We start from the raw sequence: 72,089 nt of genomic DNA on the forward strand, positions 1-72,089 counted from the left end.
TTGTTGACACGGGCAGTTTGGTTAACATTATTTTTAAGAAGGCTTACGAGCAATTATAAACAGATAAGAGTGAGCTTCAGCCCAGGTCACTCCCTCGTACAAATTTACTAGTAATGAATTTTAACCGCTCGGACAGATCAAGCTAGCTATATCCTTGGGGAGGAGCCCCTGATGAGGACGCGTCGATCGACCTTCATTGTGGTGGACACACCCTCAACTTATAGTGTGATCTTAGGTTGACCAGCCCGAGATGAGTTCCGAGCAGTCGTCTCGTCATTTTTCTAGAAAATTAAATTTTCCATGGACAATCTGGTCAAGAAAGTCAAAGGAAACTAGTTGATAGCCCGTAAATGTTATGTTAATGTCGTAAAGACTGAAGTCCCAAGCGGCGCTGAAGATCCAGCGGACAGGTTGAATGCTATACATGAAGTGCCCCCAACTCTAATCTATGAAGAAAAAGAGGATGTTTAGATCTAACCCGGTCGACCAGAGGTTGTCGCTCAGATAGCGGACGATCTAACGCCTAAGCTCAAGTTCGACCTAGAGAAGTGTCTCACGCAAAAAAGTGTTGTGTTCACATGGGTGCCTAAAGAAGTTAAGGGCATCTCACTAGAGGTCAGAAACATATGCTCCATGTCCTCCCGAACACCCAACCAATCAAGTAGAAGAAGAAAGACTTCAGTGTCGAACAAAATCAGATCATCCGAGCGGAGGTGGAGAAATTGCTCAAGGTAGGGCATATCTGGGAAGTCCAATTTCTGAGTTGGTTAGCCAACATGGTGTTGGTGTCTAAACCGAGGAACAAGTGGCGAGTTTACATAGACTTCGGAGATTTGAACAAAACATGCCCAAAAGACTACTAGTCCTTACCGTGCATCGATCAAGTGGTAGACTCGACGGTTGGCTGTGAATTAATATGCATGTTGGATGCATACTAGGGCTACCCCAAGTTCCATTAGCCCGAGAGGACTAGGAGAAGGATAGCTTCATCACTGTTGAAGGGACTTATTGTTATAATGTATGTCATTCGAACTAAAGAATACATGTGCTACTTGTTAGATTTTGAGAGATGCTCTAAGATAATCGTCTTACGATTTTTACTAAATATTGATTCATTATTTGAGTGCATATTATATGTTTGATTGTTTTAAACTCATTTACTAAATATTTGCAATATAATTTATAGCATGAGAGAAATTGTGATTACATCACAACCAGTGATTATCTCTGCATGTGCAATTATGAACGTATTAGAATTTTCACAATCGTCGAATTGATGATGTTCGTGAATTGATACATTCGAACATTATCAATTCTGTAAGACTAGCATGAGTTATACTCCTTGGTTCGCCAAACAGCTATTTTCTCACTGGTTGGAAACATTGGGATGTCGAGAGTTAAACATGAATGCTAGTTATGATAACTAATGCATTAGAGTGACTCGCTGTAAGACTTCATATGGTTATCTATATATATGGATATGTTTGTGAAGCTCTTACTGTAGTTTGAGTGTAAGTTTCCTTCGACTTGAGATATACAAGTCATCTTGGTCATAGAGACTTATACTTTGACACCTTAAGCAAGCACCTCATTGAGGTGTGGACTCGAGATGATTGGGTATAAGTTGAAATGTCTGAAGATGTTTGGATAGCTTACAGAGGATTCACCACTCCTTGCGATGAGACGTATATCTTATGTCTAATTGTTAAAATTATTACTCAAAGTCTTTGGCCAAAACATCACATGTTAAGAGTACGAGACTCTTAGACACATGTATGAGTCATTTAAATCCATAGAAAGCGGAAGTATTACTTGGGCTAGGTGTGACGTAATCAATCTAGTGGAGACAGACACATAAACCATATCCTGAACCAAGTGGGTGTAAGACGAGTGAAAGGAATAATGTATGACTCACTGTAGTTATTGAAGGGTTTAGAATGAGTTCTAAGATCAACTATAATTTTTTGACTAATTAGGGATCATGATGTACTACTAGGTATCACTCATGATCGTTCTATAATTAAGTAGTTAATTATGGACGACCAAGATAAATCGGAAACTTATTGGATCACACGCACTAACGAGTCTCTAAAAGACGTAAAACAAGTTAAAGAATAGGATTCTTAGATCAAGAGATAAATGTTTGGTTGGACCATACATAAGACACATATAGAAATATTTATCATAATGGAATTGCGGATATACTACATCTCTTATGATAGAGTTGAACCTGTTGGTGCAGTGAGCACCAGATGATCGAACCTGAGTTTTGATTATGGCAAAGGGCTCAAAGTTAAGTGGTGGTGTTATCTAACAAAGTTCATGGAGCTTACAGGAAAGTCCTAAGTGATACTTAGGCAAAAGTCCTAGCTGCGGTTAGGCAGGTAAAAATCCTAGGGGGTGGTAACCCTAGGTCATAGGGGGTGGTAACCCTATGCGGAAAGTCTTGGCAGGTCGATGGCTTCAGGCAAAAGTCCTAGGGGGTGGTAACCCTAGGTGAAAAGTCCTGGTGTCGCGAACTAGGTGAAAGTCTGGACTAGCCGGGAAGCAGATGTCCAGCAGAAAGTCCGGAAGCGTCAAATGCCGAGCAAAAGTCCAGTCGATCTGGAGGATCGTATTGGCAACAGGTAAATCTCCTGAGTGGAGTAGGTGAGGATGCGTTCCCCGTAGAGGGAACAGTAGGCGTCGGGTCGACCTAGGGTTTCCGGTTGGAAACCTGAAGTAAGACTCGGACAGTCCGGAGACTGTTAATACTTCATTTATAATATCTGTTGTATTATGTGCTAACTTTGTGATGCAGGGTAGTGTTTGGGACTAACGTATCTTGCAGGTGCAAAGGAGCAACTTAAAGCCTCGGATGAACAGTGTCCAAGGCGCCTCCATGGAGCTTGGAGGCGCCTCGGATGCAAGGCTGGAGCTGCTCAAGGCGCCTTGATGAACAGTGGAAGGCGCCTTGAACAGATGATGGTGAACAATGGAAGGCGCCTGAGTCTGCGATAAGATTCGACCAGTTCGCTCCTCATCTCCCCGGCGACTGCTTCAAGGCGCCTTGGTGAACAGAAGGCGCCTTGAACACCCTTTGTAAGGGTTTCACCAAGCTCCTAACAAGAACCAAGCAATCTTTCTGCTACAAGCTGCTCACGAGACGATCCCGAAGTGCTGCTACGAGACACCGACGACCCGGAGCTCCGAAATCTTCAGATTACGATATTGTCGTCGGTATAACTGTACTTTTTCATTATACTTAACTGTAATACTTGTACTCTTGTCGAACTTATAGTTGTTGCCCACGGAAAGCGATCAAGGATCGCGGGCCTTCGAGTAGGAGTCGTCACAGGCTCCGAACGAAGTAAATTCTCTTGTCTTTCTGTGTGGTTGTTTACTTTCCGTTGCGTTACTTCTCCGATAGATTTTACGATTCCGATAATTGAACGATTTTAGCCACGAGCGCTATTCACCCCCCCTCTAGCGCGTCTCGATCCAACAGAACCATATTTGGTTTAATCATGAATTAGTCATGAACCAACTTGGTTTGGTTGTGAACCAAACCAAGGGTTAATAGGCTAATTTTTGGTTAAGAGATAATGTGTTGGATTTAGGCTTTCTAATCCAACTCATTAAAGAGAATTATATATAAATGTAATTGGGAAAAAATTAGATACAAGTTTTATTATTTCGTTAATTAGCTTTTAGAAACTCAATCCTCCTCTTCCTCTCCTCTCTCCCGCCGCCAACAAGAGGGTGCTCCCTCTTGTTGTCGCGACCACCACAAGGGAGGAAAACTCTCCCTTGTGTGTTTCTCTTCTTCTTTCTCTTGATCCCTCTTCTTCGCTCATGGCTAGTAACTCTGATAGAGAGGCTTGTACTCAAGGAGTTATCTTGAGGAGCTCAGCGTGGATACGAATCGAGGCGAGGTTTGACAACGTTGCTATGATTGATGCTCTTCTCATTACAGGTCATTCGTAAGGTAAACCTAGCGTAAATTTACTTCTCGTAAAATTTTAATTATGTAATCATGTTTAGAATATTGTATCATTGTATGCATGTGGTGTGTGTAATGTAATAATTAGGAATTATTATTATTTTATTTTCTGCTGTGCATGTTTATGAAACGTGTTCTAGCATGCACCCGCATCGGGCATATCCCAACACTACTTATCAATGGCTCATGAACAAAGTGTTCTGAAGGTAGATCAGCCAAAACATAGAGGTGTATGTGGATGACATCCTAATTAAGTCTCTCAGATCGAAGGACATCTGTGTTGATATTGACGAGACATGTCAAACACTGAGAAAGTATGAACTCAAGCTTAACCTTCTTAAGTGCCAGTTCAGAGCCAAAAGTGGGTGGTTCCTTGGCTACATAGTGAGAGATTGAAGCCAACCTGAGTAAAGTGTAAGCTCTCCAAAACATGGCTCCACCGCGCAACATGAAGGAAGCTCAACGGCTGACCGATTGGGTCACGACACTGTCGCAGTTCATCTCAACATTGTCTGATCGAAGTTTACCCTTTTTCAAGATACTTCATCGAGCTATCAAGTTTCAATGGGATGTCGAATGTGATAAGACATTTGAGCAGTTGAAAAATTACCTATCCACCCTGCCTGTGCTCGTCAAACCCATAATCAGTGAACCTTTGTGGGTGTATCTGTCGACTACCGATAATGTTGTGGGATCAGTTTTAGTGCAACGGGAGGGAAATGAGCAACAACCTATATAGTTTTTAAGTCACTTATTGAAAGACCTCGAGTGTCGTTACACCGTACTTGAGAAGTTAGTGTATGGACTTGTCTTAGCTTCTCGGAGGTTATGCCCTTACTTTCTTGCTCATCCGATCATAGTCTTAACTAACAGTGCATTGGACCGAGTGCTCATTAACACAAAGGCCTTAAGGAGATTGACCAAATGGACCATAGAGTTGAGTGAGTATGACATATAGTACCAGCCTTGTACGACCATCAAAGCTCAAGTCTTATCTGATTTTGTGACTGAGATACAGAGCCCAGAGCCAGAAAAAACTTGAAAATTTTACTTGGATGGGTTGATCACTCAGCAAGGTAGCGAGATCAGAATACTTATGATATCATCTTGAGAAGACAAAATGCAACTATCCATGCGGTTTAACTATTGAGGCACTAACAATCAAGCTAAGTATGAAGTTTTGATAGTTGATCTGCAGGTTGCAAAGCATGTGGGAGTCACCCGGGTCTTGATCTACTCAGACTCTCAGTTAACGGATCAGGTAATTTTAAAATTAACAATGAACAACTCAACCTATATGTAGAAGCATTCGAGAAGTTGAAGCCAGAGTTTCACGAAGTGATCATACAAAAGATTCCCCAATCGGAGAACTAAAGGGCAGATGAGTTAGCCAAGTTGGTCGGTTCTTTAATCCCATGGACTTTGGATAAGCATGTGGAACAAATACTATTGATAGCTCAAATTGAGAGACAAGCTGAGTCAGAATTACAAAGCGACTGGAGGACACTTTTAATCTTGTTCCTCCAGCAATGAATTTTGTTCGTTGATCGGGAGCAAGCATGCATGATTAAGACGAGGTCAGTCGGTTTACAATGATAGGGGATAACTTGTACAAGAGAGCTTTCTCTCAACCCCTTCTCAAGTTCATCGGGTTGGAAGACGTGCAGTATATCTTACAAGAAGTTTATCAGGGTTCCTGCGGAAGCCACTCAAGCGGTTGGTCGCTCACTCGGAAGAATTTGTTGGCTAAGTATTTTTGGCCCACTCTACAAACTGACTCAACTCGGCTGGTAGCCTCCTATTTATCATGTCAAAAGTGTTGGGACCTTGACGTCCGCTAGAGCGGGTGAATAGCGTCTCACCCGAATCGATCGCTTCCTATAATGTTAGTGCACGGCAGAAATACAAAAATAAATATAACAAATAGAATGCTAAACCTAGAGGTAATAACCAAGACAATCAAACCTCTAATACGTTTATGTAATGTGGTTTGGAGATCACTTACTCCTACTTCACGGTTGTTCGTAAGGTGGACGATCCTGATCCGCCGATAGATGACTCCCTGAAAAACCTCCGACTAGCTCAAGCTTCTTATCGGTGGAGAAACCTCGCCACAAACACTTGAATACAAGCACATAGATCACACGAGGGCTTGGGAGACTCTAATAGGCTTTAACCAAGTCTATTTCGTCAACCTTGACCAAGCTTCCAATGCTTGATTATATAGGTCACGAGTTGAAAACCCCCGCCTAGCAATCGACTATCCTCTATGGAGATTCGACTATTATAAACCAACGGCTCAATGCCAGTCAATTGATACTTCTATCAGTCGACTGCTCCATACTAACTGAACGAACAGAAGCATTCTGTTTGCTCCTAGTCGACTGCCTGGTCGACCGCACCAGTCAATTGCTACAGTACTGCTATAGTAACACTATAATACTGCTACAACAATACTACATTACTGTTATAGTAACACTATAGTACTGCTACAGTAATGCTACAGTGAAACCCCTAATCCTAGGATTTAACCCCCGAGTACATTCACTCAACACTCGTCCTCGCCTGACCAACCTAGACCTAGCCTTTTAACCTCCTCCATCAACCTTGCGTCCCTCAGATGCCTCCTCATCCTTCACGTCTTGCCTTCTGGAGCTTCCATCGGCTTTGTCATTGTTGTCGGGTCTTCCTTTGCCAAGAGGTCGCGCCTCCGGGACTTCATACATTGCGAAGTCACACTTGGACTTACGTTGCCAAGACTACATGCTTAGACTTACACAGCCAAAACTCATTCTTGGACTTTCCTCCTTTGCCAATATCACCCTTGGATTTTCGTTGTTGTACTTGTATCCTGCACAATCACAATGCATATCAAATACAACAATAAACCTAACTTAAAACTTTGTCCAAACATCAAAACCTAGAGTACTTAGATTGCTCCAACAAAAAGTACCAGAACATCCTGCACCACCCTATAGAATTGTTAAAGACTTCAATTGTCTCTTGTTCGTTCGATCAACGAAGGATATATATTGTAGGATCTTTTCCAATGACACCCAATCAGAAATAAAATAGTAGTCATTGATTATTTCTCCAAATAGGTGGAAGTAGAGGCTCTTGCAAAAATAATCGAACAGATGGTCATCAAGTTCTTGTAGCAAAACATAGTATGCCAGTTTGGAATTCCTTGTAAGCCCGTCTCGGACAATGTCATCAAAGAGTGGTGCTCGAGCTATGTCATTTTGCAGACTTTCACTTCTGTGGCGTATCCTCAAAGGAACGGTTAGACAAAAATCACCAACAGGAAAATTATCAGAGGACTCATAACTAATTTGGATCATGTTGGGGGAAGTTGGGTAAATGAGTTATCTAGTGTGCTATGAGCCTATTGCACTATATCTCAGGAAGTCACAGATATAACTTCTTTCTAGCTTGTTTATGGAAGAGAAGCAGTCGTATCAATGGAAGTCGGCATAGAGCCTGATTGGAGGCAGTTGTATGATAAAGGCAATGTCAATCGACGTTTGATGGAGCTCGATCTGATAAAAGAGATTAGAGATAAGGTGATCGCTCGACTAATGGCATATCGTCAATGAATGACGCAAAACTACAATCGAAGAGTCATCCCAAGTTTTTTTTCAGATAGGGGACTTGGTCTGGAAACATATCGAGTCGGTTAGAGATGTCAGCAAGCTAAAGCCACAGTGGGGTAGACCATACAAGGTGGTGCAAAGGCTTGCCTCGGGCTCCTATTATCTCTAAGATGCTTGAGGGAAGAACTTGGGTGACCGTGGAATGCAAACCATTTGCAGCCTTATAGAACATAAGGGTACGTTTGTATTGCTTGAATATGTATCTTGCTGGATGTAGGCAAATTCCACTCGAAAAACATGATTATCTCAGACTCTCATGTCATTCGACCGATTTATAAGTGAGCTTTCTCTCACGCTTATATCTCAGACTCCCATATTATTTAGCCGAGTTATAAGTAAGCATGCTCTCATGCCTAAGTCTTAGATGTTGGACCAGGTGGGCCGGCAAGAGAGGCCGAATTGCCTGTTGAATAAAAAGCGAACTTTTCTTGACTTTCAACTAAAATTAGTAGCAATAATATTATTATGACAAGTAAATTAAACAACTACAAAATGAAAGAAGAGGCAAAGAAATTTACTTGGTTACAACCTAAGTGGTTGTTAATCCAAGACAAATAAAAAGCACTAAAAGTCTCCTTTAATGAAGGTGGAGAAACCTCTTGCACTCGTTGAATGCTCAGACAGTTGCTAGGAGATGAATACAAGAGTTGATTTCTAATTCTTAACTCCAGGGGTATTTTTATTGCCCCTGGAAAATCTTATTCAAAATTGGAAGATATCTTTAATAGGGTGGAAGGCGCCTCTAGCGTGGCAAATCCTATTCATGCGAAGATAAAGTTTATCTTCGCAATGGTCACTGTTTGAAGGCGTCTTCAAGGGGTTGAAGGCGCCTTCCATAGAGGCTCGAAGGCGCCTTCCTCCCGAAAGGCACGAGAGCGCCTTCAATACCATTGAAGGCACCTTCAACAGCTACTATCAAGCTCCAAACTTCTCTTTTGGCTCTTCCACTGCTCCACTCGCTTGGGTGATTTCGGCCATTCGGAATAGGGCTCACCCAAACCCATTTTTCAGTCATCTCCTCGAGCAGGCTTCCTCCCCAGCTTCTCATCCCTCGAACATTGTGCATGTTCTTCTTGTTCACCGGTGTACTCTTCTGCAGCACCGAGCCCATCGGCTCTCTCTCGTGCCGTCATTCTCGCTAGTTGTGTCTTCTGCTCGACTTCTTGTGTTCCTAAGATCCTGCACACTTAGACACAATGATCAAATATACAAGACCTAACTTTAACTTGGTTAACCACAATAAAACTACCATGGGTACTAACACCAGACTCTCATGTTGTTCAGCCGAGTTATAAGTGAACATGTTCTCATGCTTAAATCCTAGACTGTCGCACCTTTCGATTAAGTTATAAGTGAGCATGTTCTCATGCCTAAGTCCCAAACTCTCGAGCCGCTCGTCCGAGTTATAAGTGAGCATGCTCTCACACCTAAATCCCAGACTTTCATGTCGTTCAATCGAGTTATAAGTGAGCATGCTATCACGCCTAAGTCAAAGACTCTCGAGTTGGTCAACCAACTTATAAGTGAGCATTCTCTCATGCATAAATCTCAGACTCTCACGTTGTTCGGCCGAGTTATAAGTGAGTATGCTCTTATGTCTAAATCTCAGACTCTTGCATCGTTCGACCGAGTTATAAGTGAACATGCTCTCATGCCTAAGTCTCAGACTTTCGGACTGCTTAGCCAAGTTATAAGTGAGCATGTTTTCATGCCTAAATCCCAGACTTTTACGCAGTTCAATTGAGTTATAAGTGAACATGCTCTCACGTCTAAGTCTCTGACTCTCAAACCGCTCGACCGAGTTATAAGTGAACTTGTTATCATGCCTAAGTCCCAGACAATTGTGTTGCCTTCGAAAAAAGCTCCAAAGGTATAAAGAGAGAGAGAGAGAGAGAGAGTCAAAATAGCAAAAGTTCTTAAGTTTTAGCAATAACAGGGGATGAAACCCCAAAGAAGATCCTTAAACATTAGGTGAAGTCTGGGAAGGCGTCATCTGGGATGCCCTCCAAAACTTCTGACGCCGAATGAAATTTCTAGGGATATCTACAGTCAAGTAACCCGCTTCCCTAAGTTGTCTTAGGCTCCCCAGCCTTAAGTTTATTAGCTCGGCCTTTGAAGCTTCTAGCTTGGCCTTCAATGCCTCTAGCTCAACATCCTGCGCATCTATCGTTTGTTGTTTCTCTTCGAGCTGGAGGTCCTTGATCGACAATTTGGCTTTTTTTCCAACCAGCTCCAAAGTAAAGATGACCTCTGATTCTTCTAATTTCTTAGCGAGGTCCCGAGCTTCCTTATTTTTTAGATCCAAGTCTTCTATAGCTCAAAGTTTTCGAGTGGTCTCCGATTGAAGGCAAGCCTCAGAATTATTCAGTTGTTTCTTGAGTCTCTTGATTTGGACCTCTTAGTCATGCCCTTTATTTTTTTTTCTACTATAAGAGCTTGTTCAGCTCTTAACAGTAGTTCTAATTGGCTCTCGAGCTCTGCCTTCAATTAGACTACTTCAGATTGTAGTAGCTCGGTCGAGCCCTGCGAAGTGCTAGCTTCCCCGGATGAACTTTGTAGAGTCTAGTAATCGTGATTGAGCTTCACCATTTTCTGGCACATGGTTACTCCATTCACCCATAACTAATGAAGTAAAGAGAAGTTAAAATACTATAGACCGAGTAGATGAATAAGAAGACAATGGAAATGTTTACCCTTGTGATATCTTGGCAAAATCAGTTGATTAGCTCCTCGGGAGAGTACTCGGACTCATATGTCCAGGAGTCCACCCAAATCTAAGCTAGCGGACCGTGTCTCTTTATCAAATGTTCTAGAGTCGGTGGCTCAGAGGGGTTAGTGCAAAGCTACTTTTGTGAAGGCAGCCTAAGTGTAGCATGGACCCTTCTTGTTTTCCTGAGTCTGCTCAGTTTAGTTGAGTTGGACTTGGTCATAGATTTAGATCGAGGAGTGGAATGTATTTTGAAGTCAGGCTATAGTGATTCCGTCGAAGTGGGCAGCAAGAAGGAGACAAGCCGTATGGGAATCACCTTGGTCGGCTGCTCATGGATGGACGACGCCCGCTTGGACGAAGCTAGGGTGGGAAGGTCATAATAGAGTGTCTGAGGAAGGGAGGAAGAGCTCTCACCCCACTCGGACGATGGACACGGGCCTGAGATTCTAGTAGAGATTTGTGGTGTAGGTGCAACAATCCGACGTCTTTTATGTCGTTGGCGGTGAATCAATGGTTTCTTAGAGTCGTAGAACTTGGAGGAGGTTCGCTAGTAGTAGAGAGAGTCGGGGAGGGGACAGTTTATCATTGTTTGCGGCTGCATCACTCCCCATAACTTGGTTGGGGCCCTTGGTGCCAGCCGGCTCCTCAGCCGAGCCAATCAGCAGCAACCCCTCTTCAGTTAGGCCAATCGACAGTAGTCCATGGCTCTCCAGGTCAACCTCACCCCGAGCATCCATCTCCCCATCATCTAGCTTGGTAGAGTCTCCGAGGCATGCTTTCGACATTTTTTTTACTATAAGATAGAAAAAGAAATCAGTTAGATATAATAGTAAAATGATATTAAATTTCTCACAGAAACTGTCGGATGGTTGGATTCGAATGGGACTCAACTCAAAAATATACAAAAATGCCCTCCAACATCAACTTATAAATATTGAACTTCAAACTGGCTAGCTGATTGGAGGCGTTGAGGTAGACCGGCTCTCATCGAAACACGCCTAACTCAAGAACCAAAGGTAATTCCATTTGTCACCTAGCCAGGAAGGTCACTGGGGGACCGGTCGGAGATAGAAATAATGTGACTTCCAACCCTTGTTAGAAGTATGCATTTTGTCAAAGAAAACAACGCCCACTCGGGCTTGGAAAATAAAAACGCATGACTCGAATTTTTTCAGATAATAAAAATAATGGAACACTGGGAGGTGTAGTGGGACTCTATACAACGGAGCAAGATAATGACTTTGCACAATAACCTAATGGAGTTAGGGGCTATGTGTTAAAGGGGAATGTGGAAATAGTTATAAACTATAGTGAAAAAGGGGTGCAAAGGGAAATGAAGACCGGTTAAAAATTGATCCTTAAAAAAAGTTAGTTAGCCAATCGAGGGGAGGTTTGAACGATTATGGCCAGTCAGAATAACGATGTGATGATCACATGGAATATGGTAAGTGAGATGCATTTGGTCCACTTCACCGCTATTAAAGTCAGAGGCAAGGGATGTGTACTAGAACTCGTGGATAGCAACAGGAGGAGCGGAGGCTATGAAAAAAGTGTAGGATCGAAAAGAATTTAGATATCTCCACGATGACATGATATTGTCCACTTTGGGCCTAAGCCCTCATGGTTTTGCTCTTGGGCTCTCCCCAAAAGGCCTCAAGCCAATGGAGATATCTTTTCTCTTATAAACCCATGATCTTTCCCATGTGTTTCCAATATGGGACTATGTTTGCAACCTTGCAACCCCAACAATCCCCCCCTCAAACAAAGGACCATAGGCTTCCCACGTCCGATCCTCGACCCACCAGGTCTTCCTGCCCCTCGGTCTACCCGACCTACTAGGACTTCCTGCCCCTCGGTCAACCCGACCTACTAGGACTTCCTGCCCCTCGGTCCACCCGACCTACTAGGACTTCCTTGCCTAGCCGCAACTAGGACTTCCTGCCTGGTGTCTGGTCCTCTTGATCCGAACATAGGAGCCCCCACTTTCTTTATTCGAGGTCAATATTGTACTTACATGGTTAAATCAGACCATAGCTCTTTTGCATAGTCGGTGGTTAAACCTTCTAGCAGTCCGGGCTCTGATACCAATTGTAGGATCGAAAAGAATTTAGATATCTCCACGATGACATGATATTGTCCACTTTGGGCCTAAGCCCTCATGGTTTTGCTCTTGGGCTCTCCCCAAAAGGCCTCAAGCCAATGGAGATATCTTTTCTCTTATAAACCCATGATCTTTCCCATGTGTTTCCAATATGGGACTATGTTTGCAACCTTGCAACCCCAACAAAAAGAAGGAAGTTGAATGAAGAAAGGGAAGAAAATGAACTTATAATGGAAAACAGAAGATTGAAACAATCATCGATAATAGCGAGAAGAGAGAATGGAGAAGGCGAAGAAGAAGATGAATGTGGAAGTGATGAAGTTGGGTCAAAAGGTAAACCTTAAAAACCCTATTAATGGCTTCTAAGAGTCATTCGACTATTGAAACTCGTAGCTTCTATACATTGTAGAAATTACCCAATAATTTTTACAATAGTGCTGAGTCAAGAGATATTTTTGAAATAAAATTATAAGGAAAATATCCATTTATTTTTTAAAAAAATTAGAGATTTGTTTTTGATGATTTATAAAATTTAGAGCTTCCTTTTAATTTTTAATTGGATTACTTTAAAATAATGTTGAAGTCTTCCCTAGTCAAGGGTTCGTTCGATCCTGTCTATATGGGCACTATCCTCTTTTACTTTTTGATCATCGATTATCAACTTTTTAGGATCTAGGATTTAATGTTTTAGGTAGTTTATGTTTTTTTTAATTACCAATTACCAACTTTAAAAAAAACATATTAGAGTTGAGTGTTTAGGGTTTATATTTTTTTTTTTTAAAAAAAATAATAATTGGTATTAAAAAAACATAAACCCTAACCCTAAAATCCTAAACCCAAAATTCTAAATCCTAAACTCTATCCTAGACCCTAAAAAATTAAAAATAGATGATCAAATAGTGGGAAGGGGCAACTCTAGTCAAGAGTGTAGGATCGAAAAGAATTTAGATATCTCCACAATTGCATGATATTGTCCACTTTGGGCCTAAGCCCTCATGGTTTTGCTCTTGGGCTCTACCCAAAAGGCCTCATACCAATGGAGATATCTTTCTCTTATAAACCCATGATCTTTTCCATGTGTTTTCAATATGGGACTATGTTTGCAACCTTGCAACCCCAACAATCCCCCCCTCAAACAAAGGACCATGGGCTTCCCACGTCCGATCCTTGACCCACCAGGTCTTCCTGCCCCTCGGTCTACCCGACCTACTAGGACTTCCTGCCCCTCGGTCCACCCGACCTACTAGGACTTCCTGCCTGGTGTCTGATCCTCTTGATCCGAACATAGGAGCCCCCACTTTCTTTGTTCAAGGTCAATATTGTACTCACATAGTTCAATCAGACCATAGCTCTTGTGCACAGTCGGCGGTTAAACCTTCTGGCAGTCCGGGCTCTGATACCAATTGTAGGATCGAAAAGAATTTAGATATCTCCACAATTGCATGATATTGTCCACTTTGGGCCTAAGCCCTCATGGTTTTGCTCTTGGGCTCTACCCAAAAGGCCTCATACCAATGGAGATATCTTTCTCTTATAAACCCATGATCTTTTCCATGTGTTTTCAATATGGGACTATGTTTGCAACCTTGCAACCCCAACAAAGAGTGCATGAGCTACAAGGTAAAATCTAGATATGGGAAAAAATATTAAAATTTTGATATACCGCATATATCATTCAAAAATATATCAAAATTTGTGTGAGGAACTTACCATGAATCCACTGATTTCTGCCGCTTCCGTTATTGCTGCTGGATTGGCCGTGGGGCTTGCTTCTATTGGACCTGGAGTTGGTCAAGGTACTGCTGCAGGCCAAGCTGTAGAAGGTATTGCGAGACAACCGGAAGCAGAGGGTAAAATACGAGGTACTTTATTGCTTAGTCTAGCTTTTATGGAAGCTTTAACAATTTACGGACTGGTTGTGGCATTAGCACTTTTATTTGCGAATCCTTTTGTTTAATCCTCAAAATATAAAAAAAGTCTCTAATATATCAAAAATTTTAGTATAGTATATAATATCTTACTAAAATTTTTGATATCACTATTGGTATAATATTTATATCAAAATTTTTAATATATCCATATTAAAATTTTAGATTAAATGATATAGAATTTAACTATATCGAAAATTTGATATATTCAAGTTTTGATTCAGTATAATATCAATAAGATTTTTATGTATACCAAATATTTTCATATGGTATATAATATAGAATTTTTTTAAAAAAAAATCGATATACCACATACTAGGTTATTGTATAGTATTATAACGTGGCCGTGAAATACAATGCGATTATATGAAAGCTAGGTTATTGTATAATATTATAACATGGCCGTGAAATACAATGCGATTATATGAAAGGAAAGCGACGTGACAACAAAGACAATTGTTATGGTAAAACCTATTCGAATTTAAGATTTATTTATTTTTAGTAAAAATAATATGATATTTATTTTTTATTTATCATTAAAATAATATTCTATTCCATCCCAATCCGTTTCATTCGGATATCTTTATTTTTTAAAATATTATAAAAGTACTTCAACTCTAATCAACATTATTATAAAAACACTTCTGATCCATATAATATAATTTTATATTATAGTAGTTATAAATTATAATCTATATAATATGGACACTTTATTAATAGTCAATATGATATTTATATTTAAATATTTGTTATATTATAACAATTACAAATTGTAACTACTATAACAACATCAAAAAATATATTTTAAAAAAAAATAAAACCGAATGAAATATTATTTTTGTTGATAAATAAAAATAAAATTATTTTTTGACTATTTTAATAAAATAGGTCTTTTGAGTTTTGCTTTCCTGTTTATCTTAATGTGATGCAAAAATGATAACGGCTCATCTAGGCGTCCCTTCATGGCCTCTCCATGGGTATGTGAAAGGAGGATAAATCATGATACTAAACGGCTCTCATATGGGAGGAACTTTTTCCCATCTTAATGCAATTACATGACAATGACAAACACACTAATCTAATTGATATGCACAAGAAAGCTCAACGCCAAACCATTGCTTGCATACTTTGTTCAACGATTTCATCACCCAACCTCATGTCCTTGTAGGGACAAGATTTGGCCAAAGGTTATACATCCCATAATTATTTAGAGAGAGGTAAATTATAAAATTGAACAAAACGCCACATGAAAGGATATTTTTTTAAGCTTCATCGAGAATCGACTCCTATTTAATTTGATAATTCTATCATATGGTTACCAACCAACTCAGTCAAGCCCTGAGGCCCTTGTGGGGACAAGAGCCCACATGCACAGTAGTTGTCCTGGAGACATCAAATTTCCAAGCCCTTGCTCTTTCTTTCCATTGCAGGTCTTCTTTAGGACCCCAAAACTGTAAGAATACTACCCTACTAGAATGATATGCCTCTTTTGAAGGTGTTTGAAGAAAGAAAGTGGCTTCTCTCTGTTCTTGAGCTAATCAACTAAAGCTAAAGACAGCCTTTGGTACAGAAAGAAGATGCCCTAAACTAAAGTAGGCATACACCATATATACTACACTGGTCTGTCATCATGCCCTAAACAACTTTACAGCTGCCGCTAAAGATTGCATGAAAATGCTTGGAACAACTAGATTCAAGCTTAAGAAACTGTGTAGGGTGGTTATAGCAAGAGTGAATAAGATGCCAAAGAAATAGGTAACTGCCACAGAAGGGCCCTTATGCATTACAGTTGCCAAACACAAAACCTCTTCCATGTAGACAGAGAGCATAAGTCCAATTGTAAACAATCATATGACAGACAAAATGTACACAATTTAATTTAAATTTACATGATATCAAAAGTAGTAGTACCTATCTTCACAAAAATGAATAACATGAATCCACTGGCACCAGACAAACTACTCAGAAGATGAACTAAAAATAGGGTAAACAGGTAGACTCAAACATGTGATCAGCATTAGATGTGTGATTTCAAAGCATTCATTTTAGGGTGGTCCTTGAATTGGAATCAGTAGAGGCTCTTGATCTTGTACCTGTAGAGGAGTTTTTTCTTTCTGGAGGTGGAGTTGTCCAGTGTGAGAACCACTTTGCCAGCTTCTCCAATCTTGAAACTATCCTTCACCACTGGCTCATCAGTGGAGATCAACTTCCATGACTTGTGAACTATCACGGTGTATCCGTCGTCTGCATTTGGCACGAATTCAGCTCCGTAAGTGACGTCCGAACCGAGAACTCGAAGCTCCCAAACAAGGAAGTGAGGCTGCAAAGAAGTACCAGTTAGTATCACATTGGTCTATCTTTTCACTGAGATGAAGCCAAATTGGTAAAATCCACTTGCCTCAATTACTGGAATTTCAATGACATGTTTGGTTGATGGCTTAATGGTGACCTCTGTAACAGCATCAGCAATACTGAAATCTGGGTCGTTCTCCTTGCTCAGGCCTCCAAATTGAACAGGAATTTGCTCAGGAGCAATGTATCTGTATGATCCAATTGTATGTCCAAGGGAAATTATCGAATTGAACTTCGAATTTTGGTTGGTTAATAATAAGCTGAAGAAATGTAGATGAATGACTACTAACTTGATGAGAGTCTTAGCTGATTTAGATGGCCCTGCAAAAACAAACTTGCTCTTTGTTCTTTGTGTAAAGAATGGGCTAATCATCCTGTTGAACGCCAGATACCACCATGGCACATTGATGAACACCTACGGAAGCAACTCATCAAGCCACAGATGTTTGTTTTAAAGATTGATGTTGCGATCAAAATGAAATTTTGAGGGGGGAAAATGGCAGGAATTGGAGTTACCTGTTTAGCTGCGAACTCGGGATAGTTGTCTTGGAGCAAGTCGAGAGCTTGGCGGAGCTCCTTCTTCGCGAGGCCGATCGAGTTCTTGAGATCAGTGACCTGCACCATGGTGGAAACCCCTTCCGGATTGAAGTCGAGTGAGTTTCTTATACCCTTCTCCAGGTACTGGATTCGCCACCTCAAGAACCTCTTCCTCTTCTTCTCGTCGGCGAAGGCGGCGGCGTAAAGATCCTTGTTTTGGAACTCGCCGTAGACGTTGTAGCAGACGGGATGGCCCTCTTTGTCGACGCCGTGCATAAACACGACCTTCTCCAACTCGGGGACGCCGAGGTCCTCTTCGAGGAGTGCCTCGATGTCGAACTCCTTGCGCCAGAGCACGGCGTTCTTAAGCATGGCCATGGCTTCCTTCACCTTGAAGTCGCGGGCGCGAAGGAACTTGAGGAGGACGGTGTCGCTCCTCTCGTCGCCTAGGAGCGGCACGCCCCAAATGGCGACTTTCTCCGGCGCTGGCGCAGTCGATGCGGTGGGAGGAGTTGCAGCTTTTTCCTCTTCCTTCTCCGCCTTCGGCGCTTCCGCCGCCGGCGTCTCGGTTTCCGCGAGAGGTGGAGCAGCAACGGGCACGACGGTTTCCTCTATGGCTTCCAGGGTTTTGGCACCATCCTCATCCGTCAGAACCGCCTTCTCTTCCGCAGCAGGAGGCGTCAGCTTCTCGGCCTCTTCTTCCTCGGACGGTGCGGTCGGGTCCTCTACCACCACGGCATTCAGGGGCTCTTCCGCCTTAGCCTCCTCTGTTACCACAGCCTCTTCTGCTGGCACGTTTGCAGATTCGCCTCCATCTTTGGTCTCCTCCGCCTCCACGACCTTCAGGGCCTCCTCCTCAGTATCTCCTTCAACTTTGCCCTCCTTCGACGCCACAGTATTCGGCGGATCCTCCTCTGGTACAGGAGCAGCTTCACCTTCCGCCTTACCAGTCGGAGGAACAGAGACGACAGGAGGCGGAGGACTAAACTCGTTATTATCTAGCGCCGCTTGGACGAGCAGCTTGAGCTCCTCCAGCGCCTTCTTCTCAGGATCTTCAATCTCCGAAACAACGTTACCCTCCTCCTTAAAGGAGGCATCTTGGGGGTCGCCGGCGGCCGCCTTCTTCTCCTCCGCCTCGGCCGCGGCCTCAGCGGCGAGCGCGACCTCCAAAGCTGAGTTCTTCACCGGTTTCATCCCCTCATCGACGGGCTCAGCGACCGGCGGCGGTTCTTCACCAACCACCTCCTTCTCCAGAGCCGCAACCTCCGGGACGACGACCTCGGCGGAGGCGGCGGGGGCCTCCGTCGAGTCGGATTTGGTCTCCTCGGCCATGGATCGGCGCTCCGAACTCGGAAGCGGACAGTGGAGAGATGGACAGAAGGCGTGGAGGGAGTGGGAAGAGTGGGGAAGATGGCGGAGAGGGAGAGACTGTTATATACACGCGTAAAGCAGCGAACCAGACTGTAAGGTGTCCGTTGGGCAGCTTTGACGAGCGGTTCCGTGGTGGCTATTTTTGGAAGAAAAAAAATAAATAGGAAGAAAAAAAAAATCGTAACGGTTACGACGACTTCGAGGGAATCTTATGCGTCCAATGTAAATTTTCGTATTGCACCTTAAATTTTAAGTCAGTGTATCAAAGGCCCATCCGACAAAACAATCGGATGCACGATTGCAAAAAGAACCTTTCAATTTAATAAAATTATAATTATTCCCTTTTTTAAGTAAAAGTAGGCATTGTATAAGAACATTGGAGGGATTTAACTTCACTGTTTTTTTATCTTAAATGATCATTTTTAAAAAAAAATAAATAAAAAGAGAAGTAAATTTTCAAAGAAACTGACATTCCACGGTGCTCATCTGGACCTCAATTCATCAATACGATTTTGTTTTTGAGTTATTTATATGCACAAGAACAAAATGAGAGTTTAGAAGGCATTCAGTAGACTAAAAAATGGGGTGAGAATCTCGGAGGCAGGGATGGTGACAAATAAATTTTGATCCGAAGAGAATCCAATGAACTAAAAAAAACAAGTTTATACTTCTTTTGAGGAAGAAATTATATCTCTCTTTTTCTTTTACTTTTCCATCTTGCTCTATTTCCTCCCCAGCTAGTGTCTTCTTCCCCAACATGTCCCTTCCCCACTACAATCCACTCCACTCCACTCCACTCATTAATATCCCATTCTTTTCTTAGAAATAAGAACAAAAGGTACAGATTATATTATATACATTTTAATCAAGTTCATAAAAAAATAACATATTTTTAATAAGTTAAATCAAATTATTTTAATGACAGAGCTAGAGCTATAATAAAAATACTTTAGGATGAAAAATATACTGAGGTAATATTTTAACGGAAGGTAAGAGATGCCCTTTTAAACTTCATCCAGGCAAGAGGAAGAAAGCACAAGGAAAAGTAAAGTAATTGTCTCGGAATAGTAGATGAGGAAGTGAATACTTGTGAGGCTGCAAGTTGGTCCGATAAATTCATGTGTGAATTTGCCTTTGAAAAACTTGTGACGGCCAGGCAAAGCAAAGACATAAATCATGACTCCAGATGTTATGCCTTAAACAAAGCTACGGGAAAGGAAAGAAAGCATATTTAAGCATACAATCAAGGTTGTAAAGTCTGAGGCACAGTGGCATCTGGTGATGATGAGCAATGATGTTATTGCTGACAAACTCTTTTTCGATAATGCTATTATATAAATCTAAAGCTAGTAAATCGAATTGTCATATAAAAATAAAAAATAAATGGAAAAGCATATATGTTAGTCATCCCTACCCACATGACTGAGTAGCATCGAACTTACCAGTTTTTTGTGCGTGGATGCATTCCATAATTATGTGGAAGTTGGTGAGGCAGCGGGGATCGATTAATTTTGTTGCTTTTCTAAAATATTTCACCAAACCAATATATCTCAGCATTGAATTCCTTTCAGGCTTGTTACTTTTAATTCTGGTTGGCAAAACAAGCTGTAGCAATCTGTTTGAAGTAACTGGCAGAAAAGTTCTCGGGGTGCTGATGATGGAGTCAACTCTTCAGTAGAAAAGTAATAAAGTGAAAGACACTTACACATAGTTAAAAAGGTATAAAGTTGGATATCTGAGAAATTTATGAACAACTTGCATATAAGGATGTATAGACCAAACTAAGAATTCATGTTCTTTCAAAATGAAATTCTTGAATGATATAAATAAAGTTAAATCTGCAGCATGTCATGCATTATGCTTCATTAGCATCTTCTACGCAGCAATGTGACCAATGAATAGAGACAGTAAACTCGCAGGAAATAATTATTCCTATACCATATCAGTGAAAAATCACTAGAACCTATTATACTCTTGTGTGTCAGATGCCATCCTCGTTACTGTAGTTCACCGACTGGTGCTTCACTGAGCCACAGGAAATGAATGAAGTCGTACAGCTTCGCGCTGACACTGACCTGCTCAGTCATCCGATGGTTAATAGTCATAAACTTAATTAATATTCATAGAGAACGATCACAACACTAACCTTGTATGGTGTAGGATTCAACCTCCGCATATGATCAGATCTCATTTGTTCAAGCTGTTGCATGCAGCGTTCTCTGACCTTCTTTAGCGATGGTAGTTCTTCTCTGGGTTTATCTGCATACGATCCAGGCATTCAAATTTAGAGCATAACTTTAAAAGCTCACAAAATAAAAACCACGATGGTATCGTATGCATCAGCGGAAATTACAAAAACAAGCTGATATTGCTAAAAACTATCTGAACCTTGAAGCTCAACAAACAAATTTCAGTAGAGTCCTGGGCTCGAGGTAGGAAGTATCCCAACAAATTAGTAGTGACTTAGGAAGGTGCAATGATCGATCACTCAGGATTCAGGAAAACATCAGATGGCCTTTCAGTTAAATAATATGGTAACAGAAGGTAAATTTATTAGATGTAAATACCATCATATAAAATCAATGTATAAAGCCGAAGTATAGACACTGATTTCCCTATGAACCAACTTCTCAGAAGCTCTCGTGAGATGCACTTTTTTGTTTGATAAAGGACAAAAGAAAATCTCTTATAACCTTATTTGTACAAAAAGGAACACAAAGTTCTATTCAATCACTTAATGATTTACTTTCCAGTCCATTATTCTTAATGTTCTATTATCTGTAATACAAAATTTAAGTGAAAAAAAAAAGAATGAAATTATCATAACAAGTCAACTGATAATAAGCTTACTTAACAGCAACAAGTAAACAAAGGATCATACTTGAACTCCCAGGCCAGTAGCATTTCAAAAGCTCCTCCACGCATTGTGGCACAACATATGCTCTCTTTGATTCATTAAATGGATGGCGGCAAAGAAGGCGTTGTCCTACCTGGAGAATGCAAGTCTTCTATTTACTAGACAGAACTCTGTTCCACGTATGTTCATGCTTATGAAGTAAATTTAGAAAAATCTAACTACTCTCCTTAACATATAACCCACATAATAGCATAAAATGATAATTGACAATAGAACTTTGTGTTATATGATCACATTAACGATAACATTTGGGAAGAAAAAGAAGGAAAGTTGATTACTTACTTTTGGAGGAGTTTCATCCTCCCCAGTCATGATATCAACCAAGGCATAACCTTCTTTTCCATACAATCTGAAACATCGCTTTTTACAAGGTATTGAAACCTAGAGGAGATGACCAATAAAATTTGAGGAAAGAGAAAAGGCATGTTAATTAAGTCAAGGTCTGTAATGCTACCAGACCTTTGTGACATCTTCAGAGAGCTTAATGCGAGGTTGATCTTTAATTTCAACAAGTTTAAATACACAACCAAGAGCTGCTTGGGTATAGCATGTAACAAGATATGTGCCAATCCCAAAAGCATCAATTTCATGTCCCTGAGAAAAGATATCAATCAAATAAGAAACTCTTAAAGAATTAAACTAAATCTGACATACTAAAAACTAGTTGAAGTTTTGTTGAAACTAGCACACAGCCAAGACGTTGGCCTAGGGTTCCTTGTTTCTACCGGTTCCTATGCTTATCTACCCTTTTAGGACAACAACTGAGATATTCAAAGATTTGTTTAAGCTCTCCTGCATAGATTGCTGCCTCCAGTTGCCATGTGGTTTGGATGGTGTATTGAGGGAATATCATGTTCAAACCTTATGTTTTCCTCCTAATGATGGTTATTGCATGTTTTTTCCCCTTCTGAAACAATTAAACATTTTGAATGGCTGTCTACATCTTGTTTAAGATCCTCACCTACCCTTCCCATTTTTATAAGTTTGAAGATACTTGTGACCTTCCTCATCTTAAACATAACAAGAATTATTAACTGTCAAATGATTAGGTTGCTGGATAACCAACCATAGTTCATTTGAAGTGAATGATTAATCCTACACCTACATTGTATGATTCATTATCAGAACTAAGTTGGTGGCAGTTGGCTAGAGGGTGGCAGATTTGTTACAATGGGTCAGGGATCAATTCCCGACAAGCACATGCCCTAAGGGAAAAACTCCTCCCACCCCCTAGCCATTTGGCGGTCAGCTATAAGCTGACCCATGATTTAACTCCCTTCACATAATCTGGGGATGGATTGTGAGGGACACCTGCGGTGAGTGTAATTACCTTTGCTATAATTATCAAAACTAAGTTTGGTTGATGATTTCAACATATCTAACATCTTAGGAATTTTACATGAAAAAGATTTCATGATCTCCGTTCTTTGTATACACTTTCTTGCCCTGAACTACTATTTTAATAAAAAAAACTTCACTGTTGTCCTAGATGATGGAAATTAGGTAACATCTGGAAAAAAAATTGCAATGAAAGGACCTTATCTCTTCATTTCAATGAAAGGAACATAACTGATAAAAAAGCATATCTTGAGAATTTTTTACTACCAACCTTAACAAAAGTAAATATTGGTGCTAGAACTTCAAGTTCACGAGTCATGAAAAAGTGAGTGTTCAACTTTCAAGCCGTTCAGGATTATGCTTTGTTTGATTTCAACTAGTTATAATTTTAACTGAACATGAGCAATTGGAATAACTATTTCCCAGATGCAGCAGTTTCAATCATCCTACGTTACACCACTTTGATTCTATAATGCAGGATCCAAGGATCACAAAATCCATTTTCTAATTGCATAGGTAGAAAGATACAGTTTCAATAGAAATAGAAAATTCTCACGCGAAAAGCTTAAGAAATTGGTTATCCAAATCACATACTCGAATTTAGCTGATCAAACTACTGAAAAAATTACTAATGGCCCATCAGATATTTGTCATACCATTGTTAAACAAGAAAAAGAAAGTTACCTGCTTGTTTAAAGCATCGAGAGTTTCCTCATTCAGATCATTGCTAGCTGTAACAGCCATTTTCCCAAAGCCAGATTTGTTAAATTCCTTCTCTACTGAGAGAAAAAAATTTCGAGCTTCAGAAGATAAATAAGCTAAATCACCAGAATCCAACCTAATCCCAGATGCTGTATACCTGCATTACAATATAGGTAATAGCATACTTCAAGTTAGATAGTAAACTAGGATAGTGTTCTTCACGTCGAGGTTAATCAGCATTATTTAAGGTTGAGATATCTGCATTTAGCTCATGGTTTTACAGGCTTAGCTGCTCTAAGAAGGGCATTACAAAGTAATACTTTTTAGAAGAGGCTTCCAAAAATTCACATGTATAATGGTTCCGAACTTCTGATATTTAATCAAATATTAGTTGAATTGTCTTTTCACAAATGTACAATTACAGCTTACTAAACACACAAAAACTGCAACCCATCCATAGTAAATCTGCTAAACGAAGGAAAGAATCAACTGCATGACTATTTGACTCGTCTTAGTTAGTTTTTTTTAGAAATATATATATATATATAGCAACCACATCCTCCAGACTTTACAATTGTTCTATCTTGCACCTTCAACTAGCCTTAGCTAGTTGATTAATTTTACAGTTTTTTGAACTTACAGCATTAAGAATGATAATGCATATTCTAATTTGTCCAAATTTCTTGAAACATGTTAATAGTCACTAGAATAATTTAAGTCATCTCGATCCAAATTTCTTGAAACATGTTAATAGTCACTAGAATAATTTAAGTCATCTCGATCCATAAATCAGACTGCTAAACATGGAAAAGAAACTGGGAATTCTCAAAATGCAACTTAACAAGATCGACAACTTACCCCAAATCATTAAGTGCTAAAGCTACCGCACAAAAGTTGGGAATTCCACTCCTCATAACCTGATTAGAGTCATTGAGACATTCTATGTGAGAACTACATCATAATAATTGTTAAAGCTCAGAAGAACACAGTCCAAGTTTCTATGTGTAGGATTACGTTTACATAGAAATAAAAATTAAAAAGGCAAAAATCAGTGCCAAGATCTACCATCAAGTAGTGTGGGGATAAATAGATCAAAATACTTGGGAATTTTGCCAATGTCATTACCAAGAAAAAGGAATCTAAATTGCCAAATTGATCATATACTAAAAATTGAACAGACAAATTGTGCCAGTCTAGGAGTTGAGTAGAATTAAGTGACATAGCGTAGGTTTCCCTTTTGTCAATTTTTATATTGACAAGCCAACAGTTAAACTTATGATGCTAAACTTAAATGCTGCCTGATTTTAATTGTACAAAACCCATGTTGAATCTACCAGTTATTTTAATAGAAAGCAAAGCCATCTGAGCTTCACGTGCAGAAGTTAGTGCACAGTTAGCTATATCCTGCAAGCCAAGTTATAATATCTCCAACAAGAATAATTTACAAAATGAAGTCATTCATAATAGAATGTCAATGAAACAGATTAACATACAGCTGAAAAATCAAAGATTGCAGTCAGATTTATGGGCACTAAATCTAACACATACAAGTGAAGAAACAAATGAGAGATACTTAAAACATTTCACTTACATCGTATGTATCTACTAGGGCAAGGAAGTTATTCGGAAAAGCCAAAGCATATGAGGTGAATGCAGCTAGTTCACTTTGATTTGTCTCACCAAAAACACCACGGAAAGATTCTGATGACTAGCATGCACACACATGAGAAAATTAGGTTAGAAAATTGATCTCACTTCTTTGCACCTGGGCAAGTGAAGAAAATCCTTAGAACAAACAAAAATTGTCAGCAACCAAGAAAACAACACCCTGAAATAATTTTCAGATTTATTAAAAGAAAAGAACAATTTTCATTGCATCTATGCATCAGCAAGAAACAAATATCTTAGCATCTTAGAAGTCATATTTCTTGTGTTCCTAACTTGGAATAATGAGTGCATTAGTAAAGTAGGTTTAAGAAGTCTATCATTAAGACATTACAATAACATCTGCTATCTCAAATTGATCTGACATATGGGGACAAGGGAATAAAAAACAGTATGATTATAGATCTCCCAAATGCAAAGATGAAACTGAGAGACAGACTCAAGTAAGGTCTTCCTTTAGTTAGTCTGTACAAAGTGGTAGATTTGTTAACTCTCAGAGATTAATTTGTCTCACAGACTTGATTTTATGGCCATGAAAATAACGTACAAGTTGAAATGTTAAGCATCTCTTCCAATTTCATGTATTGCATTATCATCTCTATCAAAAGGATTATGAATGTGGTAACTTAAGCATAGAAGAAAGTCCATGATCCATCCAGAAGGCTGTAGAGGTTGTACTCAGAGATGTACTCAGTGATCAAGAATTCTTTGAGATAATCTGAAAATATTTCTTAAAGAATTCCTTCCCTTCGAGGATTCAGTGAAGTACTGTTTCTTCATCTAGGAGAAGCTTCCTCTCTCAAAACCCCTCCCCTACCAAGTTTAGCAGCTATAAGACAGCTCTAACAAAAGCTTAAAGATGGCTTGTAGACTGATTGAAAAACAGGTCTAAAGTGACAGTTGAAGAGTGTGTGCATAGTTCCATCACTGTGCATATGTGCTAGATGAAAAAGATTTATGGTAGGTCCTAGTACATTGACATAATTACAACTACATTCTCAAAATATAAATATATTCAACATATCTCCACAGATCATTGGAACAAAAAAAGGATGATCTCCATAGATTGTATCCTTTCTCTGATAAAATGATAGCATTTCTGTGTTTTATTCTCTCATGACAAGGTAGGTTGAAGGCAATGTGCATGGTGGTTTGGATTACCTCATTACTCATCCATTAATTCGGCAAGATTAGTATCTAGCTCTGTCAATAATTGTTTAAGCTGAATAAACTCAAATGAGGCAATGACCTTAGCCCTATAAATAGAATTGAAAATAAACCAAAATATAAGTTTGATTCAATTAAATCAAATTAATACTCAAGCATCATAATTTCTTAGTCCATATTGAGTTGTAATTTCATATTAAAAGTACAACAACAACCAAGCCTTATTTCATTGGATGAGGTCGGCTATATGGATCCTTCTATATCATTGGACTCTATCCCTTATTATATCGTCATTTATATTTAAATAAATTTTATCTTATTTTATTGTTGCTAACCAAGTCTTTTTTTATCGTCCACTTCCTCATTTGATATGCACATTTGTCATAGTTTCACATCGCCTAGCATATTTATTGGTCATTTAAGTATATGGTCGTACCATCTTAACGTGTCTCTGGAGTTTTCCCTCAATAAGTGCAACCCCGACATTCTCTTTCATTTCATATCCTATTCATCCTTGTATATCCGCACATCCACCTTAACATCCTATCTCTGCAACTCTGATTTTTTGTTCATGTGCTCGAATCATGGACCGACACTCAGCTCCATATAGCATAGTGGATCTAACCGCCGTTTTATAAAATTTTCCTTTAAGTCTTAAAGGTATTTTATGATCACAAAGAAGAGGTATTTTACAATCTCAAAGAACACCTGGCGTTCTCCTCCATTTCAACCATTCCACTTATATTATATGTAAGATATCTCTCTCAATCTCTCCATCCTTTTGCAAAAATAATCATAAATACTTAAAACTCTCAGTTACCTAACTCGTATCTCCTATCTTAACAATTGTCTCATTACGTCTAATATTGCTAAACTTAAAATTTCATATATTTTATCTTTACTCTACTAAACCTAAAACTTTTCAATTTTAATGTTTCCAGCCAAGATTCAAGTTTAGCATTTACTCTTTCATGTATTTCATCTACCAAAATATTATCATCTGCAAATAACATACGATAAGTTCATCCATGATTAATATAAAAAGATAGGAACTTAGACCACCTCTCTTTATAAAACACTTCGATTAATCTTTAAAATAAAGAACTTTTATTATCAAATTACAACTCAATGTGGACTAAGAATGGGAAAAAATAATTTAATTTTGATATTGTGAATTCTTAAAATGCACTTCATAATACCAAAAAAAAATCTCAATTTGATTCACAATTAAACAAATGGCAATTGAATGCAATGCTTGTTTGGAATCAATCAACACAAACTGAGACACACTGATTTAGCAGAAATGAAACAAAACAAAATATGTCCATTTGGTTCAGTTAGATTTTTTGGTTTTAAGCTAATAATCAACAGCCACAGGAGAATTGATTAAAGCAAACAAAGACTCTCATATATTAGCTTCATGTATGCATTCCATAAATGTGATTTTTTTTATTAATCATTGTGAAATAAAAATTGAAATAGTAACATTATAAATACTTATTGTGTACTAAAATAGCATCTCTTTCACACAAAATATAGAAAAGCAATCTCCCAATCATATCCATAGAACCAACTTTTAGAGTCAATTTTTTTGCTAAATGGAAACATAGAAAATATGAAGGAAACATAGTAAATATGAAAATAAATTAGCACACGAATTCCACATTCATTAAGACAAAGCGTAACCTAATTTCAGAGAGGATATCACTAGAAAAACCTGTTTACCAACTTCTAAAAATCGTACAATATAACACTCAGGAACAAATTGTTTGAGATACATACATACAAAATGACAATCAAATAAAGTTGAAATTAAATTAGTTATGAGCAATGGATATCTAGTTCAGACTAAAGAAAGGGCAAGGGAACTGAACAAAATATAACATCCAAGCTAAAGAATTACTCACCTGAAGTTTACTGAGCCATGTCCTGACTAGAGTCAGGAAATCCATACAAGTACTTGAACCATCATGACTGCGAAGTGATTTGACTACAATCTCATCAGGGCTCTACAAAAGTGTCAGTTGGGTATAAGAATGTCTCAAGTTATATAAGAAATATTGGATAGATTTAATTATGAAGGTGGTAGAAGTTCACAAGTCTTTAAATTTACAACAAAATTGATTCCAAAAGAACACATCTGAATGTGTTTAGTTATTTATGACTGAACATACACACCATATATGAGCTAACAAATGCATGTGAATGAGTTCCTCGAAGGGGTATGCCAAACAAGTTTCCAGCAGCCACATTGCTGCCCATAGGAAAACCAACTATTAATGTACAAAACAATGAATATCAATCTTAAAAAGGAATAGAGAGAGATTATATATTTCTTACTCTACTCTATACGCTGCAAAAAAAAAACTCAATCTTAAATTGTCACAAAAATGTCAGACTAACCTTGAGCATCATGAAATGTTCAGCTAAGTTTAAGTCATAGAACAGAGTTACAGGTTGGGGTGCAATTATATCAATAAATGAACATGTAAAAATGCATATCCATCATGAATTTAATAACGAGATAAGGAAAAAAAAAAAAGGCTCAATCAATGGTTGAGTTAATTTTAGATTGTTGATCAATTGAATAGTTAGTGACGGAAAATATAACTTGGTCAAACAATATCACTTTGTCCAAATATGAGAAATGTCACAACATTGATACTAGTACCAAGAATGACATTATCAGCATCAAAACAAATGGGAACATCAGCACAAGTGTTACCATATTTCAAAATAAGTCACCTCGTTGCATCAAATCCTCCAATGTAGCAGTATTTTGACGCACTTATTCCACCATCGGGGCCCTAGGAATCAAGGAAAAGAAATTTCGAATGATATGTACTACAAACTTAGAGGCTATTGAAAAAGAGGAATAGGTGTGGGAGCTCACTTGTGCTCGTCTAAGTCCAAATTCCATTAACATTTTATCCTTTCCAGCAACAAACCGGTGCCGTGCAGCATTTGTAGCTACCAATGATGCATAATTCACAAGATTAACAAATGGAGTTTCAAGGAGTTGGACCACCTGCAAACGGACCACATAAATATTGAAGACTACATCAACAAGATACATGCAATATATATATATATATATATATATATATAAACTCAAAAGATAAAAGAGAACCAGTGCCAAAATAACTATGAATATACATTACACAAATATAAAATGAAACCATAAAAATAAAATTAGAAAAGTTGGTACAAGGACAACATTTGAATTACTCACCGCTACTGGTCCTTCAATCCTGATCAAGGGAACCTTTGGGAAAACAACAGAACCCTCAGGAATTGCATAAACTTCAACATCAGAGCAGTCAATTTTCGTGAGATATTCAAAGAATTCATCCTAGAGAAGGGAAAGAACATCAGAATTAAAGAGAACAAGTAACTGATGATTTAGCTAGCTGACTTTAATTGCCGAGTCAACATTTAATCATAACATGTATTCTTAATATTTTTTACATTTATTCCATTTCCTGCTCTTGCTTGCATACTTTGACATTTCAGGGTCCATCTAAGTAAGTTATGTGGACAACACAAAGTTCATGGTGCAAAACTCTTTTGATTCATTCTATTGTTTCAGCTCATGTGAAATGGATATAACCTTTTCCAATTTTAGAATATACATGGAGTATTTTTTTTTGGTGATCCATAATATGAATTAAAGTCTGGTGTGGTTACTTTCTTTCATCTAGAACAGGGTGCAAAAGTTTCCTCGCTTGAATGAAATATGGAATCGTATCATAATAAGCAAACATTAGTTTCTTATTCCTATTCCATCCATATCTTTTCAACTTAAACAGCATAGAACATTTAACAGAAAATACAGCAACACAAGAGGAAAGTAACCCATTGTTATCATTCTCTAACTAATTGGCTTGTCTATTAAAATACTGAATTATCAAAATAATAATAGCCCGAACAACAATAAGATACACAAATTTTGAAAGCTGATGAAGTATATAAACTTTAGTAAAAAGAGATTTTTTTTTTTTTACCAAAAACTCAAGAATGAACTATGCTTTATCAACAAAATGATCAACAAATTTAGAAGTTGGTAAATTAAATAAACTTGAGTTACAATAAACTTTTATCAAAAACTCATTTTTCTGTGTACGTGAATGATCTGGAAGTGGAAAAAAAAAACTTTCATCGAGAAAGAAGGATTCATTCAGAAGACCTTGTCAATAAGTTATTCCTCAAGGTAGATGTCTTGCCATGGAGTTAGTTAGCAACTTTTGGGTAATGACAACTACAAATATGGCAGGAGATTATGCACAGAACAATAAAGGATCTTTCTCATGCTTATTGATGTTAAAATGACTCAGTTCTAGCAACGCTGAACTGCTGAAGATAATAAGTTAAGACTTGTGACCGAGGAATATTATACTAAGGTCTTCATAAAAATTACCATCTGACATTGACAATAAAGAATTCGAGTTAAATTTTGTTTAGCCATATAACAAAATCAAATTGATGAAGATAGCCCTTTGGAATGCTATTCTAGGATATTGACTTACTATTGGTTGCTTGTATTATCTCCTTTGTAACTTTCACAAGCTTTTTTGGATGGTCTTAGATTGGTTAAGGATCTGAGAATTATTGCTTCTATGTGATACATGAATATGTTCAGTATATCACAATTATGAATCAAGGCTTACTCGTGTTGTGATGCAATTTCAGTTACCAAATTAAGTAGAACCATAAGATTGTGATGTAAAGCCTTACTTGAAAGTAGGGAAAAATACAAATGTGAATTATGAAATAAGTTATTGGAGTCTGAAGGATCTATAATGTATAACTAGTAAAGTAAGAATATATTATTAAAAAAACAATTGAACAGGAAAAATGACAAGTAAATCCAATTTATATGTTAATGAAGAAGGATTTTTTTTTTTGTTTTTTCCATAATGATTCCTATTTAACAATAGCACTACCCCAAAATTTTCTTAAGGAAAAAGGTTCCTGTAAGAGAGGAAAGATATATAATTTGGTGAAAGAAGTGATTGCATAAAAAAGTGATTCCCAATAAACAGAATACTCCTAGAGTATGTTAGACAACACTGAGACTTTGATGGGACTTTCAAGCATATAGTGGCATGATGATATTTATTGTCCTGGATAAGTTCATCCACTATTTAACAAAAAATTTCCATAGTATGCTCTTAAATTTTGTTAGTTATTCACTGTGATTGCTAGTTCCATCTTACTCGTCTCTACTACATCAGAACTTAACATCTTAAGTACAAAATTTCTTAATCAACCATTAGAATTGTTCCATAATATTGTATAAACATTTGCAAAAGGATACTCCAAAGCTTACAAATATTAGCACATCTCACCTTAATACTTAATAGTCCATAAAGAACATTCAATATATATTCCAGTTGACTGGATTAGTCTTAGGATGACAAGGTACATAGTCACATTTGCTTTTAAGCCTCAAAAACCAACATATTCTCATTAGAAAAAGGAAAATTCATGAGGCATGCAGATCACCTAGTGTAGACATACAGGCCTGAGTCAATATGCCAGCTCTACCTTTAACATATATCCTAGTCATTTTTGTTGATAATTCTGATCAGAGAAGTTGCTTGTTCTAAGGCATGACCAAATCATTGCCTTTATGTAACTACTCAAAAACAATTCAAAAGAAACTGAAACTTAAGAAAGTATTCTTCAAGCAACTAATGGCATGTTGTACCTCGCAATTGGGCATAACTGAACGCATGAAAGAGATATCATCCTTCTTAAAATGAAAGTTAGCAATGAGACGAATGCATTCTTCTAGACCAGCAAAGACTGTGTATTCGCCACCAAAGGGATTTTTACGAAAATATAGATCAAATCTGCAACAAATTAAATTCACGAAAAAAGATATAACAGTTTAAAAATAACCAGTAAGTTTTATAACCCAAAATAACAGTAAAACTCCCATATTTGAGCACAAGAATAACAAATTAGAATATTTCCAAGTATGCATTATATACTTCATGAATATAACATGATGAACTAAAGGGCCAACAATAAAGATGAAGAAAAGGTAAAGTAATTGCACTCAAGGCTATACTCAGTAAAAGAGTTACTTCAAGTTAGTAATTGAGATTATATTATCTAAAATATGCAAACAATCTTTCAGCTCAAGTTTAGCAGTAACAAAAGGCTGCAATATCTGGCCTATCATGGGAAAGTTCTCATTTATCAACACATTTTTCCAATAAAAAATAGTAAGTTCTTAGTTGAATTATTAAAACATCACAAAAATTACTTTCTGACTCATACTGTATACTTTCAAATAAACATTTTTTGGCATACAAAGGAATATTGTTTATCATAATACCCTAAAGATTATGGATGGCAAACATGTTGCAATGATTGATTTTGCTCCCCATAGATAATCGGAAGACATTCTCTATACCTTTTTTTTAATCAGGAAGGCATTCTCTATGGTTGAAAATAGCATGATGTTGCTATGAAAGTGAGAATATTCCAAATCATATTCTATTATAGGGAGCAACCACCTAGAAAATTTCATCCTTTATGTGGTATTATGGACTACAGCTTCTTTGGCAAAATGTACGCTAAAATCGATTAAGAGGCAGTAGATAACCAGAACCTGACAATATTTTATCTCAATTTAACAATGACTTCTTCTTTTTAATGTGTATTGAAAACCAATACAAGAAGTACTATTAAATGCTGTCACTAATGTCTTTCAAGTAAGACAATCACATAGAAACGCTTACAAGGAGCTAACATATTTTGATTTAAATAGTTATCTTCGTCGCCGTGGAGTTGAATTTATATAAAATAATGCAGACTGACATAAACAAGATAACAAGGGAGACTATTTCAAAGCAGAATTGATGAGAGGTACAAAAACAACGCATATAGAGTTTATTTAACTACATTTCAGTGATAGATTCAAATTTGCGTCTTGAAATGAATCGAAAAACAATCTCAAACGATCTGATTTAGCAATCCAAACGCCCAAACAACTAAATCATCGAGATATATCATGTTAAACAAAAGCATGAAATTAAATCTCCCTCTGATTTCCAACATGGCAATCAAAACCAGCTACTGAGTATCGACGAACTCTCTGAGGGACCAGATGTTCAAAGAAACGACACAGCAACGAAAACCACGACCGTAATCACCAACCAACTCAGCTAAAGCGCCAGTTCGTGTGAATTCTTTCCGACGAAGAAAAAAAAAACTAACGCCGGAGCGGTACTACCCGTCCGAAAGTTGAGATTACAATAACAATCCGATATGACAGGGCAAGGGAGTTGGAGCAACTCACACGGCGCGCTCGAGGTGCTTCCCAGCCTTCCAGTAGGCATAAGCCATGGTAAACTGGTACAGGTCGGTGAGCAGCGGCGTGACCATCGGGTTCGTCGCCGCGCGGATCGGCGTCGCCGCCGTCGTCGATCCGTTCTCCTTCGGGATCGTCTCCATGGATCTGCCCGTCCACTAGGGTTTTCGGTTTGCCGGAGCGCAGAGACAAAGGAAGATTCAAACTCGTAACTACTTTCGGTATCGAATGGGAGGAGGTGCCCTGGGTATTTATACTTGCATTTTGTTTAATGTATATTTATGAAAAAGGAAGGCAGACGGAACGAGGACAGCGGAAGATTCATTGGAAGATGGCGAACGCCAGGGATGGAAAGAATTGGGTGAAGACTGAAGAGCAACGGACCGGACGGGGCGGGTGGAAGGATTCTGTACGTTTTCCGGGTCAGGATACTGCCACGAAAGGAGCCTTTAGGATCGTGACGTGTGTCTTGGTTCGGGCGTAAAGTCATGAACGTGATGGGTCCGGCGGACAACGTACCCACGAGCTATCTAATTCTGAAAATGATCAATTTAATACCATAAAAAAATTTCACTTGTCATAATTTCGGACGTGCAAATAATTAGCCACCATAGTCCCATTTTAGAATTATTAAAGGTTGCATGTATTTTCTAAAATACCTACTCAATTTATTTCAACGGGTCAATTCTTATCTAAGTCACCGATTGAATTGAATAATCAACTCAAATTGTTCAATTCAATAGTCAATTAAAAATAAATTCTCGTCAACTAGATATAATTTCAATTGTGGTTAAACATAGTTTCATAAAATGTCCTAGAGGATAACATATTTATAATTTACAGCTGGCATATATCTTTGAGAAAAAAAAATCTTTCCACCTCCTATATTGATTATAAATTGACCTCGTAAAAACAAATGGAACGAGTATAATAATTTTTTACTATAATTATAATTAAACAATTTTAACCATCCATATATAAAGGACTCGGAATAAAGAAAAATTAAAAATGATCATACTTAATATAATCTTGAAAATACAATCATCCCACATGACGTAGCGTAGATGATGGACGCATGACATCTTTAACGTAATAGTCAAAGATTGATTTTCAAAAACTGACGACCTAAGATTTACCGCACTATGCATCTAACATTTATGTACTTACATTTACTTCCCTTCATATATGTTGGGTCGGCACTAAAGGAATCGCTAATATAGCATATCTACATTTGAAAATGTAATCATCTTAAATTCAGGGTAATGTATCTGTAGTAGGCAGGGTTCAAGTCTTAGGAAATGCATCATTTGTGTTCGTCCTACCATGCACTTAACACATGTGCTCTTGATAAATCTCCTTCTACCGACGTTGGATTTTTACGTGGGAGGTCGTTAATGTGACAGTTCCATAAAAGAAAAGGCAATCATTTAAATTTAATTTGAATTTAAGCTATTTGGATGACCTCTATTAGTATTTTTCAATTTATTTTAATGGTCGATGAAAAATTTTCACGGTTAAACCAATCATCTCCCAAATTAATTGGTTTAAAAAACTAAATATTTAGATTACCAAAAATAAATAAATAAATAAATAACTCAAATCAAGAAAAATAAAAAATTGGCATACTTAATACAATATACAACCATCTCAATCTAATTTGAATTTAGAAACAAATTTTTTTTTATTAAAAAGGCTTAAAAAGTTGAGAGCTTGTCAAACATTTTGTTTTTTTTTTATTAAAGTGTCATTGGATTATAACTAATCCATTGCAATAATAATAGGTCGCATTTCATTGATTGAGCAATCTACTAGAAGTCATTAAATCAAATCTTACTGTGGTTGATTAATATTTTCTTGTGTCCTTATTTAGAAAGATCGTGCAGTTAAAATTAAATAAGTTTTTTTCTGAATATGTTGGACTGTTAAGATGACAATTTTATTTTATTTTATTTTATTTTTATCATAAGACTAAAAGTCATCAAACACCTTAGTAAACAAAATATTTAGGTCTCTATAATGTGAAAATTGAGTGAAATGAACATTAGACATAATACAATGATGTTTTATGTTTAGAAGATATGTTCGAGTGAAATGAACATTAGACATAATACAATGATGCTTTATGTTTAGAAGATATGTTCGAAGCGGTGCGATAGTTGAAATATAAAGTGTTATTATATGAGATATTGGGATCGAAATTCAGACTGTCTTGGCATATCCTCTCTATGTCTTAACTTCCATATTGGCCTAGAAATGGGTTAGCAGACAGACAAGATCCTCTGATTTGTACTTTACGGACTAAAAATGCTAGGGTGAGTAAATCATCTTTTGTCACATGCTATAATGATGCTCATTTGGTAGAAATTTAAAGCCTTAGTATTATATTTGTCAACAAATAATAACAATATGCATGAATAGAGAAACATATTGTTAAAAGCTTGCCGATCACTTGGGCCAATAGAGAAACATTTTCTTTTGAGATAGAAACAATATGCATGAATAGAGAAACTCTAGAAGTATAACAATGTCCATTTGTCACAAACATGAAGTCTCTGTTGGGACCTTGACGTCACTAGAAGGGGGGTGAATAGCGTCTCACTCAAATCGTCAATTCCTACACTTGTTAATACGCAGCGGAAAACAAAATACAAACTAACAAGAAGAAAGCTAAATCCTATAAACAATAAGGAACGGAAATAAATCAAACCAAACTGTAACACAAGGCATTTACATGGTTCGGAGATTAGGGCTCCTACTCCACCGCTGTCCGTAAATTGGACGATCTTGATCCGTCTGTGGATGACTCCCCGGAAACCTCCGGCTAGTTCAAACCTCATTCTCGGTGGAGAAACATCACCACAACCTTGATTCAAACACTCTTAGATCACAAGAAGAGCTTAGAGCTTTGGAAGACTACTAATAGGGGTTAACCACCTCTATTTTGTCAATCATACATAAGCACCCCAAGCTGTTTTCCCGCTATCAGTCGACTAATAAAACCACCAATCGACTGGTCTTAAGTGAAATTCGATCGTTACGAGCCAACGGTCGGCTACCAGTCGACTGCTACAGTAACGCTGCAGTGCTGCTACAGTACACACTGTGATTTTACCCCGAGTACATTCACTCAACACTCATCCTCATCTGACCAACCTAGATCTAGTCTTTTAGGCTCCTCCATCAACCTTGCGTCCCTCGGATGTCTCCCTATCTTTCACGTCTTGCCTTCTGGAGCTTCCATTAGCCTTGTCATTATTGTCGCGTCTTCCTTTACCAAGAGGTCGCGCCTCCGGGACTTCATCCATTGTCAAGTCACACTTGGACTTACGTTGCCAAGTCTACATGGTTGGACTTACACCGCCAAGACTCATCTTTGGACTTTCCTCCTTTGCCAAAATTGCACTTGGACTTTCCTTGTTGTACTTGTATCATGCACACTCACAATGCATATCAAATACAACAATAAACCTAACTTAAACCTTTGCTCAAACATCAAAATCTAGGGTCACTAGATTGCTCTAATAATCTCCCCTTTTTTGATGTTTGGCAACCCGTTTAAGTTAGGGAAACAATATAACAATAATAATGCAAATAAACATGCAATCTACACATGCATAAATCATGGATCCTAATCCTCGCAAAGGTAAACTTCTCCCCCTTTGCAAATAAATGAGCAATCGCTCCTCTTTCACCTAAGCTCTCCCTTGAGCTAGGATTTCTTAAAAATGTGTGTAGGTTTCCCACTTAAACCTAAACTTCTCCCCCTTTGCCATATATTAAAAAGAACTCCAATAATATCCCAATTATTAGACTCTTTGACCTTTAATGACCATAAACATCATGTATTAATCCCCTCATAAGATTACATACATGTTCACTACTTTTTTGGTCATTTTCTAATGCTGAAAAATATTTTCAGATTGTATCAGTCGACTGTCATAAGTACCAGTCGACTGGCATCATCAAAATGAGCTTACAGACACATTCTGTGCTCAAAAACATTGTTACTAGTCGACTGGTAACTGTACTAGTCGACTGGTACTCTTTTTGGCAAAAATCAACTTTTTTTACCCACTTTCAGAAATGCGTCAAAAATTTCACAGACCTCCAAAAATTCTCAAATTTTGTAGAGAGATCTATTTTAACATTGTCTACTTGGTATATATATATATATATATATATATATATATATATATATATATATATATATATATATATATATATATATATATTTATTACAGATTCCAAGATTGACATAAAATTTAAAACTATCTAAATGATTCAATTGAACCTTGACCTAAAGTCCTAATTTTAGCTTCCTCTTGATGTATTTGCCCATACTAAACCATAATGCATCCCTAGCATTAATTTATATGGCATATATACATCAAAAAAGTAATTTTCATGTAATATGAACCCAATTCATATTTTCATGCATGAAACACATCCTAATTGTGTAAGCCAACTAGGTTAGAGACTTAAGTCCGTCTCATAACCACTTGGCACATTTGATAATCCATCTACTATAGGTCCCAAAGGCTCTTCCTAACCTTAGGAATCTTAACCTTAGTCACCTCCATTGGTGACTCATTCACTATGGCTAGGCTACTTCGGTGCAACTCGGGTGACACTTGGCCTACTAAACTCACCTTTTTAACCTTAGACACCTTGTTTTTGGTTAATTTCTTCTTGTCCTTAATCTTGGACACCTCATGCTTGCTATAATTATATGCCACCCTAGCATATTCCTTTTTATTGGCCTTTGATGACTTTTCCTTGTCCTTGGTCACTCCTCCCTTACCAATGTCATGTGCCACCTTAGCACTTGACCTCCTTTTGATCTTGGAGGGACCCAATTTGACATTTTTGGATCTTTGACCACTCAAATACATGTCAAGTCCTTTAGGTCCAATAATGAACCTCTCTAGGACTTTCTCCATTTCCTCAATCTTTGCCTTCAAGGCTTGATTTTCTAATTATAGGGTTCTGAGCCTAGAATCAACATGTCCATCACGTGCATTCCTAGACCTATCCTTCCTAGGCATGTGTTTCCCCTTCTTGGGATTAATGCTTAGGTTTTCACTCACTTTCCTTCCCTTAGGTAAAGTGGTTTGGGTCTTATTAGGTCTATCCTTAGTGTATGATTTCTACCATGTTAACCCTATTTCTATCATTATACCTAAATCCATGATTATGCTTAGGTAAATAATCTACATTATTTCTAACAAGCATATAAGAATTGGAGCTTGGATTAAACTTCAAAATAGGGATTACCTTCCCTTTTACCTTTGAAGCTCCCCCTTGACTTATGTTTCTCTTCTTTTCACATTTCTTCAAGTGCTTCAATTTCTTGTGCTCTCCTCTCCTTGGGCACTTTGTGTGGTAGCGACCCCACTCACCACATGTAAAGCACCTAATATGTTTCTTATTCTTTTTCTTCTTACAACTCACATTAGTTTCTAAATTAACTTTAGTGAGTTTAGGGTTTACCTCCTTTACCTTCTTGAGCGAAGGACACCTACTCTTGTAGTGCCCCATCTTACCACACTCAAAGTATTTGATGTGGTCCTTTGTGCTCTTCTTGGTAGTTGAGGTAGAGGGTTGAGCTTCCAAAATCTCCTCTTCCTTGGATTGCTCTTCTTCCTCTTCACTTGAAGATGTGGATGGTTCCACTTCTTCCTCCCTTGAAGATGTGGATGATACCTCCTCATCTTCCTTCTCCTCCTCGAATGTTGAGCTTGTGTCAACATTCGATTGGTCCTTCTCTTCTTGGACCAATGAGTCATTCTCCTTGGGTTCCTCCTCTTCTTGGATTTGTGTAGCACTCTCATGAAGTGCAATTACCTTTTTTCAAAGGTCGCTTGTGTTCTCGTACTCACCTACATTTAATACAGCATTAGGAGGTAGTAAATTGATCAAAATTCTAGTTACCTCCTTATCCGTCTCCGATTGCTTCCTTTGCTCCTCGGTCCAATACCGAGACCGGAGGCACTTTCCCTTCTTATCCGTTGGAGTTTCAAACGGTTCCTCCAACACAATCCATTGGTTTCAATCCATTTGGAACCAAGTCTCTAACCGATTCCTCCAATACTCGAAATTATCTCGATCATATGGAGGTAGGATCCGGATATCCCATCCAAGCGAACCTTCCGACTCCATCTCGTCTACCTCTAACGGTTGCTCCTTTGGCGATTAATCCAACGAAGAGTTCACCTTGCTCTAATACCACTTGTTAGGACCTTGACGTCGCTAGAGGGGGGTGAATAACGTCTCACCCAAATCATCACTTCCTACACTTGTTAGTACGCAGTGGAAAACAAAATACAAACTAACAAAAAGAAAGATAAACCCTATAAACAATAAGGAAGGAAAATAAACCAAACCAAACCGTAACACAAGGCGTTTACATGGTTCGAAGATTAAGGCTTCTATTCTACAGCTGTCCGTAAGGTGGACGATCCCGATCCGTCGGTGGATAACTCCCAGAAAACCTCCGACTAGCTCAAACCTCTTTCTGGGTGGAGAAATCTCACCACAACCTTGATCCAAACACTCTTAGATCACAAGAAGAGCTTGGAACTTTGGAAGACTACTAATAGGGGTTAACCACCTCTATTTCATCAACCATACATAAGCACCCCAAGCTCTATTAAATAGTGCTTGGGAGGAAAACACCAAGCTGTTTTCCCGCTACCAGTCGACTGATAAAACCACAGTCGACTGGTCCTAAGTAAAATTCGATCATTACGAGTTAACTGTCGGCTACCAGTCGACTGATGAAAACACCAGTCGACTGCTACAATATCGTTACAGTACTGCTACAGTAACACTACAATATTACTACAGTACACACTGCAATTTTATCGCAAGTACATTCACTCAGCACTCATCCTCGTCCGACCAACCTAGACCTAGTCTTTTAGGCTCCTCCATCAGTCTTGCGTCCCTCGGATGCCTCCCCATCCTTCACATCTTGTCTTCTGGAGCTTCCATCAGTCTTGTCATTATTGTCGAGTCTTTCTTTGCTAAGAGGTCGTGCCTCCAGGTCTTCATCCATTGTCAAGTCACACTTGGACTTACGTTGCCAAGACTACATGCTTGGATTTACACCGCCAAGACTCATCTTTGGACTTTCCTCCTTTGCCAAGATTACACTTGGACTTTCCTTGTTATACATGTATCCTGCACACTCACAATGCATATCAAATACAACAATAAACATAACTTAAACCTTTGCCCAAACATCAAAACCTAGGGTCACTAAATTGCTCCAACAGCCTCTAATCAAACACCTCTAGGGTTATCAAACACTATTGGTCATGTGTCTTTGATGGCCCTACATATCTCAAAATTTGAACACACAAGCTTGCGTAGACTTGAGGAACCTTAATAATGCAACAATTAATGTTAATTTTGCACAAGATTGAGGTCTTTATGATTGTCAAACACTTTTAGATTGTTTAAAGTCGACTGGATTCATTAATGATTCAATTCTTATTAATGAATCCAATTGACTAGCTAGATTTACTTTCATTCTATCAATCATACTCAAAGTATACATAAATGAATATGAACAAACTTAGGAGAATTTTAAGAGTGCAGAAATATTCATTTAACACAATATGACAAAAAAGTATTTAACAACTCTATAAAACTGTTATGTCGTGGACCGTCTACTATGGATTCATGCATAACTTGAGGCATCTCTAATATATTGTAGGCACCCTCTTAATTTTTGTTGAGGTGCCTATGCATGTTTTTTTAGGTACGTTTTTTTGTTTAATTTTTTTAATTCCAAGGTTAAACTAATTAGATTTTATTTTTAGAGTTTAAGGGTTGAGTTATAATATTCAAGTTACAACAAATTTTAAACTAAAAAAATATTAGGTGCTTACGAGGTATATATTTAGGGTGTCTAATAATATTTTATTTATTTATTTATTTTAGTTCCGAGGTTAAGCCAATTATATTTTACTTTTAGGGTTTAGGGATTGGATTATAGTGTTCAAGAAAAAAATTAAAACTAAAAATAATTAGGTTCTCACGGAACATAATATATATATTTAGGGTTTAAGATTTAGGAAACCATGGGCGTTACAAAGCAACATCAAATTATAGTGTTTGTGTGTTGGGGGCACCGTCAATGAGTATGAAGTGGACTACTATGGGGTGTTGGAAGAAATTATGGAATTGAAATATTATGGTCTTAAGGATGCTATTGTATTGATTAAGTGTCATTGGTATGATACATCAGATAAAGGGATGAAAATAGATAGGTTGGGTCTTGTAAAAATTAATCATAAATCAAAGTTAAACACAAATGACCCTTTCATATTAGTTGCTTAAGCCCAACAAATATATTATATCGGATCTCCTACCATCAAACAAGAGAGGAATGATTGGGTCATAGCATGCAAAGTGAAAGCTAGAGGAAAATTTGACATACCATTCATTGAAGAGCAAGATGAAAATATTTCACCTATTGTTGAAGTTGCTTATCAAGAAGAGGAGATACCCCGTCCACACCTTATTCTCATAGATACAAATATTGATGATGCTAACATTATTTGTGATGTTGATGAAGAGGAACTAAATTCAATGGAAATTGAGGAGCTTCGTCGTGTTATGAATGGCAAGCAAGTTATTCTAGATCATGAAGAGTTGGAGGAAGAATTTGAAGATTTTGAATCAAACGAAGAAACAAAAGATGAAATAGATCACGACTCTAATAATAGTGCTAGTGAAATGAAAAATTATAATTAAATATATTTGCTATTTTTGTTTAGCAATCTTTTCAATTTTATTGTGTTGATTTTGATCTTCATTTCGAACAAAGTGTAATAAGATGACTTGGTTCATAGTATACTATTGTTTTTGGCAATTTTTTGCAGAGAGTTAAAATTGATTCTGTTTTTGATGTTAGAGGTAAATTGATTTAATTTTTGGCTTTATACCTTTTACTATTGTTTACTGCCTTTAGTAGTGAATATAGATTTTTTTCTATCGTCAGTTTTTATTGTACTATTGTTCACAAATGATGTTAGTAGTGAATAAGATTACTGTTGTCAGTTTTTGTAATATGTACTGTTGTTTACTGCCATTACAGTAAACAACAGTAGATTTGTTACTGTTATTGTCTTTGCTGAATTATGTAGAAATTGTGTTTATTGCTATTGTTACTGCAGAAATTGTGTTTACATTCTGTTACTGTTGTTTGTATTATTGCTAGTGTTTACTGCTAGTATGTTGCATATTGTAATCAGTACTGCATAGTGTTGTGCATGGCAGAAATTTGTTCTTCACTGTTGTTGTCTTTGCTCAATTCTACAGAAATTGTGTTTACTAAATTTTATTTGTTTTTTACTGCAAATAAATAATACCTGTGGAAATTTGTCATGTTTGCTATTATTTACTAAATTTTACTGTCGTTATTTTTTACTGAATTTTATTTTGTTTACAGAAATTTATCAAGTTTATTATTTTCTGTAGAAATTTTATTTGCATAGAGTAATCTGTACTGCATAATGTTGTTCACTGCAGAAATTTATTGTTCACTCTTGTTGTCTTAGCTAAATTCTGCAGAAATTTTATTTACTGAATTTTATTTGTTGTTTACTGCAAATAAACAATATTTGTAATAATTTGTTGTGTTTGTTGTTGTTTATTGAATTTTAATGTTGTTGTTGTTTATTAAATTTTATTTTGTTTACAGAAATTTGTCACATTTGCCGTTTTCTACAAAAATTTTATTTCCATAGTGTAATCTGTACTGCATAGTATTTATTGCTCTTCACTTCAGAAATTTGTTGTTCACTTCAGAAAATTGTTGTTTACTGTGGAAATTTTGTATACCGAATTTTATTTGTTGTTTACTACAATTATCTTTTGCTTATTTTTTTTTTGTATTCTCTTTTGTTGAATTTTTTATTTATGTGATGCAGGATGTCAAATAGAGGGGCAAAAGATATTGGTTCCAGCAAAGGAAGATCAAGGGGGAGAGGACGACGTAGATGACAATCTCTTACAATACAAGATGAGTATGCAATGTATATATTTTTTTATTAATGGTATACAAATTTGAATAAAACATTGAGTTACATAATATTTACTTTAATAATGATGTATGTAGGCAATATGATACAATGTCTGAACTTGACAATATACCAAATGAAGTACAGGTGCATAAATTTTATCTTGATAATGTATTTATTAAATTACATATATTATATGTATTTATTTGTCCTAGGATGAGGTGGAAATACAAATCTCAGGAAATGATGTGATCAATGATGCTCGAATGATGCTCGATATGAAGAAGGTAGTTCATCAGTAGTTTGATGAAGAGGACCTAATCAAGGGTTTCAGATTCCATCAAATATTGATGAATAAACTAAAATAAACGTGCCTATGAATAAGTAAGTCATATGACTTTTAAATTTAATATGTTTTCTGTCTATTTTGTAATAAATTATTTTTCTTGTTATAATATTATTAATTTTGTTGTATTTAGATTTGTTGAAATTGATGTTCCTCTTGAAATTACAAATGATATCAAAGGAATGATTAAATAAACGTGATCAATGTGGAAAAAGATGTCTAATGATATTAATGATTTGCTTTGGAAAAATTTTAAGGTAAGCAATATATTTTAAACTCTAAAAAAAATAATATCATTTTATATGAATTAATTCACCATTGATATTATTTATAACCATTGAATTTGAGGCAATTGAGATATAAATGGGATAATTTTAAAGACAGAGAAATGAAAAAGGTATGGAATGAAAATACATGTGAGAGGTATACAACAATAATTCATTTGGCTAAGAAAGCAGCATTATCATCCGCACAAGAAGATTTAGGAAGGGAACCAAACATATTAGATATGATAGGTAGGAGACCTGAATGGATGGAGGCTAATATCTGGAATGATCTAGTTAAAAATCATTGGAATACAGAATATCACAAGATCAAATGTGATATTGCACGTAAAAATAAAATGATAATGAAGGATGAGACTATTACCAAACATATAGGGGGTTCAATTTCTTTTGGAGCACACCGCGAGAGGATGGTAAATCTGTTTTCTATATGTTTATTTCAAGAATTCATACATCTCATTTATTAAATTTAATATTTAAATTTAAATTAAATGTATCTCATATGATCTGGTATATATTGATATATGTTATATATGATTGTAGAAAAAAGATTTGGGACGAGAAGTAGATGAATTTAAGGTTTTTGAACGAATACATAAAAAGAAACAAAGTATTGGAGAGTTTGTGGATAACAAATCAGCCCGAGTTAGTGTAAGTTAACATAATTAATTATTCATTAATATCATATTGACATCTCATTTGTTTGTTTTATATTTATTAAACTAATATAAATTATTATAATATGGACGGAACAATATAGAGAGCGACTAAATATTGATGATCACTTTACTCATCCTTCATTTAATCTCAAATCATGATGTAATGTGGTGGGTGGCCAATATGAGGGAAGGGTGTATGGATTTGGACACAATCAACACTTTGGAAGATCATACAATAGAAATTCCAATGAAATGTGCTCCAATTAGAAAAACAAAGAACTATCACAAGAAATTGAAGACATATATGCTACTAGTAAGAGGATGAAGAAAGAAATTATTGAAAGCAAAAACAAATTGAAACTCGTTATCACAGAAAATAGGAAAAGAGAAGATAAACTTATCGAGAAAAGTAGACAAAGGGAAGAGAAACTTATGGAGGAAGATAGACAAAGAGAAGGAAATCTCAAGGAGATGGTTCGTAAGATGATTCAAGAGGTGTGAGATACAAATCATTTGTATCTAGGAGGATCTGGTCCCCGTGAGCATCGTGATAAACGAAATAAAGATTAGATTTAGTTAGATAATATGAATTTTGGATGATGTGGTATTTTTGGATTAAAAATTAATTATTTCAAATATTTTTAATTTATTTGAAATGTGTGATTATTTCTGCTAAAATAATATGTAGATGAGAAAAATAAAAATATAATATAATAACAAATTATGATAAATTTAAATATGAATTTTGTAAATAGTTTTATAAACAAATCAAAATTATTTTTGATATGTTATTTGAGACAGATTAATAATAGATTTAAAATAAAATTAGAGACGAAATTTATATACGAATTTATAAATATGATTGTAAGCAGATTAAAATCGGCCGAGTAATCATGTTGATTGTTTCACTTGGGTAAATTTTTAATGCAGAATCCGTCTATTTGGTTTTATTCTACTTTGCCGATCCGTCCTCTGCTTGGTCGATCCGCCCTCTGTTCGGTCGATCCGCCCACTCGGCCGATCCGACCTGCTCGCTCGATAGATCCGACCTCTCAGTCGATCCTCCCTCTCGGCAATTCTTCGACTCGAAGCATAAACCAACTCCTGTTGGTAGCTTGAGATTATCCGCTTAGATCATCTTAACTAAGAGTAATTTAAATTCAAATAATACCTTGTATATTTTCGATATCATATTGTTTGTACTCCAACACTTAAAAGGTCATGCGTGATTAAATTTTGTGAATATTATTTTTTAAAATAAAAAAGTTTGAATGAAAATAAAAATTAGAAAGGATAATTTTATTCTTTAAAAATTAGGTGCTCCCCACAAGTCTATAGACTATAGGCCACTTGTGAACCCATAAAGTCCACCCATTCACTATCCAATCCACTCCTAGTAAATTGATTTATAAATATGCAAAAGCACCAGAGAAAAAAAAAAGGGAAAAAAATCATCCCCTCCCTCTCTATACCATCCAGATAAATTTCACCTTTTAATATTTTTATAAATGGGATGAATATTTTAGAAATAAATTTTTGAATGGGTATAAATTATGATCTAAATTTACTCATAGCTCAATCAGAGAAAAACCATCTACTTTTGGTAAAATTCGAACACCTAAATTATTATTTTTTTTAAAAAAAAATCATCTTTTAATATTTTCTAACCCTCCACACAAGTTAAAGAAAAATAGGGAATTTAAAATGGTACATTATTTTCTTCAAAGGTAAAAAAATTAAATGTCACTACGTTTATTTAGGAGACTTTGATATGCTGCCTATTTTATCTTGTGCATATTTATATATATATTAACAGGATTTAAGGTTTAAAATTTACGGTACAAAATTTAGGGTCTAGAAAGTTAAAAAAAATGCATTAAATATGCACGGATTGTTCATGAAAAATATATATTTTTAAATTTCAATTTCAAGAGGATATTCTTGGTGTTTTTTGAAAATCATTTTTACTAAGTTTTTTTTTTCTTTTCACAATATAAAGTAAAGTGAGTGATATTGTTTAAAAATAAATATTTATTACACTATTCGTATCCAACAAATTAAAGGAGGTTAAAAAAAAATAGTTAAATATTTATTTTATTTTATTATAAAAATAAAAAAATGATTTAATCTAAAGATTTTCATGAGTTCATCACGTAAAACGGTCGCGGCAGTCCAGTCTGAGTCAAAAATAGTGGAAAAGATCGAGCTTGAGGGCGAAAGCTGAGGCAGAGAGATGGCGAGAAGGGCGGATGAGGAATACGACTATTTGTTCAAGGTCGTCCTGATCGGCGACTCCGGCGTCGGCAAAACTAATCTACTCTCCCGTTTCACCCGCAACGAGTTCAACCTCGAGTCCAAGTCCACAATCGGCGTCGAATTCGCCACCAGGACCCTCCAGGTATCAATCAGATCTATCGATTTCCATTGGGTTCGAAGCCGCCGCGCGATAGATCAGGCATTGATCGCGCACAACTCTGTCTTTGTCATCTCTTGTTTTCCTTTACGGAAACGACAGATCCGTTTCTGTCTGGTTGGCCGTCGTCGAACCTAGACCTTGAACTGTTGATTTTTTTTTTCCATGAAAGACCGTGTTTTTAGGCTGGCCATTTCTCCTTGTTTTCTTCCTTGGATATCTCCGATGAATTTCTTTGTTCTCTATATTTACTAGATTCCCTAGATCTGGGCTTGTTTGTTTGAGCATTGTCCTGTTGCCCTTTTGCTCTTTTGTACTTACAGCAAAGCTATTGAGCATGACAATGAATGCATTTTATGTAATTTCCTTGACTCGGTGATCATGTAGTTTTGATTTAATTAACTTATGTTTAGTTCTTGCTAGTTTGACTCGGTATCCATTGATGCCCATGTTATTACTTTGATATTTTCCTACCAACTATCTCTTGGTTCAGGCATAATGCTAAATCTTGCAACTTGTAAGTTGAACCTAAAAGACTTAAGGAAGCATTTTTAAAATGCCACCCAGCTGGATGAAAGATTCACAACAGTATGACAATTTGAAAGATGGCATTTTCTTTGCTCGTACTTCATTTGTCTAATCTGCATTTTTGAGCCTTTTTATTCTTCTTTATCTTTATGATAAGGCTCATCTAACAGTACTCAAAGATTAGTGATGCAATTTTCTTTTATCCTTTGTACTTCCTAGTATAGATAGAAGGGGAGCCTTGCGTAATGGTAAAGTTGTTGCTTTGTGACCAAAAAAAGTCACGGGTTTGAATCCTGGAAACAGCCTCTTGTAAAAAAGCAAGGTAAGGCTGCGTACAATGGATCCTTCCCCGGGATCCCGCATGGCGGGAGTTTCATGCACCGGGTTGCTTTTTTTTTTTTTTTTTACTTCCTAGTATAGATAGTTTCTCAGATTCTCCCCATCTTTTCTTTGTGATAGCTACCTTGATATGCTTCTTTCTGTTTACTTTAAGAGATTGTTCTGCAACTACAATTATGCATTTGTTAACACAGCATCAGCTTAACATTCATCTGAGAAATTTCTATTTTGATGCTCAGTTCACAAATACTATTTAATGAAGTATCATTGGATGAGCATAGCCTTTTAAGATCAACCTCTGAACTATCATATAGCTATGTCTTTAAGTAGATTCATTGAGATCTAGTTTTCTGTCTAATTTAGGCTTCTTAACCATGTTCTTAGATGACTTTTAGCTAGATTACATAATGAGGCCATGACCTGGTACATTATAGGCCTTCTGTGAAGTTTGATTATGTATAGTTTGTAGGTCAGTCCAAGGATATCTTTTTCTCTTCCAAAGTTGATCTTCTCAAGTTAAAGTTTCTTAACTTTGACTGTAAATATTTTCAATTGAATAGAACTTTTCTTTATACCAAACATCAGGAATATACAAAATCATTTTCCTAGAAACTGTTTCTGAGATTTACAGGTCAAATCTCACACATTTTTTATATATCAGCTACCATGTTGGCTCAGTATCAAGTATCATGACTTTAAGGCATATGCTTCCATGTTTTTGGTAAATTTTTGTATGATTTCATCTTAAGCTTCCCTACCTTGTCTAGGTTGAAGGTCGGATAATAAAAGCCCAAATATGGGACACTGCAGGCCAGGAGCGGTACCGAGCAATAACCAGTGCCTACTACCGCGGAGCCCTTGGTGCTATTATAGTCTATGATGTGACCAAGTCGACAACTTTTGAGAATATCAGCCGGTGGCTCAAGGAACTTCGCGACCATGCTGACTCTAATATTGCAATCATGCTTGTTGGCAACAAGACAGACATAAAGCAGCAGCTTGCAGTGGCCTCTGAAGATGCACACAGCTACGCAGAGAAGGAAGGACTTTCTTTCATAGAGACATCAGCTTTGGATGCTACAAATGTGGAGCAAGCCTTTCAGATGATTCTTGCAGAGATATACCGCGGCATTAGCAAAAAGAACATCTCATCGGATGAGCCTGGGTTTGGGGGTGCAGGTGTTAAAGAAGGAAAGACCATCGACGTTTCAGTATCGGAGTCCAATGGTACAAAGAAGCAATGCTGTTCAACATAATGGTTTACGATCTCTTTGTTTCTTAAGCATGTAATGGTTTCAAATTTCTCAATGTGGCTTCTCTATTATCATTCCTTGTGATTACCTGGTGCAGTGAAAATATATTAGGACAAAAATTAAAAGGACATTCTAAATTATACAGATCATTGAAAGGGCATTCCATTTTTTAAAAAAGTCAAAGGACAAAACTCTTATCCCTATTACGACGTTGTTCTTTACTTCTAGAATTATTATAGTAGCTATGATTAACTATTACAATGTGTAAAAGTTATTAAATAGCTGTTACAATTATTTTAAAATGATTTTGATTAATTAGCTATAATATTTATAAGCTATTCGATAACTACTATAAGTGTAGAAACTACTCATTAGTTCCTATAATATGAAAATGAACTATTTCAATGTTTAGGATTTAGGATTCAGAATTTAAGGTTTAAAGATTATAACGTACAGAAAGTATTTGGTAATTACTACTATGTAAAAAATTAACTATTTTATTAAAAACTTAAATTTTAAATCATAAACTTTGAATATTATTATATTAAAGTACTTTTTACCAACTTAGTTAAAAAGTAATTTAAATTGATTAAAATCACTTAAAAATATTTATAGCAGGTAATTACTTACTAAGTATCTGATACAATAATATTAAGTATTATATGTTGTAACAATTATCCAATAACTTCTACACGTAATAATAGTTAGTTGTAATTATTATAATAACATTGGAAGTAAGGATATTCTTAAAATAAAATATCTCATGGACTCACTTTTAACTTGTTTTTTTTAATCGCCATGATTTATATAATTTGGGGTGTCTTTTTTAATTTTTGCCTAATAGATTAATGATCAGTTGAGGTGATTGTTTGAGGTTCAATTGTTTTCATCCCCTCCTTTCCCCTGCCTTAGCTTTCCTCTCCTTTTCACTCACTGATCTTTTAATGGGATGCATGGAGTCCAAGTAAACAGGGTGGTCCACTAACAGCCACATGCAGGTAAATTTGACTCCTCGTTGGGCACCGACATGCCTACTGTTCGCGGTCGATAAATTTGACTCCTGCCTCAGCGGCATCTGACCGTCCGTGTTGAAACGATTGAATCTGACGCACTCATTTGCCTTCGGACTCACTGTTGGGAAAAACAGAAGTTTCCCAACCATTGCGGACTAAAATTTAAACTTAATTTCCGTTAATTTTCTTTTCACCGCAAAAAATAAAAATAAAATAATAAAAACTAAAAAGAAGTTTCGACGCTCATCTGCTGCTGCTGCTTCTTCTTTGGGGTTCGCTTCTTCGCTGTCCCGTTCGCGAATCCCTCGATTTCCGATCCGGAGGAGGACGACAAGTAGCATCCTGTCGGCATGGGGATAGAGATCTTGGCGCTTTCCCTCGCTTCTCCTGCCTCCCAGTGTTAGATTAAACCCTTCTTACAATTCGCGGATGACGTTTTTCCCCCTCCAGTTTTTCCTCCTCCGATGCTTTATATAAACATCTGATAATAAGTTGTATCTAGTTAGGGTGGACTGGAATTATGACTTTTCCTGGCGTTAATGGACGTGATCGCTTTTGTTAGGAGCCGATAGCTGGTTGTCTTGATTTACTGTGGCGTCACTGGATTTTCATTTTCTTTTTGTGTGGGTGTATGATCCTGCAGGGGAGCGTTTGTCATCATCTTGTCAAGCAAGCACTAGGGGTTTCATCGAGATGGCGAGCCTGCACCTCGGTGCTTCAGCTTTGTCTCAGACGATGTCGTTGCCCAAAAAGTAATTTCATCCTCAGACTGTAATTTGCAACGTTCTCTCAAGCTACTGTTTTATTCTGCCTTGAATCAAATACATCGATTTCCTTATTTGAAAATTAGTTGTGATAACTACACCTGAATCAGGTAGTGTTACCTGACTACTGTCTTCCTTTTTTTTAACAACATAATATTGATGTATTTCATCACTTACCTAGTAATATATTAAAATTTTAATACTAAATCTATATATTCCAACGCGGCAACATATTCTTAGTTCCCTGTATTAATTTAGGTGAGTTTTACTAGTGTGCCCTTTAACTTACTTGTTTGCTTCAAAAATAAATTATAGTAATTAGATCGTCAATTGAATAAAAATTTGGCAATTTACGAAAGGGTGCATTCAAGTTTCCAAAATACACAAAGAGCATATTAAACTTTGGAGTTTATCAAAGGGCACATGCTTTTTCTAAAATATCCTCAATCCGACCCACTTCAACAGACCCATTAGTCGAGTCGACGGATCAATATATTGAAAGTGATATCAATCGACTAACCAATTAATTGAAAGTGCTGTCAGTTGACTACCCAATCAATTTAAAGTGACTTAGTCGACTGGATGTGATTTTAGTCGACTGGGTGTGATTTCAGCTGATTGGTCACAATCAAACACCTTTGACTAAAAGTGTTTGACGGTCATATAGGGTTTGAAATTGTCAAAAAATGAACATGGATAGAATTAGGAAAACCCAAGAAGTGCAGTAGTACTCATTTGACATAAATGCTAGGCCTTTAAGGTATCAAACACTTTTAACCAAAAGTGCAGTCTTAAAGTGATCAAAATTTGAAAAAAAATGAATTTGAATAAATCCAAGGGAATCCCAAGAGTGCAATGCTCCTATTTGGTATGAATATGAAGCTTCTAGGGTTGTCAAGTACTTTTTGCCAAAGGTGTTCAATGGTAACTAATTGACTAAAATCATATCCAATTAACTGGAGTCACTTCGAGTTGACTAACCAATCGAGTGGTAGTCGTCGAACAACTTTGGTAGAAAGTCTCTGACAACTCATAGAGAGCTCAAAATCTTGAAAAATAAAAGAGCATTAACATACTTAGGGAAGCCTATGAGTACAACAATGTTTATTTGGTAGGAACTTGAGGCATCCGGATTCATCAAAAACTTTTTTTTTCCCCCCAAAAGTGTTTGATGATCATAGAGAGCTCAAAATCTTGAAAAAATAGCATTTATATACTTAGGGGAAGCTTAGGAGTGCCATAATGTCCATTTGACACAAATCCAAGGTCTCTAGGGTCATCAAACACTTTTTTCTAAGAAATTTCGACGACCCTGTAAGGTTTAAAATCTAGAAAAATAAATATAAGTGGAATCAGGGAACCCCAAGAATGCAATAATGTTTGGTTGGCATGAATCTAAGCTCTCTTGGGTTGTTAAACACTTTTAGTTAAAAGTGTTTGCTTGGCTACATGAATTTAGATGAATTTACTTGGTTAATCCTCTTTCTCTTAATTTTTCAACTTTTGATAAGATTATGTTAATTAGATAACTGATGATTTTTATTCATTCTTATATCAATGTTTGTTGAGATAAGTTCATATCAGCATTAATCCTTTAATCTTCCATCATATGACTAATCATTTCATATAACAGGATTAAAATGCCTGCAACATGCTCAATTCAGATGTTGAACTATCCTGGCTGCCACACCGAACCTCATCGCAGTCCATGCTACATAATGAATGATAGGGTTTCAAAAAACTGTTTCTGGAAGCATGATTCGTCTTCATCCATTCATAGGAGACCATTCAAATTATACTCATCATCCTCGGAAGCATTGCTCACCTCTACGTCTCAGGCATCACAGGACACACTTGTCCTGGGCAGTGAAAGAGTAGGAGTTTTGTTGCTCAATCTAGGTGGGCCAGAGACCCTTGATGATGTCCAACCGTTCTTGTTTAATCTATTTGCTGACCCGGTATATCAAATTTCACTTTCCATTTCCACCTTTGATTTTCTTCAATTTGCACATTATATTGGACTTTATATGCTTTTACAGAAAGTTATGTGGGTCACTGTTTGCAATGACATAAGTTTACTGGAAAAAGATATCTCAGAAATGCATTTGTAAAGCACCAGTTATCTTTAGAATATTCTAGGAGTTGTCAAACTAATGGTTCAAGAGTACAAAGGCACCAAGAACTACAGTTACAAACTTCTAACTTATCAATATTTCTATAGTCACTAGCAACTGACTAATTTTTGACTTTGTTTAACTATGGTCATGATAATGTAATTTTATAGGATTAACTGAAACTCAAATAAGATTTAGTAAAAAAAAAAAAATCCCAGGATCCACAGCATGATATTTTTCAAACTTTTATCAGGCAGTTACTGGATTTATATCAGTAGTTCAGTACAATTTTAAGTTTCATGTTTTATAGTTGTAAATTGTAAGCTTTCAATGCCAATTGAAAACATTTCATCTTAGCTTTGTTGTTTTTGATTTGTCATTTGGGCCTGATAATGTAGACTACAATATAGGTTTGAGCTATTCTTTCTACTTATCAACTTTTTTTGTTGCTTTCTGACATTGCATATCCTTGTTGTGTGTTGTATAAAAGATAAGCAATTCTCTGCATTTATGCTTGCACCTGAATATTGAATAAAACTATATACTAAGAGAGTGTGCTGCGCCGATTTACTTTAAGTTGGTTGCCTACACTTTATAGAAACATTGAAGGACAACTTCACTGTAAGTAGGCAGAATGTGAGATTATTTGCCACTGACAGTACATGCAACATTCATTCTGATAACTTTAGTGTAGGCTGACAACCTACTTGGTGTGATTCAATTTGCAGGACATAATTCGGCTTCCTAGAATGTTCCGGTTTCTTCAAAAGCCTTTAGCACAATTCATCTCTGTTGTCAGAGCACCTAAAAGCAAAGAAGGGTATGCTTCTATTGGTGGTGGATCTCCGCTGAGAGAGATAACTGATGCACAGGTAAGTTTCTAAGTTTTTTTCTTTTTTGTGTGTGTAAAAATATGGTAACCTATGGTGACCAAACTTTTTTAAAAAAGGCTCCTACTCAAAGATTGTGCTTCATTTTTAATTTTTTTGGATTGGTGTTGGATAAAAATTCATGTAAATTGAAGCATTCTAGATTCAACAAAATTTCAAACTGACTGAACTTTTTCCATATACTCTGGGGCATTTTTTCCAGACTCCTAGTTTTATATAGATCATTTTATTTTTCCTGTTTCCCTTTGTTTTAAGGATGTATTACAAATTGCTTTCAGTAATTGACGCCTACTGCACCCTTCAATTTTCCTTCCAAAAATAGTTACAATATTTCTGTTGTCAATTACTACAGACCTAATGTGATTGATCCTTTTTGTGTGAATAAAAAAGGCAAAAGCATTGAGAAAGGCTCTGTGTGACAAGAACATTCCTGCTAAGGTGTATGTAGGAATGCGTTATTGGCATCCGTTTACTGAAGAGGCTATTGAACAGGTCAGAAATAATCCATATTTGAGATAAGAATTGAATGGCACAGAGGAGTCTTATCAATTCATTCTCTTTCATAATGGTAGCTAGAATGTTTGGAATCCCAGCATGTCATTATTGTAGATTGAATGGTTTTGTGTAACTACTTATGATTGGTTTACTTGGGTAAAGATATTATAGATCAAACATGCATCCTAAGTTTGAGTGATTGCCATTGCCGCTGGATCATTATACAATGGCTAGAAGTTTGTTAATTTTTTAATGCAATCGGATAGTGATGTGGGAATTTCTGTGATATAATTGTTTGCCTAGAGAGCTAATAGAACATTCAGATTTTATGTATTATATGGTTTTTGATAAAAGTTTATGAAGAACAGGCTTTCCTTTTCTAGTTTCCTTTTGTTTTCTTTCTGATTTCTTTCTTGGACAGCTAATAGAAATAACAGCTCGGATGATTCCTTTTTAACCATGAAATATAGCTGGCTGTATTTAAGTGATATCAAGCTAGGGGAAATTATCTTGTGGTGGAGTTTTTGTTGGCTCAATACACATTATGGGTTCCTTTACTCCGAAGGATAGAAAAGTGGAAAAAATTGGGTCCTTCCTTTTGTTACTCTAAAGGATGGAAAAGTGGGGAAAAAATGGGTTCTTCCTTTTGTTTACATCCATTCAATTTTTCACTTTTTCATCCATCCATTTTTTCATCCTTTGGAGCGCATGGACCCTAAATCTATTCTCCCTGGACTGCGACTTCAAATTTACACTTCTGTATTTGTCTTTTTGTTGAAGTGGATTATGTCTGACTTTAGAAATTTTGGTGTTATCATGGATGTATAATTTAAATGGTTGCATTAGGCTGGAAATGCTGCTCCCGAACCAAGATAAAAAATGTTATTCCTCAATCCATGAATCTTAACTGTTGATGAATTGATGAGTGGATAAAGGGAATTTGCTATCTTTTATTGCATGCTACGTTTTTCTGTTTATTCTTGAATATATTTCTGTACAACAGATGCAGAAAAGTTATTTTGCTGATCGTGAACTATTTATATCTGCAAATCAATTTCTAGTTGCCTTTCAGTTTGTTCAATTTCTGGAAATTTGCATCACCATGTTTTCCAAATATAAATTTTTTGCAAAAATTTATTTTCACTAATCTGGATCTTGTATGGTTGAAAATACACAACATATCAGTAAATATTTAATTTGTTTCTTATGCTGGCAGATTAAAATTGATGGTATCACAAAACTTGTTGTACTTCCTCTATATCCTCAATTCTCCATATCAACTAGTGGTTCAAGTCTTCGTCTATTGGAAAGTATATTCAGGTTGAGCCCTAAATATGGCTTCATATTCCATGCTTAGTTTGGATCAACCTGTAATATTAATTTCTGGTGTCTAGGGAGGATGAATATTTGGTCAATATGCAACATACTGTTATACCTTCTTGGTATCAGCGTGAAGGATATATCAAGGCAATGGCTGATTTAATTGAAAGAGAGTTGCAGAAATTTGAATCACCTACAAAGGTATGATTGAATTTTACCCTACTGCATATTCTCTTTTGGTAGTATTTTTTTTGTTCTATTTTTTCACATTTTATTCCTTGAATGCATATCAAAACTATGCGGTAGTCTTGATGATGCTAACAAGGAAAACTAATTTATTTAAATTTTGAATTCTGATTTTGCATGATATAACAACAATGACTTCAAAATCTATAACTTTCTCCTTTTAAGTTGATGGTGTGTGTGTGTGTGTGTGCATGTTATTTTTATTACTTTCCCTTTTCAGATGTCTTGATACAGATTGGGTCTAGCAATGTAAGGCTCATACAACATGAGTTTTGGGCCTTCACTTGAACTCACTTGGAGTTCCTCACATTATCTGGTAGCAGTGGTGGATTTACAAGGGGACTTGGGGGGGCCACGGCCCCCCCAAGTCTCCATGTAAATCCTCCCTATATATGCATGTAGTGGCGGATTTACAAGGGGACTTGGGGGGGCCACGGCCCCCCCAAGTCTCCATGTAAATCCTCCCTATATATGCATGGTTATATTATATATACTAGGATATATATATAGTATACAGATATAATTAGAATGGTAAAGGAGTACAAGATGATGAAATTAATTTTTCTTTTTAATATATTTTAATATAATCGATGCGAATGATATACTTATTAAATATGCTATATAATTTAAGAGAAAAATATTTCTTTTAGGTGTTTTTTAATTTACCTGATAAGAATTATGTTGAAAAAAAAAATTAAATTTAACAAAAGGAAACTACTGATCATTAATTATATACAAATATTATTAGTAATAATATTATTAGTTTATTACTATATAGAAATCTTTTCTAATTTATGATATAGGCATTTTCTCTCCTATGGCTAGACATCTCGATCTTTTCCAATTCATCCCAAAATCATTGTTGTTGCTTTCATTGTCAATTGTAGCATCGTTGATCGTCAGAATTCAAAATTGATTACATATTTAGAAAGTCCGCAACCTAAATTTTCTATTGGTAGTTTGATACCAAAATCTTGAAGTCATATCGCAACTTGAGAAGGGTCGTTGGCCCTTGTTTCGTGTCGGAACTACATTTGAGCTTGTTCGCTATTGTTGTCTTGTGAACCACTATAACCTAGGACGGTAATTTCTAGGTAAATTTTGATCTCGATTTCAGTCATAAATTGAGAATTCGGAGGTTGTTCAAGGATGTACAAATTTCTGACGATAATTATTTTTATCACTTAGCATGTGGCCCCCCCCAAATTTAAAATTCTGAATCCGCCCCTGTTTGGTAGTAATCCCTGAGATTGATGGCAAGCCAAATAGTCATGCTACTGTCTCTTGGAAGTGCTGTGAGAGGAGCCAAAGATAATTGCAAAAAAATGGCTTACAAGTAAGGCATGAGATTATTTTATAGGGCTAGCCAGTGCATGGAAAACTTAGGCAGGGGAGAATGACAAGAGTGGATGGCTTCTTCTTGAGGATGGACAAGTGTTACAACATTCACCATTTATTGAACATTATTTGTAGATGAGTTGTCAGGGGGCATTTGCTACCTGCACTGAGAGGAAATACAGGACCTTATTGTGGTGTTGGAGGAGAAATTATAGCTTGAATGGCAGCAGGGGTGATTTAAATGGTTATGGTTGGGATTTAGGATGAAAAGTGCCAATTGGAAGAAACTTCCGTTAGGTCACTCTGATGTGGTTGTAGGATAGATGGAGATGGAAAGTTGGGTTTGTTATGTAGGATGATAAGGAAGTTGAGTGTGTCAAGTGGAGATTGTGAGAGGTTGGAGTTGTTAGGACTTAGGAGAGGGGATTGACTATGGTTGCAGTGTTGCATGAGGTAGAGTGAATGATGTTGTGGCCACTAATTGTTTAAAAAGCCTCCACATAAACCCTTTATATAGTCACATAGGTTTATTTAGTTAAGGACGAACCTCATATGCATTGCGGACTGGCTCGGTATATTTGTTCTCTTTTCTAAAACCTCATCAAAGGGAGTCTTGAAATTTGGAGTTTGGACCATTGTTGTGAATGCACGTAGTTCATGTAGGGAAATCATAGTTTGGAGCAAATGACATTATTCATAGTTAATAATTAGTCAAATTAATCTATAACATTATTAATGATTAATCAAAAGTACTAATTTTATTAAATTTGCTAACTAAATTTATGAATTAAATTAAATTCAATAATAATTTTAATTAATAGATTAAATATAATTTTTATTTAAAAATATTTAGTTTAAATTCCAAAGTGAAATTAAATATAATTAAGATTTTAAATTTATGTTGAATATTAGTTGTATTCGTGGTTCATCAAATATATATGCACATTTCTTTGGGTCTTTATATATCTTTTGATTGCTTATTAAGTAAATATTCTTATTTTGTTCTTTCCATATTGTTTTTTTTTTTTTATGAATTGTTTTACCAATTTCGATCCCACAATTCCGATATGGCCAATACTTATGTTTTTCAAGTTTTTTATAATGATGCTGCCACCCATGGTTAAGACTACAATACATTGACTATTCTCTTTTCTAATAGCTCAAGATTTTGGAGTGGATGGATTGCAATTCACAATTAGGAGGCATAGATGAATCATAAACAGTTGATATAGGTCAATTCATTTACAACCCAAACATGAAGATGCATACTTTAAAGAGCCTATGCACTAAATGTGATCAGATTGTTGCACAGTGTATATGAAGTATCTAGGTGCATTTGTAGCCATTTCTAAGAGAATATTTAAGCTTTTTTCAGAAAGCACTTCAGTGTAATATTCCTTCTCAATGCGATTAATCTCATCTGCATGTTCAAGACGATCTTGACAATTAAACTGCAAATATTGCACTAAAGTTCACTGTTTTTAGTGTATTATTAGATTTGCATCAAATGCTCATTTCTGTTAATCAACGTTTCTATTTCTATGATTAAGCCCTTTCTTTTGCTTTAAGATATTTTGCGTCTTGAATCCTTGAACTAAAAATGACAGCTGATTACACTGTTTCTGTTGAACTGAAATGTCCTGCCTTGGAGCGGTTATTAGGTTATGCTATTTTTTAGTGCTCATGGTGTTCCACTTGCTTACGTGGAAGAAGCTGGGGACCCTTACAAAGCAGAGATGGAGGAATGTGTTGATTTAATTATGGAAGAACTGGAACAACGCGGAATAACAAATGGTTACACCCTTGCTTACCAGGTAAAGTTTATAGCCCATAAGATTAAAATGCTTATTAAGTGGTTGTTTATTTGGAACAAATTCTTTCCGTGGCCTCTTTGTCATGTTTATATGCTTGATACATTAGCTTGAGCTACTCAGCTAAGTACATGGGCATAGACAATGCGGTACAGGTTAAACTTTTCTGGTAACACACAAGTTCATCCTTTCTGTTGTTTTCAATATACCTAGAGAGGTAAAAATAAATATACTCTCTTGTTTATGTTAAGTGGGAAAATAGATATTTTATTGATCTTAATTCAAAGAAACAAATATTATATGGTACATATATGACTCAACACGGAATCCTAAAACTAAAACATCCAATGTAGGTTAACCCACCACACTAATAACTTCATAACCTAATAATTGTAACACATTTTCTCATGCTGGAGAGTGAATTCTATGTTCAGTTTGTCACAAATTTTTTAAAATACCTCAGAAAAACTAAGATCCATGATGAAAATGAAAGTGAAAATGTGATACTGACTTGTCAGCAAGGAGATTAAAAGGTGAGAATCTCTTGAGTGTGCTTCTCGTTGCTGAGCCATTCACAGCATGCTGCATGCAGTAGATGCATGACAAGGAGAAGCAAAACATTCAACTAGGGTCCTACGTGCAACTCTGGACAAGGGTTGGCGTTCTTGGGCCTGATGCAAGAGAGGAAGTTCTGATCGAGGAGAGGATGCATTTGCTGGAGGAAGACTTCACGCTGGATGCAATGATGGAAGATAACACCTTGCTGGATACACTGAGTATATATGGAAGGAAGATAGATGTTACAGTTTGATTTTCTGTTGGATGAAGCAGATTAAGAGCAGAACCCTTTCTTTGGAATCTTCATAGGTTATGAAGACAATGTAGGAGATGCTGAGAGGAGATAGAAAGATGGCAGTTTGCAATCTGATGTACAAGGAAGGAGAAACCAGGAGTGGCAGAGAGGGAGAGGGACTTGTTAGTGTCACAGATCTGAAAAGGGAATTCCAACTGGAGAATCAGGAAGAAGGCGCAGGATGGCAGGGAAGTAGTGGCTGAGAGAGTATGAGAAAGTGAGCTCAAGGAAACAAGAAGATGACAAGCACAAAATAACTATCGTGTTGGTTGAAGAATATGAGAAGAAAGCCACACTGAGAAAGAGGGTGTTGTTTGGAATCACTACGTGATCTCTGAGGTCCTGACTGGGAGAAGCAAATCAAAGAATCTCAAGCTTAAGCTCCAGTGAGGAAGGAAGTCTATAGGAGCATGAGGCATCAAAGACACAAAGCATGAGAGGACTTTCTACTGAAGCCATTGCAGTCAATATGGAGGGTGGACGAGGTTATTGATGGAGAGATGCTTAGACTTACTGGACCTCAGCGAAAGCTGAAGATCTTGTTGAGGTGAAGCTGGTGGACAACAGATTGATTGAAGATGCATCTCTTGATGACTGATCTGATCTGAAATCAGAAACAGGATATTTAAGGCGAGCTCGCCTTCATGCCTAAAAGAACCCTGGAAGAAACATGGCTGCAGGGAGGCCATCACCATCACCTCAAAATTGGCAGTCTCATCTCAAGGGGCAAATTCTAGAAGATCTAACTCTAGAAGATCTAACTCTAGAAGTGGGACTTTGTTAGGAAAATAGATTTTGTATTGATCTACTTATAGAGATACAACAATTACATTATATTAGGGCACAACACAAAACCCTAAAAAAAAACTATCCAATTTCCTGATGATAAAATTGACTGCTGAATGAGTAATCTCATCTTAGCATTAAACTGTTAGTTTTCTTTTCATTAAATAAGACTTACATTTTTGAAAGGGTTATTTATGAAAATTACAAATTGTCCCTGAACTATAACCATACATTTCATTTTCTCAAAGCAGATTTTGTGTCAAACATCATCCCTTAAACCTCCATCTCCCTCTCAGTCATTTTTGTAAAATCTTGACCAAGGGGGAGAAAAGATGTAGGTAATATCCAATCAACATATTTTCAGTTGCTCCCTCACACTGGGTACTTTCCTTGCCAACTTCATTCTTGATTCACTCTTCCTCTGCCTTCTTCCTCTGTCCCTCCATTTCTCTTCACCTCTATTACTCTCTCCTGTGTTCCTGCTTCTTCCTCCATCTTCTTTTTATTCAACAACTGAGCACTCAACTCTAGCCTCATCCTTGCATATAGAGCCTTGCCTGCCCTCTCTATTACTATTGATTGATAGGTATCGCCTAGGCACATGTAATCTTAGTGAATAAATATCGTGATATGATTAACACGCCAACTCTTTTTAATCTAGTAGAACCAACTTGACATTTCTAAAAAAAAATATCAAGTTTTAATGCAGAAAGTATGTGGGCACAAGTATAATCACATCTAAACATAGTAGTGTGTTGACAGTACTATCGACATGCAACCTACTCATTGGGAGTAAATGCAACAACCTAACTGCCAAAAGGTAAAATGGCCATGCAACTAACGCAATCACTAAATTAGCAACATTTATAACGATAACACACCATAGAGTAATTACCATGAAAAGAAAGTCTAAAACTGTGCTAATTGGTTTTTTAGTCATTTAACTGTTCACTCTCATGAAAGAAATTTTTAGTTCAGAACCAAAATGGAATACAGATGACAGTTTTGTGATTGTTTCTGTAATTACACTTTTGGAGTGCCATTTTTGTACACCAGTTGAATTGTTTGGAAAGATTTTACAGTCGACCCCATTCATCTGTTATTTATTTATTGGTTTCTTAAATGTGTCTCCTATCCATTTTATCTGCTTTTTACTCTGCAACTTTTCTATTTTCTCTTTTTGTTCTCAATTATTTGCTTTGCCTTCCTTTCTTCTATTCCTACTACTATCTTGTTGCTGTTTATATGTGGATTCAACCTTGACATTTTCAATCACTTTGTTATTCTTGACGTGCCTTGCTTAACATTCTATAAGTTTGTCTGTGTAATCCTGAAGCCCAAGAGTAATTTTGATTTTCGGGTTATATGTTCTGGTACTTGCTAGTCATTCAAATTTTAGTTAGATCCAAAATGATTTTGACCCACAACCACTGAAAGTCACCTGAAGGTAGTATGATAGTTGCAAGAGATGAGCATCTGAAAATCTTATGATCTAAAGCAATTCTTTTATTGTCTATTCTAATAAATAACTACCAGTAGTTGACCTATGATGCCTTCAAAACTTTCCTTTTTGATTGTTTACGCCATCTTTCAACTAAGCTTCATTGAATGATTTAATAGAGTCGAGTTGGGCCTGTGGAATGGTTGAAACCCTACACTGATGAAACAATAGTTGAGCTTGGGCAAAAAGGAGTAAAAAGTCTTCTAGCTGTTCCTATTAGGTACACTTGCATCTATGTATCATCTATTCATTCTGTGTACCTCAAGAATTTGTTTCTATGAAGATTATGCATGTTTTGATTGGCTTTTGAGCTATCATAAACTTGTTTACTTCTCGCATCCATTGCAGTTTTGTCAGTGAGCATATTGAAACACTAGAAGAAATTGATGTGGAATATAAAGAATTGGCTCTCAAATCAGGCATTGAGAATTGGGGACGTGTTCCTGCTTTAGGATGTGAGCCTACATTTATTTCAGATCTTGCTGATGCTGTTATCGAAAGCCTTCCTTATGTAGGAGCTATGGCAGCTTCCAGTATTGAGGCTCGACAGGTAAAACAGTCAACAATTTAATCATATGCATAAGTTGAAGTTAACTACGAACTGTTCCTTTCTCTACTAGTTTGAATCGGGAGTAAAACAGCAAAGTGAATCACTAATAGATTTTTTCCATTTTACATCTTAGTCTTCATGCTGTCTATTCTTGCCCATTGTCAGGTGTTCTCATTCATATATGGATTAAGCCCTTTTGTCAATTTCTTTTTATCTCTTAAGTCTAATCTCCCATAACTTCTCAATTTTGTTTAATTAAGTCTAAACCTTGTACTCGGTAGAAAACCCATTTACATAGTACCATGTATGACTCTCTAGTGGTAAGACCAAGCCTGTCTGTCACTCTCCGTGTTGAGGTCTCCATGGTTTTCAATCCATGGAATCAGAAAATGCAAAAAAGTAGTCAAGCTATTAGCTATCCCGTCATCAAACAAAAGTGATGGAGGGATATGACCCACCAATTGGTCTATGAAACAATCATTCTCTCTTCCATTGTCCGTGATGCTTTTGAGATATCAGATTTTGCATAGATGATTCAAGTTCTTAAATTCCTAAACCATTCACAATGCATCATTGATCGGTTAAATCTGACTAAGCTCTGGGCATATGCAGTCGCTGGTTCCCCTTGGGAGCGTAGAAGAGTTGCTGGCAGCCTACGACTCGAAGCGTTCAGTGCTACCTCCTCCAATAGCAGTGTGGGAATGGGGTTGGACGCGAAGCGCTGAGACCTGGAATGGCAGAGCAGCCATGCTAGCTGTCCTTGCATTGCTGGTACTGGAAATTACTACAGGAGAAGGGTTCTTGCACCAGTGGGGCAAATGAAAATTATTTTGCCTCGCCGAATCTTGGAGATTCAAGCAAATGAGTTGAAGATATATTTGTAACATTCATGTCAGGATCGGATTGTTACCGACCTCGATATGCTAATGGAGGATATGGAATTAATAGTGAGTTCCATGTTGGAGCATTAGGGGACTGAATAGAGAGACTTAGCATGTTTCATTATGATCTACCAAAAAAACTATTATAGATGGGTCTATGCACTATATTTTGACAGAGGAACGAAGTAGTGGTATGTTACGGATTTTATTTCAATCTCTAATTTATTAATAGTCAAGATTAATTTCCTTTAAATCTGGTCAAATGATGGGGTGTTCATATAAGATTGCGTATTTGTGTTTTGATTCTGAAAAATGATGCAAGTTTCTTTTTTCTGCTTGGCAATTAAAGATGAAATAAATAAGCAAAACCAGATAAAAAGAGGGAAGCTTGGCCATAGGAATAAAGAATTTAATAAAGTTTATATCCAAAATGTGCATCAAATATAACAAAATATATCTTGCGCAATAAAGTGACTGCCTTATAGGCTATATACTGTAGATCCTTCCAGGACCCCGAATTGACAAAACAATGCGATCAAGCTGGGATTAATCAACTAACAGTCAACCTCAACCAAGTGATGCAGATCGAATTTATATGTGAAGAAGTTTCTACAGAAATTGTTGCAGTCCCTGAACTCTCGAGTCTCCACTTATCAGATTGTTTCAGAAAAAGAAAATTCTCAAAAACCGCAGGTGCTTCACGAGCTAATTATGAAGCAGTTTCAAATGAAACAGCTGGAAGAAAGAAAAACAGAATTGACTTATCCTCATCCTCTCATCTTGGCAAAGATGGGCCAGGAAATCTGTTTGTGCCAGGAATCACTCGCTTCCAGAACCCGTAGCCATTAAGAATTCACCCTCGCAAACTATTTCACCGCCGACGTAGGCCTTCCCTTCCATTTTTGCGACTCCGAAGCGTTTTTGCAACTTGACCAGGGTCATTCTCATGACCAAGGTGTCCCCTGCAATCACAGGCTTCCGGAATCTCACTTTGTCAATTCCAGCAAAGAAAAAATTTTCACGAGAGCCACCCACTTCAGGCTGCAACACGACAAAGCCTCCAACCTGGGCCATTGCCTGCATCACCATACAGAATTATGATTTACGAGAGGGGCAAACTTTGGATCATTCGATGTACTCTAGGAGTGGTGTGATCTGAGAGTTCTGTAAATTAATTAGTACTTTGGTGTGAATACATCATGAATTAAGATTATTAGTAGCAGACTTCACAGTTGCATTTGCTTTATTATATATACTTTTAAGTAAAGCAAGTCTAGTTACAGTAAAAACATAAAGCATAACTTCGATACAACATATTGTTCATTGGTCGATTCACCAAATAACTGGGACTTAAACTCTCATATTTTTGCTAGTTTACTCTCATGTATGAGTGTACTAGAATCAACTAGTTGAATCCATTGCCGTATAACGTGTAAGTAGCCAAAAAGGACAGAGTCAATGTAATAAAAAAAATAATTAATTGAATATTATTAGCAATATAGCTTTGCATAGAGCTAAATTGAGGTATTATTAGTAATATAGTTTTACATAGAGCAAAATAGAGAGGTTAATGGAGGGGCAAGATTTATGTAGATGAATCCAAATAGTGTGGACAACACAGCTTTAAAATGGTGATGGTGATTGTGGAAAGAGAAAAATTCAGATAACTTAGTAAACAATCCTTGAATGTCTTACTCAATTTCAATGTTTGTCTCAACATGCCGATGATAAGCATATTCAAAACTTTGTTTAAAGATGCTTAAGAATACAAGTAAATTTTGGCACTCGACAGAACAGAAATTTTCAGTGTAACAAAATTAGATTGGGATCATTCTAGTTATTTTTGAATTTCAAGTTCGCAGATTACTTACTCTAAATTCGAACCTAATAACCAATATTTAATTTCATTGAACCACGAAAAGAAAACAACCTTTCTCTTCCACCATCATTGAAAGATGATGAGATCGATTGATAGAGATTGTAATTGCATGGCCTAACATATATTGATTCAAACTGAATGTTTGAAATAATTTGGTAATTGGTAGACTCAAACCAGCATGACAGCCTAGTTAGTCTACTAGTAGTATTGGCCTATTTGTGCTCATGTACAGCCTAGATGAGCCTACCAAGACCTAGTCGGGCTTAAGCAATTTATCCATCTAATTCGATCCTACCGCGTAAATCCTCACAAGTAAAATTTTCTCATGGGGCTTCAATACAACAATTGGTTGTTGAAGGGGAACTTTGTAAGAGAATCTTTACAGGAAAGAATTAGCTACTATGATGGTATCTCTTTGCACCTAGGTCAGTAAAATTATCAATTTTCATCAGTTTGCAAGTTTGTTTTCAAGAATAACCATAAGTAGGTAGGTGAGTAAATAAGAAAGTTAGATATGGACAATCTAAAAGATTGAACTATCAAGAAGAGGACTATTATACTTATAAGGTGGCTAAAATGATAATGGGAAAGTAACTTCAAATATTAAAGTAGAAATAATTTCAACTATTGGTGGATAACTCTGCTTAAGGATCTCTAAATTTCTTCAAATTGAGAAATTTTTGCTCTGCGCGTTCCTTTTCCTTCCAGATCCTATTCTGTCTAATTACAGAGAAAGCCCTGCTTCAGCGTGATTAAAAACTATGTCTATAACCTGAGAATACTTTTTTGAATCTTTTTAAAATTGTATCTGTAGATTCCACACGTTTATCAAGAATAATCATACGTTCGAGTGAAAAAGGAAAGCAATAATGGCATGATTAAGTAGATACCTCGACCATGAGAACACCAGGCATTATCGGGCGCTCGGGGAAGTGTCCAGGGAAGAAATTATCGTTGATGGTGACATTCTTAATCCCAACAGCTGTAACTCCGGGTGTGTATTCGATTATTCTATCAACCAATAGAATGGAAACCTACAATACAAGCCGCAAAACATCCCATTCGTCAAATCTTCCCGAGAAACCTACTCATAAATCAAAATTTCGGTGGCAAAAACATTCTCACCGATGAGGCAAGATATTTCGGATCTGATTTATGTCCATGACGGCGGGAAAAGGCGGAAACCCTTCAAATAAAATCGGCAACAAAAAATATCAGAAACTTCGACCGTAAGTGTCATCGATCTCTGAGAGAGAGAGAGAGAGAGAGAGAGAGAGAGAGAGAGAGAACGAAAGAAACGAACTCTTCTCGATAGGAACATCAACTTCCGTCGTCACCGTGCCGTCAACGGAGCATCGCGTCACGAGCCGGCTCTTCGCGAAACCCGCTACAGGACCTCGAAGCGTGAGGCTCGGAGGGCAAAGGCGCTCCGGGAGTGGGGCGCCGGGGCGTCGGAGGGACGGAGTAGGCGCGGAGACGAGGGATCTGGTGGCCATGGCCGCTGAGGCTTCCCTCGAGACTGTGAGCGAACGCGAGCAGCTATCGAAGCGGTAGATGAAGAGCGGTGTATGTGGTCGGTTTTATCAATATTCGTGGACGGCCAGGTTAAATAAACTATTAAAGTGGGTCCCACCTATACACTGCTGCGGCGGACGCAACGAGGTCGGACGGACGCCCGATATGTTTTAAGAATACGAACCGGTCGGCGTAGACTCGATCCGGACCAAACAAACCAAATATAACCAGATAAACAAACCAAATACGATGAAATTTGATGGGCTCTCATACTGATTGTTCGATCAATTCAAATAAAATATTGGATAAAAAAATTTAAAAAAAAAGGCACTCATCAAAGACAATTATTGTGGACGCCACTTTTTTTATTAAAAAAAGTCAACATCCGCTAGTCCACTTTTTCGTAATCGCTTTTGCATAATAATGTCTTCCTATCTTTGTAATTATAACCGGATCCCAATTATAACCGGATCCCAATGATAATTCAATCATAATTAACTACATTTCTTTTTAAATTTATATTTCCATCCGGATTATAATTTGAATATAGATTATTAGAAACAGCTTACAGTAAGAGGGCAATCGAACTATCGGACACCTAATAGAGGTTACCTCTGAGCACCTATCTCAACTCAAACTATAAGTTAGATAGAAATATGAACCTCAAAAAAAATCATAATCAATTATGATCAGATTTCAATCACAATTCAATTATGAAGGAGATCAAAAAGAGATCATGAAAAATTAGACCAGATAATCTACCCTCAAACTTGAACGTCCTTTATTCTGAAAATACCCCTGATTCAACACTATTATAAATTATTAGCTAGCTTATGTAATCAGCTGGAGATCATGAAAAATTAGACCAGATAATCTACCCTCAAACTTGAACGTCCTTTATTCTGAAAATACCCCTGATTCAACACTATTATAAATTATTAGCTAGCTTATGTAATCAACTGATAACTGCTGCTTGTTAAAAAAATTACATGCTATTAGATTATGTCCTGAATTCTCATTATTTAATTTGTTCATTGAAATATTATTTTAATTAAATTATCACTAAAAAAAATTAAAATCGCCATTATGAAAACACAGAGTCAAATAATATTTGTAAAAACTAATTAACTTCTATAGAGTTGATGCTATAGTTGATGTCAAGTGATCAAATAATAAATGAGTATTTTAAATAAGTACTTTTAAAAAAGGGCACAAAAGTGAATTCATTTGACCTTTTAGATCCATATGAAAAAAAACGCACATGATAAACGCCCTTTTGATTTTTGCACTAAAATATTTGAGATGGTTCGAGGGAGGAAAAGTAATTGAATTCTAACTTCTATGAGCTAGACTTTTACATTGAATAGACTGTGATGCATTAACAATTTCCTAACAGCAGGACAAGAACCAAAATACTTGATCAATAACATGGTGCAAATACTTGATAGCAGAAAATTCCCTATTTCATTACTAAACCAATACCAATATCATTTCACAATGATACTTCTCTTTGATCTCGCTACTACTAAGCGAATAAGCTAAAAAAATGTGCAATGGGTGTGCTCAAAATTGGAGGGATCTTGGCCATGGGCATATAAATTATGGCACTCAAAAAGTCTGTGTCAGGGCGCTTTGTAAATGTTTTTCATAGCGCTAAAAGCTAAACAAGTCACGAATTTGATCGTTTCAGGTAAACCATAATTCCAACGCTGGCAAGCACCATAGTTCCTGTTAAAATTCCCCATTGGAGAGTCGCCGAGCTTCCTCTTTGGGTTTCTGCCAAATCTAGTTTTGTAGCTTCCTTCTTCATTTTTGGGTCATCAATGTGTAGCCTCAGAACCTGAAATACGGAGGATAAGGACCAATAGACCTGCTGAATTGGACATCTAGATGTGTTGCGTAGCCAAAATCTCTTCGAGAATTTCATACAAAAATATGATTCAATGAGTTTCATGACTTACTTCTAAAGTTGAATTTAACATTCTGGTAGCATACAAAAAATTATTTGGTCACCATAATAACCTACAACTCCATATGGACACATATCACTAAACGGCATGCTGACACAGGTATTGATGGACTGCTCTAAAACCTTCTTTGATTTATATGGTATGTGCACATCGGGCATTTACTTGGAGAAAAATGATAGAAAATAATGCCCTAAACCAATGAATGGCGAGAATACAATGAAAAGAGTACCTTCTGTCCTGCTGATCGGGCATGATTGATAGCTGCTACAAGATCATCATCTGTAGTAAGAAGAACCTTGTCGCCTTCATCATCTTCATACTGCATAGCACCAGTAACGGTTTAACCATTGAGCTACACTACCTTACGTAATATCACCACACACAAATGCACACAAGAATCATGATCTCACCAATAGTTGAACTTTGTCGATGTCATGATCATGCCCTATCCTCTGCATTATAGAAGATACAAGTGCATCCAAATTCTCAGTGTCTACAAGAAAGGTTGAGACAAACCGTTCCGACCTTAGAAACTAGTGCAAATCAATTGAAGTTCTGTCAAACAGAAATGGTTCTTGTGACATTATCTCATACTGACCACAACTAAATCTGTGTATACGCCCCTTTCGATCTTCAACTTTGAAAGAAAATGAGTTTCCAGCATGAGGGGGATACTTGTACTTCCCACTTTCAGTATACTCAGTTGTTATCAATGATGAAAATTCACTGCAAAAAGAAAAAACATAAAAAGTGCATAAATAGATGTTTAGCAAGGAAAATATAACATAAAAAGATGCTAAAACATGCCTATGTGTATCAAACTCTTCATCTGAAGGCTCTAAGGTAAGGGCAGAATCCCAAAAGTTCTGCATCATTGTATTTGCCATGTCATTGGCAGCTTCAGCACCTCCATCAACCTTCATAAATGAAATGCACCAAGGATGCACTCAAGCGAACCAAAATTGAATATAATAAACAAGAAATAGCTTTGTGATCAAATTCTGTATGTAAAAAAACCATCAAGAATAACCGAGGAATTTGTTTGTTAATGTCATGTTATTTAATAATTAATATCTTGTGGAATTAGGTTATCTATCAAAATAATATACTGTTAGAATATTCTGTATAGTTGTATATCCTGTACAGGTAGTATATTCTACACAATGGTAGTACATTTTTTTTCCATTATTTCCTTTACTATTAGTTAAACTTACCTCTTTTCCAATTGCATTTGCCCTACATATTTATGCTTGTACATTTATATGGGAGAGAATTGCTTCCCAAGCAATTATTTCTTGTTTTCTAGTTATTCTGCAAAGCACGCGATCTGAAGTCACAAAATTTTGACAATGATCTCAATAGAAACTTTGATACTAATAATTATAAAGATAGTTAAATACTAAGATTATGTAGATTCCTAGATGCAATTTAATGAGATAGATAACCACAGTTTCTAAGAAAGAGGTGATTCCTCGAGTTCCGTCATAGTTTGCCCCACTTCACTAAATCATCCATAACTCTTTCTAGACAATATTTTTGAGCTCTGTAAATTTTGTTAGAAACTAGTCTTCTTAGGCTTCCCAACGGTATATGGCATGCATCATAATTCATTCCCAATGAAAGCAGTTTAATGATTAAAGTGGGTCGACTTTTCCAGTGAAAGTTCCAGCACCACTGTAGGACAAAAAGCACGCATAACTTTTGATCCAAAATGAACCATGGGGTATACAACCACTCAAATTGAAGCTCTTTTAAAGATCTACAGTTGCATATCATGTGACAAAAGGAGATTTGCCAATCCGTCCCTAGGCCAACACAGAGGAGGTAAATCACGGGTGACTACTAGCTATTAGTGCAGGTGGCAAGTAATGGGGAGAGGCATGCTCGGACACACCGAGTTTTGACCCCAAGACCTCATGTGGTAACATCCCATGCCTTACCACCTCATTGCCCTAAGGGGACATCTACAGTTGCGTACCAGATTCAACTTGTAGTGACCCAGTTTCAGATCCAAAAGGTGTTATTTAAAAAGACCTTTCAGAAGCCCAAAAGACCTTCGTTTAGGATAAAGATGCTCAAACAATGTAGGAAGGACTTGATCTAGCACAACAAAGGCAAGGATAAAACACGTGATAAGAGTATTGATTTTAACCCCTTTGGCTTTATTTATATTGGGATTGATAATCATAGGACTCATTATGATATACTCTGTAATACCTCGGTTATGAGATTCTGGTTAAGTATGACTTAAAAGGTTAGATGGTACTATCTATATCACCAAGGTGCACCTTCTTTTTCGGAAGCCCAAACTTAAGAACTCCAAAGTTAAGCGTGCTTGGCTCAGAGAAATCTGAGGATGGGTGTCCTCCTGGGAAGTTTTTTAGGGTGCGTGCGAGTGAGGACAAAACACGCTAAAATGATCTTTGGTAGTCTGTGGAGCTAGTCATCAACTGATGGGCAATTTTGGTGGCGTTCTCGGTTCGGTTCAAGTGGGGGCCACCCGGGCCGGGGCGTTACAGATGGTATCAGAGCGACCTTGCGATCGTGAGTGCGCTTGTGACAG

The 72,089-nt window shown here is 36.7% G+C and overlaps 4 protein-coding genes and 1 pseudogene across 4 annotated transcripts; 2 read left to right on the forward strand and 3 right to left on the reverse strand.

Annotated features, from left to right (window-relative positions):
- Positions 1-16,189: 16,189 nt before the first annotated feature.
- On the reverse strand, positions 16,190-19,386 carry LOC122051438 (patellin-3-like). The gene is made up of 4 exons (XM_042612582.1): positions 17,243-19,386; positions 17,017-17,141; positions 16,773-16,914; positions 16,190-16,694 (listed from the first exon to the last, which is right to left on the reverse strand). The coding sequence occupies exons 1-4, from the start codon at positions 18,593-18,595 to the stop codon at positions 16,443-16,445; spliced, it is 1,872 nt and encodes a 623-aa protein (XP_042468516.1). The 5' UTR covers positions 18,596-19,386; the 3' UTR covers positions 16,190-16,442.
- A 980-nt stretch (positions 19,387-20,366) lies between these two features.
- Positions 20,367-34,112, reverse strand: LOC122051439 (nicotinate phosphoribosyltransferase 2-like). The gene is made up of 15 exons (XM_042612583.1): positions 33,736-34,112; positions 32,134-32,278; positions 29,656-29,775; positions 29,317-29,451; positions 29,169-29,230; positions 28,602-28,677; positions 28,331-28,432; positions 25,183-25,299; positions 24,450-24,508; positions 23,574-23,748; positions 22,011-22,145; positions 21,834-21,932; positions 21,516-21,624; positions 20,781-20,893; positions 20,367-20,709 (listed from the first exon to the last, which is right to left on the reverse strand). The coding sequence occupies exons 1-15, from the start codon at positions 33,888-33,890 to the stop codon at positions 20,632-20,634; spliced, it is 1,680 nt and encodes a 559-aa protein (XP_042468517.1). The 5' UTR covers positions 33,891-34,112; the 3' UTR covers positions 20,367-20,631.
- Positions 34,113-47,224: 13,112 nt separating this feature from the next.
- LOC122051440 (ras-related protein RABA2a-like) lies at positions 47,225-49,749 on the forward strand. The gene is made up of 2 exons (XM_042612585.1): positions 47,225-47,465; positions 49,115-49,749. Exons 1-2 carry the CDS (start codon positions 47,301-47,303, stop codon positions 49,601-49,603), a joined length of 654 nt encoding a protein of 217 aa, XP_042468519.1. The 5' UTR covers positions 47,225-47,300; the 3' UTR covers positions 49,604-49,749.
- A 1,097-nt stretch (positions 49,750-50,846) lies between these two features.
- LOC122051441 (ferrochelatase-2, chloroplastic-like) lies at positions 50,847-64,415 on the forward strand. The gene is made up of 11 exons (XM_042612586.1): positions 50,847-51,012; positions 51,257-51,365; positions 53,011-53,335; positions 54,220-54,363; positions 54,772-54,873; positions 56,093-56,196; positions 56,271-56,397; positions 59,442-59,594; positions 62,851-62,951; positions 63,080-63,281; positions 63,894-64,415. Exons 1-11 carry the CDS (start codon positions 50,964-50,966, stop codon positions 64,101-64,103), a joined length of 1,626 nt encoding a protein of 541 aa, XP_042468520.1. The 5' UTR covers positions 50,847-50,963; the 3' UTR covers positions 64,104-64,415.
- Positions 64,416-64,717: 302 nt separating this feature from the next.
- Positions 64,718-67,135, reverse strand: LOC122051442 (annotated as a pseudogene).
- Between the last annotated feature and the right edge of the window lie 4,954 nt (positions 67,136-72,089).

The sequence above is a fragment of the Zingiber officinale genome, chromosome 3A, assembly GCF_018446385.1.
Source record: "Zingiber officinale cultivar Zhangliang chromosome 3A, Zo_v1.1, whole genome shotgun sequence".
In the NCBI taxonomy this organism is placed as follows: domain Eukaryota; kingdom Viridiplantae; phylum Streptophyta; class Magnoliopsida; order Zingiberales; family Zingiberaceae; genus Zingiber; species Zingiber officinale.

Coding starts and splice junctions, on each gene's coding strand:
- LOC122051439 (XM_042612583.1), bottom strand. CDS start 33,890: ATGGAGACGATCCCGAAGGAGAACGGATCGACGACGGCGGCGACGCCG. Junction 25,300..28,330: donor CATGGCTCAGTAAACTTCAG/GTGAGTAATTCT, acceptor TGTGCATGCTAG/TCATCAGAATCTTTCCGTGG. Junction 21,933..22,010: donor TCTCTGAAGATGTCACAAAG/GTCTGGTAGCAT, acceptor CATCTCCTCTAG/GTTTCAATACCTTGTAAAAA.
- LOC122051438 (XM_042612582.1), bottom strand. CDS start 18,595: ATGGCCGAGGAGACCAAATCCGACTCGACGGAGGCCCCCGCCGCCTCC. Junction 16,915..17,016: donor TCAGCTAAGACTCTCATCAA/GTTAGTAGTCAT, acceptor TGGATCATACAG/ATACATTGCTCCTGAGCAAA. Junction 16,695..16,772: donor TTGAAATTCCAGTAATTGAG/GCAAGTGGATTT, acceptor ACTTCTTTGCAG/CCTCACTTCCTTGTTTGGGA.
- LOC122051440 (XM_042612585.1), top strand. CDS start 47,301: ATGGCGAGAAGGGCGGATGAGGAATACGACTATTTGTTCAAGGTCGTC. Junction 47,466..49,114: donor TCGCCACCAGGACCCTCCAG/GTATCAATCAGA, acceptor TACCTTGTCTAG/GTTGAAGGTCGGATAATAAA.
- LOC122051441 (XM_042612586.1), top strand. CDS start 50,964: ATGGGGATAGAGATCTTGGCGCTTTCCCTCGCTTCTCCTGCCTCCCAG. Junction 54,364..54,771: donor GAGAGATAACTGATGCACAG/GTAAGTTTCTAA, acceptor TGAATAAAAAAG/GCAAAAGCATTGAGAAAGGC. Junction 54,874..56,092: donor CTGAAGAGGCTATTGAACAG/GTCAGAAATAAT, acceptor TTATGCTGGCAG/ATTAAAATTGATGGTATCAC.